General features: G+C 39.1%; 2 protein-coding genes across 2 annotated transcripts; both read left to right on the forward strand.

The window, feature by feature from the left end:
- The first annotated feature begins 8,903 nt into the window (after window positions 1-8,903).
- LOC106488438 (solute carrier organic anion transporter family member 1A2) lies at window positions 8,904-25,667 on the forward strand. The gene is made up of 14 exons (XM_013947326.2): window positions 8,904-8,999; window positions 10,187-10,328; window positions 12,193-12,325; window positions 13,203-13,309; window positions 15,670-15,816; window positions 16,136-16,234; window positions 16,707-16,940; window positions 18,980-19,144; window positions 20,482-20,677; window positions 21,910-22,075; window positions 23,131-23,315; window positions 23,887-23,951; window positions 24,509-24,626; window positions 25,499-25,667. Exons 1-14 carry the CDS (start codon window positions 8,940-8,942, stop codon window positions 25,665-25,667), a joined length of 1,986 nt encoding a protein of 661 aa, XP_013802780.1. The 5' UTR covers window positions 8,904-8,939.
- Window positions 25,668-40,933: 15,266 nt separating this feature from the next.
- On the forward strand, window positions 40,934-60,270 carry LOC106488417 (solute carrier organic anion transporter family member 1C1-like). Its single transcript, XM_013947296.2, has 14 exons — window positions 40,934-41,044; window positions 41,676-41,817; window positions 41,927-42,059; window positions 43,561-43,691; window positions 43,916-44,062; window positions 48,020-48,118; window positions 48,881-49,123; window positions 50,318-50,482; window positions 51,906-52,101; window positions 54,551-54,716; window positions 56,987-57,168; window positions 58,520-58,584; window positions 59,741-59,858; window positions 60,048-60,270. Exons 1-14 carry the CDS (start codon window positions 40,934-40,936, stop codon window positions 60,268-60,270), a joined length of 2,121 nt encoding a protein of 706 aa, XP_013802750.2.
- The last annotated feature ends 9,436 nt before the right edge of the window (window positions 60,271-69,706 follow it).

Here is a 69,706-nt window from a genome sequence, read left to right on the forward strand (position 1 = left end):
ATTTAATAATTAATTAAAAACTCACGCAAGGGCTTTTATGTCACTCACAAGGGCTTTTATTTTCCATAGATACCAAAAAAACTTGGAGGCATCTCAGAAGCTCACATAAGTACTTTTGAATAAGTATGATTGCTAAGGAGCTTTGAAAATACAGATCTCTGTAGTCAAAATCATGGCTTTTTTCAAAGAATAAAAAAGCATGAATTAAAGTATATTCTACAAATAGTTGTGAGTTGAAATATTACAAAATGGATGGGGTGAGAGAGAGAAAGAAGAAAGGAATGGTAAACCCTTGTAATAGTTAAGCACAGGGTGAAAAACAACTAGATGGAGGTCTACAGTTCCAGTTTCTAATCAATTAAGGTAAATATATTGTATTCCCTGCCTCACTCTCTTAACCCAGTCTCTTAATTAGGTGCTTACAGTCAGATTTCTGTAGTGGGCTGTTGCAATTACAATACTGACCTTAATGGGAGGGATAGGCATACTTTTAATGCAAAAGCAAAGGATAACGCTCTAAAGACACTGAGACTTCTCTCCTTCATAGATTCAGGCATAGCTACACACAGAGGGCTACTGCACCTTGTATTTGCACATGAAAGAAGTCGCTTTATTTCTGAATGAATGCTACACTGCTGTTGACATACACTACTGAGCAACTACCATTTTGGTGGGCAGCATCCTCTTCCCTCATCACCTTTAACTTTTTTTTAAGGGAAGCAGGGTTGGCTGCAAGGAGTTAAGGCAACTTTATGCTCAGCCATTTTCTACCTCTGTTGACTGTTGCTTTTTCATTGTACTGTGTTCTGTGCACCCAAAGCAAAATGTGGCAGAACTCAGGTGGACCACTGTCTTTATGTTTCCTTCTTATTTTGTCAGAAGATTTTTTAATTTTCCAAAAGCAGTAATGGGAAAGTGGGGAAAGGAGACAACCCTTCAACATACCTTAATGAGAAATAACGCTTCACCTCAGATTTTATTTCAAGGAAACCAACTGTTAATGTGGAAAAAGAATTTCTACTTCTAGTTAAACTTTATAAACAAAATCCCAGTATAGACAGTCGTTAGGTGGGATTTAGGGGCCACCATGAAAAGGGAATAGAAAGCCAGGCTATACCTCTTATGATACACACATTTTCTGAGGGAGAATGAGATTCACATATTGGAAATATGTTAATAGCTTGTACATAGGAAATTTGCTTGTAAGAACCGAGAAGATAAGTTCTCTGAAATTTACCATTGTGAAATTTCATTTTACAAAACAATAGGGAAAAATGCATCACCTCAAGTTCTGGTGCAGTGCTGAGGAGCCCAGCAGGGTCTGCAGGGACCAGAGGTCTGTAATGCACCAACAGAGGGTCTGCAAAATGATCATAAAAAATAAAGGTGCCTAAAGGCATAGTTGGGAGCAGCAGTGCAGTGAACCTAAAAGGCCAGTTATATTACTGTTATTTTAAATTAAAATCATTTCAGTGCAGCAGTAGAATCATAAATTTGTGAGACAATATTCTGTGTAGCAAAAATGCTGAGCACCTTGCTGATCTATTATTTCCCACTCCCACTTGCTTAACCACAGTGGGTCTGAGATAGTCCAGGGAGACTTTTCGGGAAGGCTAGGTGCTCCCTAGAAGAAAAGTAGAAGAAAGATAGAAATGCTGCCCCAGGAGGCTGTGCTCAGGGCCAGGAGTTCACTAATTCCAGTCCCACCGACACCACACTTTGTAGACCTACCATTTAGGCTTTTCATGTGTATTAGTAGTTATTCCTGCGAGACACGCAAACACCAATGTCATCAAAGGAATTAAGGTCACAGATGAAACCTGCTTCACTATCAGTAATTGAAGGTGTGTCTCCTGATTCCCAAATCTGATGTTGAATTGATTTGATCACAGTCATATAACCTTTTCCGGTCACAGTAGCTAGAACAATTTATACTTGGTCAAACTACTTTCCAGTTTTGTAATAGCCAAGCACAGGTGACTAACACTACCCAGTCTGTACAGCAACCACAGCCACTGTGTGACCATGGGCAGCTTTTTTATCTTTCCCTTTTGCATAGTGAACAGTTGTCACTCAGCAAAAGACCCAAAGGAAAGGGTGTACCGACCAAATGTTGCAGTAGCTCATGATTAGAATCTTTGACCCCTTCTAGAAGTAAGAGCACTCAAGTTATACAGCACGTAAAGAGAGTTAGGTGCTTAGAAATTGGATCTAGAAAGATGATTACACTGAGCAGGAACCCCGAAGGCCAGGAGTTGGAGATGCTGAGAAGAGTGATTTTATGCCACCTTGCTTAAGAGGCTGAGATCACTTTCTCTGCTTTTGATTCAGCCCCACCTCTCCTAGAGCTAAGCTCTAAGTGCTTTACGCAGAGGAGCACTACCCTTGCTTTCAAATCATTCTGCGACAGGAACAGGAGCACAATCATTGTGCCTGCGCTCCTTTCCCTCAGCTAACCCTGGCCTTAAGCATCCCCTCAAGATGGTGAGAAACAAACTCATACACTTTCCAGTCTTACTTTATATCACCCTTTGCTAGGAGATTGGCTAAACCTGTACACCAACACAGTTATGTACACTCTTAAAGTTTCTTTCTTGCTCATGAGCTCTCACTAGACGTCTTTGGTGGGCAGAAACATCAGCTCTTCGTCCTCAAGGATCCAGTGTAGCTATAGTTCTTTGGCACTCTTTTGGGTGGAGAAAGAGATAGGCATCATTTTTTTCAGATAAAGGTAGAGTTCAGCCCATATTTTTCACATCTGAGTGAGTACTCTAAAATGTATAACTGAAACCGTCTGGCAAGAACACAAGTCCAGTGGTAATTACACTTTAGTTAATTTTCAACAATTTAGAATAAAGCTCAAAGTTTAATTGCACGTTATCAGCCATTTCTTCTGATAACTTTATGAAAACTGTAAGTACCTAATTGTTTTTCTCTTAGAATCTTTTTTTTTTGTCTCAGCCTAACATTAGTTTAATTGCATTTGAGTAACAGTTTGAACTTAGTAAAACAAAATTTTAAAATGCTTTGGGTAATCAGGAAAATTAATTAATTAAAAATTCTGACTGATACTACAATTGACTTCTGGGAAGAATTAGTTGCTACATGTGGTTTTTAATCATGTTTGAAAGAAAAGATGAACTTATCAAATTATCCATATGAATAAGCTGAGCCAATCGGAAGATGCATTTTACATTGAAATTAGGACGCCCCCTTGGGACTCAGGAAAGGCAACTTGCAGAATATTGCTTCCTAGACCCTTAAATCCAGATATCTGTGTATTTTTGTCTTCCTTTTTGTTGACTGGTTAAGATGAAATGTGGTTTAAAACAATTGAATGTATTTATGGGTTTGTATAGGGGAGATATGTCCAAACTCAGACCTCACAACTTTAGCCTGTCTGCTTTCGTCAGCCACACAGGATATGTCTGCTTTAATATTTTAAGCCAACCCCATTCAGCCTAAGCCATGACAGCTGCCCTTCATGCATCTACTTTGTAACTGTAGCCTGTCCACGTTGTGCTTTTTTGTTCTTTTTGCACTGTGTAAAGTGGGTGTCTTCTAGAGATGAGTCTGATGTTTACTTGTCTATTTTTCTGGCTGTCTATGTTAAGAGAAAGGAAATTGGGTCCAGTAGTGGAGAAGGTTGGAAGAGGCAGTTGTGACCTAACAGCTAACTAATGTTTTAGCCTGCCATAAATACATTCCCAACCCAGGGCAGAGGTGGCAGGACTAATGCTGATCCTATACAGGATTTTTTTTATTGAACTCTTCTCTGAAATTGAGGCAGATGTTGCAGGCTTGTGGGTAGAAGTCAAGTGTGCTTAGACTACACCTGGTAGGTGAATCACGACCTGAGCACAAACTGGGGCAGAGACACAGCCTCACCTGGCCTGTGTGCATTCCTCAAGTGGCTTGTTGCAAAACTTAGTCGCAATGTGAATATCCTGGTAGCATAAGTTGTCTCCTCTCAGCTCACTGTTGGCTACAGAGGTACAGGCTGACATTCACCGGAGGTATTTCTCACAAGTATTTTCTGTTGTGTCAGGGTACTGCAAGGGCTGGGAGTGCCCGCAGGGCCCTGACAGGTTGTTACAAGTGCTACAAGGCTCCCAAAAGGAAAAAAAAATTGCATTGCTCATGCTTATCTGATACTTCATTTCCTTTCCTAGCACTCTGTTCAGGGTAACTGTCTTAGCGGTTTGGCAGCTAATCCTGCTGTTGGCAAATCTGGCATGTTTATCCCGTCTGCTGCTTTTGGAGATCCTCTCTGGAATTGTAAACAAGCTGGAATGAGGCTTTATTTAATGAGTTTGAATGGACGATTATCCTCTGAACAGTTCAGTCTTGGGGGGAGGTGAAATAACCCTAATGAAAATAAACTTGCTCTTTTTTATTTATCTTTTTATCACTAGCCATATCATTTTGATGCAATTAAGCAATTAACATTTTTGATGAAAGACCTTTTTTGTCACTGTTGTTGCAGATCTATTTTCCCCAGGTCTTCAATGGGCCTCTTAGTCATGGGTCTATGGGCCTTTTTTCAAAGGCTATCCTATTTCAAGCACTCCCAGTTCTTTTTCTTTCGCTTGTGGTTGCTCATTCCTATTCCTGAGCCAGCTGCTCCATCATGCCAGAGCAGCTGCCTGGCTGGACATAAGCTGAACAAGGATGAGGGGTTGATCCAACAGAAAATAACCAGTTTTCTGTGGGGTTGCAGTAGAGGAGCTGGGGACAAGCAACCTGGCCAAAGACTACTTAAGCCAGTACAGACAGCATTGTCATTTCCTCGGTGTTCCCCTTTTTCCTGTGTGCGCTGTAAATAAGCAGCAAAGAGCACAAAGCACGTTTGAAAGCAACTTTTGCATATTGGTTTTAAGCATTTTAGGCTGACAGTCAGTAGCTCATCTGTTCTTTGTATCCCCAGGTATCTCCAGGGCTGAGCTTGTGCAGCAGGAAATGTTAACAGCAGCTGAGAAAACAGGAGGAAAAATCATCTCTCATCAGTCCTTCAAATGCAAAATCAAATTTCCATAGGCTCTAAAGGGGAACTTTACACTGTGTACGGCACTGTGAAATTTATGTTCCTACTTGTAGTTAATTTTATGAGTCACATAAGGGGGTGGAGCAGGGACCACTGTGACGATCAGGCCAACCTGATGTGGTACCCCCCCCGCTACAGCTGGAGGAGGGCAGCCTTTCCTCTGCACACAGCTGGGCATTGCTGCCGCCTCCCTCATCCCCCTCTCAGTGCTCATCACCATCACCGTGTGGTTCAGTCCACTGATCCGGCTGAAAACTAACCTAGCAAAATGGAAGAGCAGCTCCATTTCATTTTGAGGGGGTTTAGGGATGGATGAGGCTATTATTACACCCAAATTTTGGCATAAATGGATCATGAAACCATTGAACTTTTAATAGTTGTCTTTGTGTCATGGAGATCACAGAGATGTCTCTGTGGTGTAGGTCCTAAATACTGTCTAGGCATCAATGAATACGTATACAATGACCTGAGTCAGAGCCTTGCCGGATCTGCTGGTGTCCTGTGCATTCAAACGCAGGCCATGTAGCAGAACACTGTGGACAGCTACAAAACACTTTACAGATACTTGGTTAGTGCTGTTAATATCCTAAGTGCTTTAGCTGTCAGAACTCAAAACATCAGTGACTATATAAACAGTGGTGAAGGAGAATGGGAAGCCAGCAAACTACACTGATGTCACCAGAGTAGGAAAGTGAGAACCTGGGGATCATTTTCTAGTACAATGTTTTTTAATTACTGTTGTCAGTGTTTTTAGCAACCAGAAGGTCTTTTGCGTCTTTATGAGCAGACTGAATTTAAACTACCTGTTCTGATTAATATGTTATGATAAATAACAAAAACCTCACCAGAGAGTTTAGTTTTCCTTCACTGTCTGAGCAATTGCTCATGAGTCTGGGAGGTGGGATCTGTTACTGGAGAAGCTGAGAAATCCTGTGGCAGCAGCAGGGAGTCAGGGGAGGTTCAAAAGCTTAGAACAACCCTTGAACGCAAACAAACCTAATAAATAAACAAACCTATTCAAATACATTTATGTTACATATAACTGCTTGCTGTGCTGATCCTAGGAGGTCAGCAGTATTCAGGGCTGGCTTGGGCAGGTTAGGCTGGGGCTTGGGAGTGTACTTGCACAGATAGTTCAGGTAACATAACGCATCACTGGTGCCCAGATGGGCAGGTTTCACTCTTTTCTTCATCCTTTCCTACTTTGCTTTCATCCCCACTTTCCCCTCTCTTCTCTTGTTCTTGGCCCTGCTGTCCTGCTCTTTCCCTTAGGTGGGTTTGACACTTGTTAAACTGTTCCGTGGGCCAACTCAGGTCACTACCTGTAAGGCAGTTTTTTTGCTGTGTTAGATTTCTGCCTGGTTAATAATTTAAAGAGGTTTGCAGAAGAGTCTAGATCATCCAAGACTGGGAGCAAGATAAGCAGCAGGAATGCACAGCAGGGAGATGGGAGAGGGAATGCTATTGGTTAATTTTGTGGCACGGAAATTGTAGTCTGAGTTCTAACCTGGATTTAAAATGCAGTGTAAATGCACCTGAACTGAGTGAGTTACATACCTACATCTCTTTGACATCTACTCTGTAAGTCTGTGTTGTCTTCAGTTCCATTCAGTCAAGCGTGACCACAACAATATTTCAAAGCTAGGGAAAGCAACCTCAGGGACATTGCTTGAAATCATCATACTGTCTGTTTTGCTATTCATTTAATAATCTTCCCAATCAAAAATGGATAGAAACATAATTTCCTACAAAAATGTATGCTTTGAGGGAAGGTAATAATAAGTAAAGGCAAACACTGCCATTTTGTCATCTGTAATTATATGAGGGGCAGTGTGGTGTTTTGATGCCCCAAGACAAGGAAGGGACTTTGGAGCACAGGTTGCTGGCTGGTTTCTTTTTGCACCAGAAAACAAAGCCTGTAATTAGCTAGATGATGTTCCCTATATGTGTTAGTGCAAGTGGTCTAGTAAGGGACAGAATCCCATTACCTACTTCTTGGAGTAGGAGAGGAAACACATAGGGGATTTCAATCTTGTTCTGCTGCTCATCTTTTGGCATTGTGGATGGGCTAAAAGCTGGATTAGGCAGGGACTATAAACTCAATAAGGCAGTATAAAGATAAGGCATAAAATATTCCCTGGGTTGCAAACTTTTATGCCAGTTTTCAGAGAAAACATAAAGCTGTATAAGCACAATTTAGTACTGATGACTTAATACAGTCTGTGTACAGATCCTTAAACAAAATAGAAAAGCAAACAATTTATTTATCATAGTAATTGCCCAAGATGCTGATCACCTACACTTAATTGTAAATTAGGTATTTCCAGGAATGTTATAATAATGCACTGTGCTTTTAGAGACTGAAAATGGGGAGGTGACAATAGAAGGAGTTAATGCCCACGAATTCACCAGGAATCAAGTTAATGAAGAAATACATTTGAGAAGATTAACATTGTTGTGGAAATTAACATTTGTAGTGATTGACTGGGGGTGTTTGTGGAAGAATGTGAAAGGGCAGTTTGATCCTGGTGAGGACTGAAGGATAGTTTGCTTCCCAGCCCTGGCACCGCGAAGTGGAATACATTGAGAAGAGCAGGTGCTGCAAGGTAGCACTTGGACACTATATCCAAGACGAAAAAGAGGAAATTAACCTATATCCATTCCAGCCATAAGGTAGGGCTCTGACTTGCCTCGTTTTCTTCAGCTTCCCCCACTATCAGGCAGTGGGGAACTGTATTGTATAACCTGATTAAATGAAGCCTTTTCAGCAGTCCTTAGAGATAAATCCCCTTTAAGCTGGTGTTCCCCCTGATTCACTCTGCCTGGCTATTCTTGTTAAACCTCAAATGTGCAGGGGCTCTTACAGGTCAGTATATTCCAGGTCTCTGGAATATATTGCCCATTGTTTGAATACATAAGATGTGTAAGAAAGCAGGTGGCTTAGCAGTACCAAAAGATCTAACCATCAAGTCAAGATGAAGATCGCTAAAAGTAGGCAGATGTTTGGTTAGAAGACAAATAAAGAGGGTTGTTTTGCAAAGCTTGGGAGGGGACCAGAACTGAGACTGATTTGTTTCTGTTTCAAACTTAAGTTGGTCTGGTGGTTTTGGTTTTATTTTTTCTCCTAATTTAATGCCAAGAAACTAGGCTCCAATCCAGTTTCTATTAAAATTAACAAAGAAACTTACATTGATTCTATTGGAAGAGGGCCAACAGGGCATGCAGAACAGAACCATATGTCCTCTTTATGGCTAACAGGGACAAACATAGTAAGTAAAGAGCATAGAGACAGGTACATCAGCCAGACCTAATAGTCTTCATAGTCCTGTCTCCCCCAATGGTTAGTATCAAATGCTAGTGAAGAAGACTGAAAAGCTGTACTACAGACAGTTACAAACTAGCTTGCCTACACAACATCTCTTTTCTTCATTCATTACTTACTGGTTGGGTTGTGACCTGAGCATGAATGTTTTTATTCCCATTTTTATCCAGGCTGATGCATCTGTCTCAGTGCTCTTTACACACTTCCCACTTCCTTCAGGTCTCACCCTGCTATAGACTGAGTTCCTCACTACTGGCAGCTGGATCCTGCCAGGGCAGTGAGTGCCTGTTGACAGCATTCAGTATCTGATGAAAAATAGCTAGCTGTTACACTGTTGACACTTGCATGTCAAATGTTCTTGATTAGAAAATATTATTTTGGCTTGTACATTTGTTGGAATTCAGTTTGCAGTTATTTGGGGAAGATGCTCAAATATCTGGTCTCAGAAGGAATCTGATTTTTTCCAAACATGGAACAAACATGTTCCTTTTTTTCTTTCATCTTTTTAAACACTGTAATGGGATCATTAGAAAGATTCAGAAACAGACATTGGAGTCACTTCAACAAAGCAACATGAAAGAAGCTGAGAAACCACGTGCAAGGGAGAAATTCTGCTGCATTTCCAAGCTTAAGGTACAGAAATGTTTTAGCAATTTTATATGAATGCACAATTATAATTGCTTGCACTGTAGTCAAAGTCTTCAACTTGTAGTCAAAGTTAAAATCTAAAGTAAGTGAATGAACAATCTCTGGGGTGTTTTTTGTATCCTTAATGCCTTAATCATTGAGGTCAAGCAGGTTTGTAAGCAAACGTGTGCTGTTTTCTCTGTCCCTGAACTTTATGCTCTGTGAGGTGTTAGTAGGTATGCTTGATTGCTCTTTTGAAACTCCATCTCCAAACTTGTGTAATCCCCCTAGTCTGATATAGTTATCATTCCTTCTTTAACTTGTGAAATGAGCCTTACCAATTCTGGCATGACACATGGCACTAAAAACTGGCTACTGACGAACCCAAACTACTCAAGTTGTCAAGAAACTGTATAAAAATTATATAATACTTTGTTTTTCATAGTAATTCAAAACCCTAATATGTTACTCATGCTTTTTAGGATTTGCAGCAGATGTGTTTAAAAATACTATTTCTTTTCTCTCGTGAATACTATTTAGTAAGTGTCCTAAAATGAAAAGAATTTGAATACAAATGCATATATTCATATTTATTTTATTAATATCAATCAAAAGTTTATTGTAAAAAGTACCTGCTATTTACTACTACTCCTGTTTGAAAGGACTCATTCTGGGCTCATGACCTCTACTGAGAAGGGAGAGCAGCTACTCAAACAAGTAATTCTATCAAAGACAACCATCTTACTCCTGCACGTAATTTATCACTCAGATGAGCAAAAGGTGCAAAGATCTGATCTTTCTTGCACTTTGTGCACTGTCTTTCTTTTTTCCTCTGCCTGCAGATGTTACGCAGTCCTGCAGATGGCAATCTTGCAGCAGGCACACGGTGGGAGAGAGTGTGCTGTGCTTGTGTCTTGGCTGGGGAACTGGGGGTTGAGGTTTCTGAAGATAGTCTTGGTGACTGGGATCGGGCGAAGAACAAAATCTCGCTTCTTTTTTTCGTTCACTGAAGCCATAGCTCCGTGGACAAGGACAGCAGATGGGATTTGAGCTTGTATTTACATGCATATCAGTATGTCAGGACTGTTCCCTTGTTTTACTTGGAAGCACATTTTTGATCAATAAAATAGCCTGGAAATATTCCTAAATATCAAATGTTGAATTTTTTATATGCTCTCCTTTTTCTTTCCCAGATATTTCTGCTGGTGCTATCATTTGCATATGTTGGTAAAACGATGTCTGGTGCTTACATGAACAGCATGTACACACAGATAGAGAAGCAGTTTAATATTCCGGCTTCTTTAGTGGGGATCATTAATGGAAGTTTTGAAATTGGTAATCACTCATTTTAATATTTTTTATTCCTTCAAAAAATAATATGTTGGTTAAGCATGTGTTAGTGACTCTCCTATCCACAGTAATCTGTCACTTGCTGTATGAGACAGAATAGTGAGCAACACTGTCCTGCCCTCTGAACTGGTACTTACGTATTTAGTGTCTTGGACAGCAATGGGAAAACTTACTCAAAAAAGGAAGTTCAGGATTAGAAGCTGGTTCAGCTAATTTAAGCACTATCTTAGGATAGCTTGTATTAAATTTAAGGTCATATTTATCATTTTTGCAGTTCTTTTCATCAGTGACCTCAAAGTTGGTTGGAGTAGATTGTCTCCTCACTCAAATCCAACAGTGTTCCAAGTTTTCATACTTGTATAGCTATAAGAAACCTTCTAGTTCCACTGAGAGTGACCCCCAGCTCTCCCATCAGTGACCTTTACTGCCAAATGACAGGCTCAGGTTTTGACATTGCCACCAAAGCCAACAAAAAGGCTTAATAGCTTCAAAAAATATCTGGGTAGAGATCATCAGAGGATGCATTTTATACCCTGAAGGCCACAGTCTGGATCCTCTGTTACCTCTGGCTCAATGGAGGAAAAGGTCTACACAGGCTTATATGTACTGGCAGGGAGAGGAGTCAAGGCTCCATTCATACCTTTTCCTGGTCTCCTCTATCTACATGAGCAAAGAGAAAAGACTGTTCACCACTCCATGCTGCTGCCTGCAAAGCGGTCTGATAAGGCCATTCAAAGTCATGAGAGAATGAATAACCAGAATATATTCATGCTTTTGAAAAGTCTGGTAATTTTAGAAAATATGAAATTGTCAAGATTTGCGAGGTGGTATGTAGAAATGTTATTATCTTAAATAAATTTTCCTTTCATATGAACTTTTTTAAAAGAGCAAGTTGCGGCATTCCTATCTCCAAGGATGTAAAATAACTGTGAACAATCACATTAAGATATAAATGATTAAGAATCAGTGTATGTGCCAGGCATAATGAATTTACTGGAATTGTACAAGTGTACATCTTTTAGTGTAATTCAAGCCACTTATTCAATGCAGTCTGTCTAGCAATTATATACAAGAAAAGATGTAAACTTCATTCAAAGCATGATGCTCACCAGTCAGAGACACAGTTTTGTTCTTTTGACAAAAATACGACAAAATTAGTAAGTGTACTAACAATTGTTATTGTTATGGGACCTGATTCATAACATGAGGTTTGATTCTTAGCTGCATCAGCAATAAATGAGGAGTATAGCAAATCAGCTGATTTTGAAGTGAAAGTAGAGGAGAACAGATTCAAGTTTTTAAGCCCATTTGTACTTTTAAATGGCACTAAGGACAAAAATCTTTTTTAAAAAATCCTCTTAAATGATTTTTGAAATTAATATTGATTTATTATTCCTCTTTTCTCTGTATGCCATCTCACTTTTATTCTTTTCAATACCGAAACACTTGGATATATACTTCTCTATTTTCCCACATGTTGCAAAATAGAGTATCCCAGGAGAATAATTTCCTAAAAGAGGTATTATTCTGTCTAGTCTGCATGTAAAGTAGTGTGAAATTTCTTCTGTATATAGGTGCAGTCAAAAATCTCCTCTTTCACCATGATATCTGTTCTATTTTAGCTTCTGTTCCTATGTTAATTCCTGACTAGTGTAACTCTTACAGAAAAACAGACAGTACAAACAGGAAAGAATCATTGCACCTTTAGCCGGTTCCCTGTATAGCTAAAGTACTCACAAGACCAGAGAAGTAACAGATGTTGAGCTAACAAGGTATACTCAAAATTGTGTTGGACCTTAAAAGATATAAGGATGCCTTAGTTTGTAAATATGAAACATTCTTTTTGCAGGCAACTTGCTGCTGATAGCATTTGTGAGTTACTTTGGAGCAAAGCTTCACAGACCAAGAATAATTGCTTTGGGCTGTACAATTCTGTCATTTGGCTGTCTTTTGATATCACTTCCACATTTCCTAATGGGACGGTGAGTGTTTTGCTTAACTCACAATAGCTTCTGTGACTCTTTACCTGCCTTAATCGAGAACTCCTGCTGAAGTCAGATTGCTTATTGAGAAAAGCATTGGGTATGGAATGATAATTTTAGAGAGGCTTCTTTCATTTTGTTTCTGAGAGGACTTCAAAAGTCAGTAAGCCCTCTCTTTCCCTGTCCTCTACCCCTTCCTCTCCATGCTACCTCTCACATGGACTCTCTGAAGAAACAGTGGCCTATATGCTACTGTTGCATTATACAGTTAGCTCTTAGCTGCTTGAATGCGCAATACAAGATGATTTTTCAGATGTCTTTGGTTTGGAGCTTGGATTAGAAATTGTATCTGATCATTGTTCTGACAATGCCTTTAGATATGATTCTTTATCCACTTTTTCATTATTTTTGCTTGGGTTAACAAAATAAGCATTTAGGCTTGTCAGCATCTTAATCAGTGAGATGCTTTTCGAGGAAAGAAGATGCTTTGGGATTTTAATCTTGTTATGCCCAATGTGGTATGTCTCTGACAGGCTTGGTGGCACCCTCTGCTCAGGGTGTAAATTGGATTAAAGTGCGTGAAAAAATAGGAGAGAAGATAATATGGGGTCTTCTTTAGGGTGTTTCATCATCTTCTCCTGAAGCATCTGTTACAAGGTTATGTTAGAGACAAGATACCAGTCTGGATAAAACACTGGCTTCATTCCTTCCTATAGTTCTTTTGGTCCTACCTCACTTTGTTACTAAGGCTCAGTTGACTTTTTGCTGTACCTACGTAATCCCCTTCTAAATAGCTTCATTACTGAAGGAGAGATTTATGAGGTGGTTCTAATATATTTCTTCTTAATTTGTAAATGCTGTATTTTGATTCAAACAGATATCATATTGAAAGCAGCATTTCACCATTTGAGAATTCTTCAGTCATGCCTCTGTGCTTTGTTAATCAAAGCTCTTTCTCTTCACCTACAGAGAAACCATTAACAGGTATGGCTATTCTGATATCTACTATTACTTTCTGCTCAATTGTTTTATAGTGTTTAAGTAAACAAGGTTTTTTTGATTAGTACTTTTTTCAGGGCTCTACTTTGGACTAGTACTTTTTCCAGGCTTGAAAACTAGAGGTCAGGCAATTTCTTAGATTTGCTTGGTTTTTTTAGTGTGTTACTCCAAAGCTGTAAGTCCTTTTCATGCAGTTTTTACAGTGTCCTAACAACTTGAGTTAACATCCCTGTCATTCCACGTTGTTTGGGAAAATCAAAAACCATGCTGTTTTCAGAAATCTTTGTCTTTTTGACTTGAAATACCATAGTACTGTGAGGAAATGGGAAACTATGATTTGGAAGATGGGTAAAGGGCATCAAGATTCCTTTTTGTTGTATCGCACATGAAAGAAAAGAATGAGAAATTGAGGCAGAGCAAAAAAGTAGCCCCTGCTTTCTTTTAGAGAAAAAACTTATCTGGCAAACTGCAATATGCATATCCATTATCAGACACATATGCATATAAAGTAACTATTTTGAAGTCAAAAGAGTGAGAGACAATGATTAAATAATAGCACATAAAGTTCTCACTCTGAGGATGGGATTAATCTCCCTGGCCTTTATCCACCTCAAAGAGAGGCATTTAGACTGAACTCTATGGGGTCCCTTGATAGATAGTGGAAGGAGACTACAGAGTACTTTCAGAGTGTGTCCCTTGCTGCAGGGATGTTCATGCTCTTTGCTGTAGGATAGGGCAGATTACCTCCTGGATGTGCCTATTGATTGTTGGAAACTTAGATGATCGGTGGATGGCATACGTTAGGTGAGATGAATCCCACAATTATTTGTTATATTCTGTGATGATGTTCCATAAATGTGTGCTAAAGCTGAATCACACTGCTTTAATATCATTGTATGTACTCTGTGACATAAAACCCAAATGTCATTATACTGTAGTTTTCTGTGTCTCCATTTAATAAAGAACATGGTTTCCAAGCTTTCCAAGACTGCATATCACTTTAGGAGTTAATTTTTCCAACTTCAGAAGGAACAGTTAGGAAGAACATAGGCTTAAGAGCACTTATTAAGCTTTCCTTTGAAGACTTCAGATATTGTTTTTCTTCACTTATCCGTAACAAAAAGTTACAGATAGGTAGAGCAAATTTCCTTAAATTAGACAGCCATTCAATGGCCATGTAGGAGATAGAACCCAGAGGTCCTCATTCCCATGCCTTTACTTGGGCAAGTTAACTGTTTCCCTGTTAGCTTACAGACAAGCAGAACTGTGACAATTTTATCACACTTATGAGCCCATCTCCTCTGTGATGTGAAAACTCCTTTAAATTTGATCACATCTGCATTTGGATTGTTTCACCTGTGTTTGCTGGCAGGGATCTGACATTGATGCAGTAGACCTGAGCTTGGTCTCTGAACAGTAATGTTTTCAATTAAAGAGTGATCATAAACTTAATAACCTGATGTCTCGAAAGTTGAAAACCTTTTCTTTGAGACATTGTAGAAAAATCTGAAATGAAATAAATTATTTCTGAAAAGCATTTTTTTCTTAAAGTAAACTTTTCCCATTAAAAATGTTCAATTCTAACAAAATTTTCTATTAAGAAAATCAAAATAAAATGTTTCATTTCAGTATCCAAAACAAGTCCCACAAAGGATCACAGCAGCTTTGCCATAACAAATTGATAAGTGCAGGGACATGTTGCCAGCTAACAGGAAAATCTTGTAAAAGGAGCTCTTTTCTAGGTGAAAACTGTAGATGATTCAACATTTCTGTTTGACTTGAAATGGAAATGCATGGCATAATATTGGTGTGAGATAAAAATGGCAGTTTTAACTAGCTCTCATTATCAGTTAGCAAATGTAAATTGTGATTATCATTCTAAGGATTTTCTTGCATCACATTAAGTGCCAGGAGACCTTCCAGGCTCTGAGGCAGGTCAGCATCAGTCTTGAAGCAGGAGGGGATGTTGGAAGGACCTTCATCTACAAGCCAAGAGGCGCACAGATGTTCAGGGAGCTGTGCTCTATATACTAACATGAAAATAACAGTTCTGCTGGTGGGAATGTGTAAAGAGAAAAGTCTAGGTTATAAAGTGAGCAGCACTGCCAGCTGTTTGGGGAAGTGTGGTGTGGGCAGAAAAGGATTTTAAACTCTGCTCCAGCAAATGCAACAGCTTTTTCCAGTTCTGGAGCCTTTCAAGCACCACAACTACTTATTTTCCTGTTTTACAGGACAGACCTACCCATCAAAGCTTATGCTGTTAGTTAATTCTTCATCTTTACCTCTGGAAAGCAATTAATAGTTAAAATTAAAACATTAATTCTGGCTTCTTATTTTCTTTATAGATTGTGAGAAAGAGCCTGGATCCTTGCTGTGGATATTTGTGATGATTGGAAACATAGTACGAGGAATGGGTGAAACTCCCATCATGCCTTTAGGCATTTCATATTTGGAGGATTTTGCCAAAGCAGAGAATTCACCTTTCTACTTGGGTAAATCTATAAGTACTCCATCTTATTGTGCTAACTCCCATCCCTAAAACAAACATACAAATAAGCAAAAGCAAAAGGGAGGTTCTTATGACTCCATTAGTCCAATAAAGGAAGATAAGATAAGAACTTTGCTGCCTTATCTAAATAATAATACTGTAGAGCTTGTAATTTAAATATTTGTTATTAATTTGTTGAAATGAGGCTGGTTTTAGGCCCAATTATCTATTTAGTAGAGTTGTTCTAAACATCTATAATACTTCCAAGAAAATAATTATGTGCAGGCTCTGATTTTGTATGTTTTCACCTTTTCATATGTCAGGATGTCTACATACAGCAACCGTGATCGGCCCGTTCCTTGGTTTCTTGTTGGGATCATTCTGTGCGGAACAGTTTGTTGATGTGGGATCAGTAAATGCAGGTAATGGATGAATATATAAAAACTTTCATATAAATCAGTAGGCATGAGTGGTGTATTTATCAGCACTAAAAGATGTTTCTGAGCTAATATGAGTTGTATTCCTTTTATCTGAGCTTGCTAGTGTTTCTTTTAGAATGGAAAATCTGTATGTAATATTCAGTTCAATAAAAGCCCTGAGTTCACACATCAGCAAATGAATCTGCATATAAATTATTTGATGAATTATTGTATCATCTGACTTAACATAGAAAAAATATTAGAATTAATTTAATACAAAGCACTAAAATTTGCCAGAAAAGTTAGCAGCATAAGAAAAGAAGACTGGAGACTATTTATTCTCTTTCATCAGCCTCATTTTAAGACCTTTATAATGTTTTTAATCTACTACATATGTTAGAGATGACTAGGAAAACAAACAATGACAGCCAAAAATGTTTCTGAATTAATACGAGATGTGTTTTTTTCTTTTTAGAGGATATAACTATAACAGTTACTGATGCCCGTTGGGTTGGAGCATGGTGGCTGGGCATTTTGATTTGTGCATCACTGAATCTTCTCGCAGGAATACCTTTTTGGTTTTTGCCCAAGTCCCTTGTGAAGGAAGGAGAAACCAATGAACCTGAGGAGTTCAGTAAAAAAAGTCTAGTACTATTGCAAGAAAATGATAAAAATGAAGCCAAGCAGACCATGTATGAAATTGCTAAAGGCAAGTTATATTGTGTCTTATTTCCATCTTAATTTTGTCCTTAAGATGTAAACCATGTCTGTGTATTTTTGTAAGTAAAGATGGGTCCAAGGTATGAAGTCCATACATCTGTTTTTCAGCTCTCTGCAGTACGAAGGATTTGTACAGGGATTTAGAATGGCCTTTACACAAGTAGAAAACTAGTTTCATACATCCAAGTCCAGAATTCACTCCTTTTCCACCCCTTCTGCATTTCAGGTATATGCCGATCTGGAGCTTTTCTTCCTTTTTTTTTCTTCCCAGAGGTTTAATGCATTGAAATCTCATTAAGAATATTACACCTCAGTGAGCTGTGAACAAATTGAAAATATTAGTTACACGTGTCCCAAATCCACTGTGCCGAAAACTAGCACAAGTCTTACGCGCTTCTGGAGTCCAGCTTAAAGACACAAAAGGGAATTGACAGGTGCTTAAGTGTCTCACAAACACTTGAAGAAGAACATTGAAGAAGGATCTGTTTGACTTACATTGGTTCATGCTTCCAACAGCAACATTCACATCTGTGTGTTTTCAGATTTATATACCTGTAGAAAGCTATTTTTTTCCTTCTAATTTTTGTACTAGTTAGAAACATAAATGAATAAAATACATCAAAGGCTATGACCTTCAGAGTGGTCTCATGATTCTGGATGCCCAGCTCCAAGTATGAGCTACCCCTCCATGGTGTTTCAGGCTGAGCCCTGCATATTCACCATACTGAGCAAACACTCAGATCTTGGCTGGTATTGTAACTTCATTTTGATAAACATAGCTTCTCTCTATGCTGTCATGTAGCCCCAAATGAGCCCATGAATAACATATTGCTTTGGTGAGGTAAGGTTCCTAGCTCAGACTGTGGCTCCCTAGCACTCCAGAGTCTACTTCAGAGCTTATTTGTATTTGTCATCATTCCCTTCCTGCACTGATGTGAATGTCCACTGTACTTGAATATCTGGAAATAAAATGTATTGTCATGTGAAGTTGAAACTTGAAGTATTTATAGTTCAAATTAACATGGTAATCTCTTCTGCAAAAAGCTCTGATTCTAAACTGTATGGCATATATAAATAAGACAGCCTATTCATCATGTTTCAGATATTTGACCCATTTTTGCAAGACTGATATACCGATCCTGTTCTACTGAGATACTTGCCTGCCTCTGAAAGATAGGTATCAGTGCTTGCTGGTGCCCACTTTCAGTGAATCATGGTCATTGTTCTACAGAAGTTTGTGTTTTTCTGCAGAGTTTCTTGACAATATCTCAGCACATTAATTGATAGAGAACATGAGACAAAGAGGAATTGTTGTGGGTTTTTTATGGTTCAGGTCCTGATTTAATAGGCATTACTCAGAGAAAAGACATGTGTAAATTAGTTTCTCAGAGGTTTACCTCGCTGAAGGCTGGAGGATCCAGACTTTGAGATGTGGTGGGAATAAGCAGAGCCACTTATCTCTTCAGGCCTCTTCTCCCCTATCTTTCCCTTTCACCCTCACTAACAGTAGCGTTATCCAAAATTAGTGATCAGGTCTCTGTGACAGGTAGTTACAGCTGTCTAGTCTGTGTGTATCCTTTCCCCTTTGTACTCCCTTTGCCTGCCACATGCTGGAAAGGGGTTCTGACAGATGCTCTGCAGGGACGGGATGAGGGGAAAAGGAGGGGGAATAGCTGGGCAGTAGCTGCTGCTGCAAATCTGCAGTTGAAAGATTCAGTCACTGCCTAACTCATAAGCTTCAGGAAAATTTTATGACGAAATTTTTACCGTGCTTTATAAGCAGCCCCATGCACTGCTCTGTGTGTGTGTGTGTGCGTGTGTGTGGTTATCTGCATGTAGAAGAGACACACTGGGGAAGGCTGGACTAAGTGAACAGTCTTTGACCTGTGGTCTCTGTCCAAGCACAAGAATTAGCCTGATCCAGTTAAGGACCATCTCTGTTCCCCTTTTTCCTCCTCAGCCATACTGAGCAATGGATGATTCATTTCATAAAGCATCACACTAATTTGTTGCATTCTTTCATTCCAGATTTCATCCCGTTCCTCAAGGCTCTGTTTCGCAACCCAGTTTATATGTTATTTATATGCATAACTGTGTTACAGTTCAGTGCATTCAATGGCATGATATCCTTCATGCCAAAATACTTGGAACAGCAGTTTGGAAAATCTGCATCAGACGCCATCTTTTTAATTGGTACATTCACATTTTGCTTTGTTCTGATCTACCACCTGGTAATGGCTATATGCAAATTCCCTCTACACATACACATATATGCATGTATACATGTATACATGTACACATATACATGCTAGGGTCAAATGCTTCTACATGGAAGCAATTCCACACTACAAAGCAGTTCTAAATAATCATTTTGTATTTTCTACTAAACACCTCCTGATTTTCTATGCAGAATTTTGTAATAGTCCATTTCCCATCTTTTAGATTGTCCCAGAAGCTTCAGTTGATGTATTATATCATCTGATATAATTTGCACCACTTGCACTACTGATGTCAAAGAGGTTATGCTAATGGCAAGTAGTTGTAGCACAAAGCAAATATCCTGAAACAGTAGGTTCAACTTTTTCATTTCTTAAATTCTCAGCGTTCTCTTACTTAAGGGTTGTGGCTTAATTATATCAGGACAAATTATTGTAGAAGAATCATCTTAATGTACATTAAGCCATACTTCTGTTCCTTAATTGAATGCTCAGCTTTCATAGTAGCTGCTGCAATTTCTTTAAACAATACCACAAAGAATGTCCCAGAACTTATGAGTACCACTAATACTCTCTGTCACCAGCGTTTTGAAGCTCTGCATACAAAGCCATGTAGTTATCATACATCTTATCTGTGTTACACTGCCATTGCACTGCAGGGTTCTTTTTTGGTCCGACTGCCTTTAGTATTCAAATACAGAGTACTTTGAGAGGAGGACAAGTCTCATTTAATGGCTTTTCCCCTTTTCTCACACTCCCCATGCTCACATGCAGTCAAGGATTGCTAGAGAACCAACATCATCTTGAGCAAAGACAACCAAGCCATACGATGTTTGTGTAAAACTATTTCCTAGATGCCTCTCAGTCAACCTTTGCTTCATTAAAATATCAAACAGTGAAAAAGAAGAGTGAAGCGTATGTTCAGTAATCCCATTCCAAAACTGCATGTCTGTTCTTTCTTCCTGTGATGCTCTGTGTATGCAAAGATGTGCTGCATTAGGTCATCCTGCTCTTGAGTTGCTCTCTCAGACAGGGGGACTGTGATGAAACCCTGTCTTTTTTGTGTTGGAACTAGACTGCTGTTGTAGCTTGCAATTTTCTAATGAATTATTTGAGTCCTAGCCACTAGTTCTCCAGGCAGTTCACAACTGCTATTGACTTTGGCTGGTTTTTGGGTGCGCAAGGGAACTTCAGTTAAATTAATCAGCCATAGGCACTATATGCGTCCTTGCTGAATTACATATACATTCTTCCTTTATGGGTAGCTTTGCCAATCTCCTTATTTATTTTAACATGTTTTACTCTTTTAAACAGGTGTTTACAACTTACCAGTTATATGCATTGGATATTTTTTTGGAGGCTTGTTCATGAAGAAGTTCAAGACAAATACCTCTCAGGCTGCAACCATGGCGTTTTGGATATCTTTATTGGAATACCTTCTCTACTTTGCTGCCTATTGGACTATCTGTGACACTTCACCAGTTGCTGGCCTAACAGTTTCATACGAAGGGTAGGTTCTTTAAGGCACAACACTGGAATGATTTTTCTTGTCAGAAATCAGCCACTGACACCACAGTTTTGCAAAACAAAACTAGGTACATTTCAGCTTGAGAATCTAACTTTTCTAGACTTTTTAATTGCGTGAGACACTAGGTCTATAGGTCTAGCTTTGGTTATTTCTGTTTTAAATGATACAGTGTATTAAAAAAGATATAAATACTTGTACAATTGCATGTCTGTATTGATCCTTTGACTAATACAGTTATACATTCAAGTCATGTAACTGCAGGTAAAAATAAAAAGTTGTTGATCAAACGTAGGCATATATGAATGCACTTTCAGAATTACAGGGGAACAAAAACTTTCTTTATCTTGCACTAGTTTACTGGAATTTGCTTGTTATCAAGATAACAGAGGAAATTTATCTGCAGTTTCTTGATTTGAAGCCTGATCAGCAGGGGGGCTGTGTGTATATGAATGCACATGTAGGTATACATATGCTTATTGACAGCTGAGCACATATATGCCTTAGATGAGAAAAATGCTGTAAGGTACGATGTTGGGGCCCTTGCGGTCCTTCAGAACAACAATCTATATGAGATATAGAGTATGGAACTACACTGTTTAGGATTAGTTGCTTAGCACAACTTGCTTAGCATAAGTAGCTAAATTTGCTGAAGCCTTAGGCCTCAGGCTGTAGCCATTGCTACGTGCTTTAAAGTAGTTTTACCAAGGACACTGGTGCAGCTGGGAATGATACATCCTGAGAAAGTACAGATAAACTAGCAGAAGCCAGTGGGAACCAAGGTTAAGAGCTAGACAGCTTTGCTAAACAAGCAGCAAGGTACAAGGCATGACTGCTGCGTGCGTGATCGGTGCCATGATTGGCTACCTGTGACATAATCTGTATGAACCACCAATCAAGGGCCAGAGCGCCGAATACCTGTACCTATAAAATAGGCAAATTGCTGAATAAAGATGGATTTGAACCTGCATTCTGTGAATGCATATGATTCTTTCCCGTCACTCCCGCAGACCGCGACAGTACGAATACCTAGTTATGAATATATACTAAAGTATAATACCCTATAGAAAGATAGACAGGCATGACTGCTGGATAGAAGCATGTATGATTATGTCCTGGATCAACGCTTGAGCTGGATTAGAACCGTAAGCATTTCAAAGGCTTACATCAGGGATTTCATTACTGAAATATTTATTCATCTTCTAAATGTATTTCAGGATAGAGCAAGTTTCATATGCAGAAAATACTCTACTTGCTGGCTGCAACAGTAATTGTAATTGCACACTGAAAGTATGGGACCCCGTCTGTGGGGACAACGGAATCGCTTATGTGTCACCTTGTCTTGCTGGGTGTAAAGCCTCAAGGGGAACTGGAAAACATGTGGTAAAGCACACTTTTTTTTGTGCTGTAGCTATGAAATATAGTACTTGAGGAACAGGGGGAGAAATATCCATACCTGTACCTTTAATTGGACTTGTAGGAGAGAATTGGACAAATTCATTGGGTGGCAACAGAAATTCCAAGCTGAATATGAAAACTAGTTTAAATTAAGTTTAATTTAAAGAATATAAAGAAGAAGCCTCCTTTAATAATTGAAGGAAGTCGAAATACTAAAAATGCTGTGAAAAGTTATTCTCAAGGTATTGTCAGTCTGTCTGAAACCTGAGCGCATGTTCAGCCAGAATGAAATTCTATAGCATGGATATAATAATCTCTTTCATCCTGTAGATTTAAATACCATAACTAAGTATTATCGAGTATTTGTTATCCTAATTAAGTATACATTTTTCATAATTAATTTATTTATAAGTTCTGATTAGATGGAAAACAATTGCAAATAATAACTTCAATAAAGTTCCAAATCATACAGATTTCAGAAATCATTTATGCTGTACAAGTATTTTAGAGAACTATTAGATTAGATTAGATTTAGCAAGGGCCAGACACTGATGCCCTTATTCACTGTGGGTGACATTTGTTAGCCCTTATTCTGTGAATAGTCTCATTGATTTAGTAGAAGCAAGCATGTGAGTGAGGATATTATAACCTGGCCTTAAATCAGATATCTCTGGTTTCTTCTCTTCTAGCATGTGAGATCCCATACGTTCAGTTATGAAAAGAAGGGTCAGGTTTAATGGCAGTGGAAGGACCACATTACTAGGCTGTGGTGGGAAATATATCTTCTGCAGAGGGCTCTTTTGATCATGGCCTGCTTGAGGTAGTGTACTCCCAGTTACATAAGAGCACGCTGGCTCCCTCCTGCTCTGACCCCACGCACCACCTACAGCTGATCCGTGGACCTATGCCTGGCAGGTGGGGAGAGAGACTGCAGTGCAGCATACAGACTCAGGAAAATGAGCAAGGCACCAATTGTGAGAGTTTCACACTCGGTGTGTGAGTTTTGTCAGGTCTGTGTGATTAAAACACTCTTTTGACAGGTATTTGAAAACTGCACCTGCGTTGCAGCCTCCGAGTTTTTATCTCAAAATGTCTCTGCAATTCTGGGCCTGTGTGACAGAGAGGAAAACTGTGACAAGATGCTTCATTATTTTTTAATATTGTCATTAGTCTGCAGCTTCATTTTTTCCTTATCAGCCATGCCTGGATACATGGTCTTAATAAGGTACAGTAAAATGTTCTTATCTTAAGAAACCTATTGGACTTTTTATTCTGAGGTAAAACACCTCCAAGAGTTAAAAGTGTGTTACTTTATGTGGAGGGAGGAAGAACTGAAGGATCTTATGTCACTTCTGTGCTGATTGTTAGGGTTTAGTGTCATGCTAAATTTTGTCAGCTTTATAAACTGATGTTGCTTCTGGCTGTCAGCTGTGTCCTGAATTAATAAAAGACCGCTGAGTCAATGCACTGAGATACTGAGAGGTGCGTAATACCCATCTGCTTATTGATAACATCAACACGATGCTGATTAAGCCACCACTATCTTCTTGCTTTGGCCTGGCCTCAGCGCAGGTGGATGATACTGGGAAAACAGCCTTTCCTTTTGTGATCTGAGAGTCATTGTTAAGGAACTTCAGTCAAAGCCGTGTAATGAGGATAATGAACTCTTTCAGCCAGTGCTCTAGTTGGAATGATTTGAGCATAATGTGATGAAGAATTTGACTGAAAAAAAACAGATAACTATTTTTTATTAATGTCACCTCTGTTTATCTGTGTACAATATAATTGTCATACAGGTCTCTAAAACCTGAAGAAAAATCATTTGGAGTGGGTATCCATGGACTAGCTTCAAGAGTATTTGGTAAGAAAAGCTCTGATGCACTTTGGAAGCATCTCTAGGGCTTATCTGGAGTTAGATATAGGTCAGGGCTGGGTTATGGGCATGGCACATGGCTCCTCTATGGAGTGCCTTTGAGCAGGGGAAATTTGTTTTTTTATAAATCTAGGCAACATGGCAGATTAGAACAGCTTTCAGTTTGTGTGTATTTATATTGGGGGATAGGCTGATTATATCTGGGGCTCATCTGAAAGCCATCTTGTATTCCTTCCCTCTTGTCAAGTGTTCACTGAACACAACACACTCTCACTGGCAAGAGAAAATGCTGAGTTTTGAGTAGGAATCACAATACATGCTTTTTATATTGTAACATATTGCAACGTGTATATTGTTAAAGATTTTTTTTGTTGAGAGTAGGCGAATAAGAAAGAAGAGGGAACATATGAAAGGTAGAAAACATGGTTCATGTTGAAAGAGAACAGGACAGATAGAGTAGGTGAGAAACTACACAAGTTCTGTAGGGTATCTGTTACTCAGAAAAAATATGCAATTCACAAAAGCATTGCTAATGTCATTTTTAGCTGGAATTCCATCTCCCATTTATTTTGGAGCTTTGATAGATACCACTTGCTTGAAGTGGGGTACTATGAGTTGTGGAGGAGAAGGAGCATGCAGGATGTATGACATTGTCACTTACAGGTATATTTTTTGTTTTATATGCATTTCTCCTCCTTACTATATTACTAAATGCATAGAGATATAGATGTATGCTCTTCATCTTTATCTAGTACAAAAACAGCTTCTGTATTAGAGATTTAACACAATCCTTTCCTTTGGTATTGGCTTTATTTGTCAAGTGCAACCTTTGCCACAGACATTGCAACATCTTTTGAACAGAAATGTCCTGTTACCATATTTACATGCAATGAACATCTTCCATGAGAACAGACCTTAACACACTACAGGTCTGATAAAAAAATTAAAAGCAGGAAGCCCTCATGGAAAAAATGTTAGATATTTAGTGGCTGACCGTATGATATCTTTGAACAGAAAATGAGCGAAGTAGTGCTTGAATTAAATTACAGAGGGTATGGTTACCCAAGCTGGAATTTGGTGCAGAATATTATGCTTCATGCCTTTTGTAGTCCTTCAAGAAGCACTATGAGAATTTTGAAGAAAAGTGTTGTTGAAATAACAGCCTCAGCCTGATTCCTGATAATACTGTGTTAAGGTTGGTTTTGGAAGAAGAATGCTAGCTCACGAGTACCTGTAAGTTTTCCTCAGGTGTTCTGAACTGCCCTTTTCACATCTCTCTCTGTTTTCCCATAGGGGACCAGGTGGCTAACTTAGCTGGCCAGATGAGTTGCCTGAAGTTGAGTGGTGTAGGCAGCCACTTTGCTGCCTTTGACATATTCTTTGTTCTCGCACTGATTCATCCTAGATGAGATCCAAGAGACTCAGGGCACAAGCTTTACAGCAGCTAGGCCATTATCACAAAAGGATGTACACTGAATAGTTTTGCCATTGTTTCATGAATGCATATATTTAATGAAGCTCATCTTTTATTCCAGATGGCTCTACCTGGGTCTGCCAGCAATATTACGTGGAGTATCCTATATCCCATGTGCATTAATTCTCCTTATTTTAAAGAAGAAACTTAAATCTTCTGAAAGCAAAGTCCTAATAAATGCACCAGTGGAAATGCAGACTAAAGAAGAAGAGAATGAGTCACTAAAATAGCACTTCAAGGCAGGACATATCATGAAAAAACCTTGCAGTGTAAATTTTGGACATATCTTTCTTTGTGAAAAATTTGTTACTTTTACTAGTGAACTCTTGGACAGACATTAATAGAATTACACCTAGTTATATCCTAATACTACTCTTAGAAAAATAACAGCTCATAAACAGAGTTTGGAGAAAAAATGTGAGTGTTTTGTGCAAAAGAACAAGGAGTAGAAGTATGAAAACTTATGATATGCCAGGGTTGAGTCATCTGAGCAAAGGGCTATGAAGCAAAAACATATGTTTTGAATCCTGGTTTCACTGAAGTTAATTAGAGTTTTGCAACAGACTCCAGTGATGCCAGATTTCATCCTGGAATTCTCCAGTGGCTTCTGCCACAGCCTCTCTCATTGACTATAGACAGGTCACACAGCTTCTCTGGGCCTCAGGATTCCATAAAATTAATTAATTATATTGCCAATCCTTTCAGGCAGGGACTGTTTGTTAGTCTGCATAGCGTAGATGCCCAGTGTTATGAACCTGGTTTATGACATGGCCTGGGTGCTTTGGTAACAACAACAACAACAACAACAACAATAAAAATTAAAAAACTGCTGTGTTATGGGGATGTTTTAAGGCTTGTATACAATGAGGACAAGGAAAAGTTCTCAGGATTTGTCACTTCAGTTGCATTCACTTTAGAAAGGAATAACTTGTACATTAAGAGTGATAGAATGGTAAGTGGGGGTATTTTTCCAGCAAATTGATGTCTGTTAAATCCTATACCTTTTCACGTTTTGTCAGATTATTCTTTGAACGATAAATAACAGTAGTCACCTATGTGCTCTTCCTGGTCTTTTTCCAACTTTTATTTCTCTCATATGTGATGCCACAATGAAGACAGTATCCATTTGGGGTTCAATGTCAATGAGCCACTGCCCTAAGATGTCTTAGATATCTCAGTAAAAGACCCATACAGACAATCTTGCTCATAGGGATATACATCATGCTAGGTGCATATTTGGTTGAGTACAGTGCATCGCTGTTTAGCCTCTGGATTGGAACTGCCTCATGTTTGACTTCAGTGCAGAGCCTAGGTCTGTTCTGGAGCTGGCCATACAAGAACTTCTCAGGCCCTTTTGGTGTAGCTGTTGGAAATCCTCCAAGCCCCTGACTGTTATTCCCTGCTGCATAAGGCATGGAGGGAGCTTCTGGAACTGTATTCTATACCATAGACCAATGCTCCAGCACTTGCAAGTGTTTCCTACCTACTTAATCTGTGTTATACAGAATCACTCTGATTTTATACATCTGGGACCTTCTGCAGTCACATAAAAACAGGAAGGATATTTCACCAACATAGTTACGTTACAGCAGTTATAAGGTTATACCAGACTCTTTAGGGTGGCTCATTAACTGCGTGTGTGTATGCTTGAAATTGCTTCAGGCGAAATCATGTCCCTCAAAGACAAAATGCCATTTCCTTCCATGGAGCAGGGAATTCAGCTCCAAAATTTAAAGTTTTCAGCTTCAAATATGGGAGGTCTTACAGTTAATTCTTTTGAAAAGATAGGTCACAGCTCCTTTCTCCCTTTGCACCAGCTGATGGAGCTGAACTGCTATAAAATGAGGAAGAGGAAGAGAAGAAAAGGAAAACGTGATGCAGGCTGTAACACAACAGAGCAAAGAGTACAGTTCTCTATTATTCCCCAGGTATTCTAGCGGCATCGTGACTATTTGAGGCACAGCTGATTTTCATTATTGTTCTTGCTACCCTAGGGCACTTACTTAAAGCCATCATTCTTCCTTGTGGTGATTATTATTCCTCCAAAGCTAGAGTTAAAAATCTCTTGCAGGCATTTAGTCACAGTTTGGTGCCAAGGTAACCTGGGAAACATGAAAAGATACAGCATACCAAAGTTTCACAGCTGTGGCAAACAAAAGGGCCTTGTTACTTAAGTAAATCTGTGCCATATAAATGGACCACTGCCAAAGAGTCAGGCCCAGTTAACTCACTGTGTTTTGAAATGGAAGGAAGCAGATAGGAAAGTCTCCAAGTTTGACGTTTAGCCTTTTGGTACTGACATACATTTTCTTTTTAATTGTTTCACTTCATCTGCTTGACAGTGTGTGGCAGAGTAACAACCCATCTTCACCAGACAGTCTGAAATCATTACCCTGCTACTCAATCTGCTCATTGACTTAGAAAGCGCTGGGTGGAGAGAATGAATGATGGCATGGTAGAGAGGTGTCTTGGCATAAGTCTAAGATGGGAACATTACTTCTCCAGAGCAAAACCAGGAAATGGAGAGTACGGGTCATTCCAAAGTAATCTTTAATAAAATCTTTATAATATGCCATGCCTGGTACAACAAATATTCCTGGGAATAGGTTAGGAGATTAAAAAAATATTCTTGGAACTATTCCTTCAAATGTAAAGCCAAACTTTAGACTTGATCCTTCCAAGTTCTGAGCATGCTGACCTCAATTCAGCAAAGCATTTAAGCATGTGTCTAACTTTAAAATGAGCGGTCACATTGATGTTTATTCTTTAAGCAGGTGAGCTGTGCTCATGAAATCAAACATCTCAAGACTGATTGCAAAAATGCCATAGCTGTGACGCTCATTTGAACAGAGGCTACTGCTGTAGGTTGCAGTAAGTACTAAAATCATAACCACTGTGCTTGAAAGTTTGGGCTGATCCTGGTCTGCTGTTTCAAGCACTGAGATATACATCAGCACAATGGGTAACACAAGCCAAAACCAGAAATAATGTCAGTAGAAGTAACAGAGTAAGTGTGAGGTTTTCTATAAAGTAGTCGCATATGAAGGCTTTAGTTGAATAAATCCCATATTGAATTGATAAAAATGTGTGGTAAGTTTATTTCCTGAGTGCTTGGGAGCTGAGCAGATGGCTTTCACAATACAGTCAATCACATTTGTTTATCGCTGGCTCAGTAAAGGATGCTTATGGGTTGAGTTTTGATTTTTAAACCTGCCGAGTGGAGGACTGGGTGCTCATGCCTGGATACAGAAGCTGACAGACGCTGAGAAACCAACACTTGATGTTGTTCTGGCAGTGTGACCAATACTATCATCTTAGAGATATTTTAAAGTCAATGGTACTCAAAACTGTGTGCATATCATGTATTCATCTAGTGTTTTGTATTCAGTGCCTTTTGTAATGTTTCCTGATTCTTGATCTATTTTTTTGACTGTGGTCCAGCACTGAGTTGACATTTTCAAAGAAATACCCACAAAGTCTTCAGTATCTCACTGAAAAAGCTAACACTTTATTTAAAGCACATCTTTATGCATGTGTAGGATATGATACTATTTTTATATTTACATTGTTTTGTATCAACTTTTAATTTCATCATCTATTTCTTTGCCAAGTCTCTCAGTATTTTACAAGTTGTTATTAACAGGTTTGGAACTACCTTAAAAAATGTTGTGTCTTACACAAATGTCATTGTCTCCCTGCTGTTTCTAACATTTAAGAATTTAAACCTATTCCAAGTGCACGGCTAAATATTGCTGATGATGCAGTTTGGTTAAGGTATGATTTTTTTTTAGAGATAAAATTCCTCATCTGGGAGTATAAAAGAGAAAAAATGTTACCTGTCAAGTCCATTTTAATTAATGGACAGGAAGGAGGTGTGGTGACCAAACCTGCACTGTTGCATAATAATTTTGCTGAGGGCAAGTCTATCTGGTTTATGATATGAATGCTGGCTTCATATTTGTGATACATACATATTAGGCTAACGTATAGCTTCTGAACAACAAGCATTACAGTTTTGGACAAGCCTCATTATCAGCTCAAGTTCACTTTCTTTCTTCAGTCATTTCACCTATAAACAGTGGACCATTTCTGTGTCCTTTCTATCTCAGGTTGAATTTTATCAGATGACTCCTCCCTACAGACTCTTCTCATCCAAACAAACTCATATAACACAGCACCCAGAGGTAATTAAGTCTGTGGATGTGGAGGAAGTAACTTCCTGAGAATGCCTGGGATGAGATTTGGCAGAGGAAGAATTTAAACAACTTTTCAGTTTATATAAGTTTGCTCATGTGATAAAAACTGGATATATTCAGCAACAAATTCCTGGCTATTGCTGCTTCTTTTAGAGATTTTTCAGTCTCTTCCTTTACTAAGAAGGCACAACGTGTTCCCAGCTATGCTGGTTGCGGTTTTGAACTTTCATTGCGATTAGGACTTCCTCTGGGAATGCGGGAAATTGCTAGGTAATTTACCTTTCCCTTGCTTTGTCCAGGGAGCCCAAGGCCCAAATTTTTTTTAAAGGCTTATAGATTGCATGAGAAAAACTTGTAGATCCCATTGGAAGGTAAAGCTTAGGCATGGCAATGCCTGATGTCCCATCAGGATGAGCCCCACTTGGAAGTTGCAGGCTGGATGTGTGATATATGCCTATTAATTTCCGAGAGAGGTGTTTTGGAAATACAAACAGCAGTTGCTTAGGACAGACATGTATGCATATGTCTGTGGGTGGGAACTTGCTGGATCCTTATAGCCTGGGCAGTGGGACAGGAAAGTCTTCACTCAGAGGGCAGAGCGCCTATTTTGGATGAGAAACGGTGGCGTGTGTGTAGGGGACAAAAAAAGAAGTTGAGCACAGAGGCTGAGTTTTTGTAAAACAAACCTGTGTTTATTTAAAGACTACCTAGCTTTATAATGTTATCATTTAAATGGTTCCAAACAGGCTTTGGAAAAAAAAAACAGACTTCTCATTTGAGATTAATGGAAAACAAAGTGGTCCAGATCATGCTGTACCTTTGCTGTTACTATTGTTTCAAGGCTGTTCTCTGGAAGGTCCCAGTGAAGGCAACTGTGTGCAGTCTGGCACTTGAAGATTTTTTTTTCCTCTGTAGGTGGCAAACCAACCTCAAGAAAACTTTCTGATATAAAGATGGAATCGTATATAAAAAAATCTGAAGTTTCTGCAGACATTTTCAGAATTGCAACGTATATTTCAAGAGGGCGTGAGCCCTGCTTCCTAACCCTACTTTCCTTCCCCACTTTCCTACCCTATTACTCAGCTTCTGCATCGTAACTCTCAAAATTCCTCCTGAAGGATTTGAGTAACACGGTAGTAGCATTTGAGATAGTGCTGTTGCTGCTTTGTGACTTCCGCTTATGACTAGGAGTTTGGAGGCATATTCTATCAAGGATATTTGCACACACTCACATACAGACACATAACCTTCATTGTTCATCCACTCATTTATTTTTCAGCTATTACAACTTAATAGACAGATACTACTAAGGGATGTTGCAGTCAGTAACAACATCCATTCAATGGAATCGGTGGCCCAACATTTCTCTCCTTTTTTTTTAAATCTTTTTATGTAGAAGTCTGGCTTCTGAAATCCTCTTCTGGGTGCTAAGGAAGTCATTTCTGAGTTCAAATATATTAAACATGAAGCTATTCAATGTTTCTAACTTTCTTTGCTAATTTATCTTGCCATGTTTTCAGATCAGACAAGGCCTGAGCAATGAAGGTTAGATAAGGTTATGAGCTTTCCTTGCAACTGGAGATCTTTAGGTCCAGTTCCTTTTTTTCTCTACTAATTAGAAATGCCAATGGTATGTAGAGAAGAGCTTAGTTTTCTCCAGATCTTTTTTTAATTTTATTTCTGCCATGAACTTTGTCCTTCTGAATTTGATACTACACTCCTCCATGGCAGCAAATAGTGGTATTATTAAAAAGGAATTATGGCTTTAATAAATGTTTGGAGAGAGGAAGAATCTGGTAGATGAGGGAGAGTTGTTTTGCTTCAGTACTGTGGGCTGATAAATCCAAAAGAAATCCATATCACACAGAAAGCCCTTCTGCCATATATTTACACGGCTTTAATACTGAGGGTCAACCACTGAAATCATTCAGTATAGCTGGTATAATTGGTACTTTTTCATGCTTTTTTGATATGTGTTTTCACAACTTAAATAATACTGAGTTAAGAGGAGTCCAAATAGGGCTGCAATTCAGTCAGTCTCCCAGGTGTGCAGATGACTAAGAATAGGGAGTACTCTGTGAAATTCAATGCCTGAGTGCCCCAAAATGGCGGCTGATCCATCAACGCTCAATTTGCATGTTTATTATCACAAATCCATTAAGCAATATCATCTTTAAATAAAGTGTTAGGAAGAGAGAGCACCAAGATTAAGGTAAGTCTACATATGTCTTTAGTTTAAAGATTGTAACAGGAAAGAGAAGAGGTGCCAAGAGGGTCCACCTAGCCTGTGTTTGCATGGAAGGAATCCAGGTGACTCCAGGATGCACAGTGATCCTTACTGAGCGTTTATGTACTGCAGGATGAGAAGTAGAAGACAGGTGGCTGGGGGTATCAGACCTTAGATGGCCAGGCAACAGCTGAGGATTAATGCCTGGACAGGACTTTTAGCAAGTGCAATGTATGCTGGAATAATCCCTTGCCCCAGACAAATGAGACAAGCTCTAGGAAAAGAAATGGCACGTCAGCCCAGACTATCACATAGGTTATAATAATGATTGGCAATCTTTCCCTTTTCACTTGTGATCTGATAATCAAATATGTACCTCTGCCCCTCACTAAAGGCTTTGCCATGTGTCAGTGTGTGTCCTGCAACGAGATGAGCTGGCCTCTGTCCCATAGGATTCGCACTGCCAGTGGGGAACTGCGTAGCTCCAGCGTGACCTGGGCTTTGCTCAAAAAAAATCCCAACTTCCCAAGGGGGCTGGGTTGGCAGGCAGCTCTCCACCATGACAGAATATTGCTTGTGGTCTCTAGAAAGAGAGGGAGGGGAAATAAGCAGGGGGTGCTGAGGCTGACACCACCAGCCTCTCCACTGTGGCAGGGGCACAACATCTGGTGCATCTGGCTTGAATATAACAATTGCACAGCAAGTTGCAACTGGCAACCCCCAGGCTGTCAAGGAGGATTTAAACTACTATCGGCTGGTAATGTGCTCATACCGGAGAAACGAGGCAGTGATAGTAATGAACAGATAGGAACAATTTAGTGACCAAGGCCTCTCATTCCAGTCCAGTTGTGTTTGTTTAGCTCTTCTGGGTCTATAAATTGCATACAGTAAGTAAATTACATTCTCTGCTGCCAATATTTCTTGGCATTTATCTACTAATGTTTGTCAAGTCTGATGATAAAATCTAAATGGCATGGAGATTCTCTGGGGATTATTTTAGACTCTGTTTTACTGTCTTGGAACTTTTCCCAATGTGTCACAGACATTCTGTTCTGTTAATTCTTTTTTTACCATGGACTTACTCATGTCATTTAATGTCTGTTTTTTTCTCTTCTGTGTTGTTACATTCTTCAGATATTTACTTCTGTCAATCTCTTTAAAGTAAGCCTGTATCATCCCTATATACTAAGAACCTTAAAATTTGTCCTGAGAATGCATGAAATATATGTGATGTTCATCTAATGAGCATCCTTATCATAGCTGCACCGAAAACCAGTTCTTGGCTGGAACACTGGAACATTTCAAGGCATTCATTGCCCTGAAAGAGGTCTTCAAGTATTGCTTTATCCAAGGTCTTCCTACATTTTGATATTATCCTCTGTCCATTTTTTTGGTGTGAGATTTTTCCAGAATTTGTACCCTTTACAAAACAAAAAGCAAAGATTGTTTTTTTAAACTGTGTTGTCATTGACCCTGGGGAGCTGAATGCCAGAAACTTATTTCAGAGACTCCTGTTTTTGCTTTTCAGAACACCCAAACCCAGCTGAAAACCAAAGAAACATGGCTCACCACGAAGAAGAAAAGAAACATGGCTACTGCCTGGAGTGGAACACCAAAATGGTGAATATACTGCCTTTTTAATGTTTACCATTACATCACTGACGCTATCTAGCAGTTGTTTTACAGACTGTAGAGGAAGATATCTTTACATTCCTTAGCACAGGACCTATGAGAAAAAAATTCCTGTTTTTTAATAATTCCATAATTCACTGAGATTATACTGCACAATAGTTTCAGTGACACTTTCCAATAAAACTTTCTTTTACATACTCCTCATGAAAAAACCGACCCCCCTCAAACCAAATTACCATAACTAATGTTTAAATACTTCATTGTTTCATTAAAAACCAAAACTCTCTATAAAATATTGCTGCAAAAAGTGGCTGTAAAAATACTGCCTTCTCAAATCTGTACTTGGAATTGCAGGTGAGAAACACTGATCTGGGAGAAATCAGGATATGTTTTCCTTGAAGCTTCTCATGTCTAGCACTCTTTAAGGGAAAGCAGAAAGTTCATAAGTTTTTTGTAATGATTGTTACAACATCATTTAGAAAAAAAGCCTAAAATGCATAAATAATTATAGTCTTGCATATAAAGTACTTTGAATTTTCTTCTCATTTAAAAAAGGTGAAGGCAAGTTTACAGCAACCTAACATACAAACAAATCAAAATAATGGCATTAATAATGATTTGCATGTTAGCAATGAGATGCATCTCCTATACTTCCCCCTGTTTTCAAGCTGCAGTAAGCATGTTCATTCACATCTATCTAATTTTTAGATATGTTTCTGTACTCAGAACTAACTATTTAGATGTGGAGCATTTGTTTACCTCCTAAACTTTGTGAAACCTCTGGCCCTCTGCTTGTGAAGGTACAAGCACCATTCCAGATGCCAGCTCCCTGGTGCGAGGAGGCTCTCCCCTCCTTGCCGTCCGTGTTGGGCACTCTTTTGCACTCCCACAGAGCAGGCGCAGTGTGGTGGGTAGATCCCCCAGAGCTGTGGCTTTCGCTGCTTGGAGAGGACAACAGAGGTCTAGACCTGATAAAAACATCAGTGCCAACATATTTGAGGATGACTTGGATCATATTCCACTATAGAGTTGCTTGTTTACATTTTTTTAATCCAAACTGTCTGCACCAAAAAAAGAGAAAAGGCTGTGATTTTTAGGAGCTAAATTCCCTCCTTGCTTTATGAGATTCCTGTTTAATATGGCCTTCAAATGAAATACATATAATAGGTGATTTGCAATGGCATAAATAGGACGTGGGCATCTACCTTCTGTAGGTTGTCAATGGTAGTTAGACTTCCACTTTGGAGCTTTGAAAGTGTCCCCAGTAGGTTTGACTGCTTCCTTGTTTGCTTCAGTGTCTAAGTGAGTCTAGGGGACAAGCTATCAGTATTCATGTTTGGCCTCCTTCCACTACTAATTACTGTCTTCTGAGGGAACCCCCAGTTTGACTTGCAGACTGAGCTCTCTGAGTCCTGGTCTTGCAGCCACATCAGCCCTGACACGGCATCACCATGTGATCTTTGGGCTGCAAGCTTGGCACTTGGGACTGGGCAGCTTAAGGCTCAAGCTCTGTTGACAGTAAAGCTTAATCAGTGCAACCAAGCATGACTAAAATAGTGACAAGTACCTTCCCCTTGCACAATGCTTCCACTGCTGATGAATGAGATGCAGCGCTCAATGGGCAGCCTCTTGAGCAGGAGCTGCCATCTGGCTTACCTCTGCATGGCAGGTGGCCAAACCTTAAACCTCTGCAAATTCTTAATCGACTACCAAAGTTAAAACACAAAATGACCTCTGGGGCAAACAAGCCAGCTGAACACGGGGAACATGTGCCCACTTGCTCTGAATGTCCTTACTTGTCCTCAGCTGCAGAATATCTTGCACCTGTTTGATGCGGTTCATAACACACAAAGGGCGTCGATGGGCAGCTCCGTTCAGCCAGGCGCATCATATCAGGAACGCTGTGTCCTGCTTTGGGAACATGGCTGGCAGTGTTAAACAGCGTAGTGCCCATCTGGAGCCAGGCAGCAGCTCCAATCCTGAAAGCCGTTCTCAGTGCCATCCCAGGGGGGCTTTGATGCCCACCTCCTGAGCACTTGTCACGGAGATGGCCACTGCTGCTCAGCCTGCCGCAGAGAGACAGCACTGAGTCATACTGGGAGGAGGAACAATCTACATCAGTGACAATAAACAATTGCTTGCTGTTGATCTGCTCTTCTGGTTTTGATTTTCTGTGCTATCACAGGCCTTGCAGAACAGGTTCCCTGTGGGGCAAGGCCAACCTGCAGCCAGTTGTCAGGCTGGTGGCTGACACAACAACCCACACTGTGGCTCTCAGAGAGGCACTGATGTGTGCTGCTGATGGTGCTCTCTGCCAACACGTGCTGGTGGGTTGGCAGGGATTTGGTGGCCGTGGCTTGCCTCACCAAGACCGCCCTTCCAGAACAAGGGCCCTTTTTTTCCTCTAATGTCTATTAGCAGCTGCCTCAACACAACTGAGTCACTCTGAGAGGTACTATGGCAAACACTGTCACAGGTACAGGAGCCCAGTTTGCAGAAGCTACGGAAAACTATTTTTATGGGAGCGCCAAAGTCTGTTATGGTGGGATTCGTCTCTACTGACTTTCCTTTGTCAAAAGCTGATCTTGTTGTCTAGCCTTCTTTCACGGCTGTATCAAGAGTTATTTCATATCATTCTGAAGTAAGTAACTAAAATAGACCAGACAACTCACACCCTTGGAAAAGCTTCTTTTTTCTCCTCTGACTATAAAGAGAAACCGACTGACTGCTTCATCTGGAGGTGTCTGCACTGGATCCAGGCAGTGCTGCCACGTAAATGGATCCTATTGATCTGTGTGAGACAATCACAAAGAGGTCATGCCCTCTAAAATTAAACCCCTTGGAATTTAACTTTAAAATACTTTTATGGAAGTGCTGATGGGATTTTCCTGCCTATCTCACTTTGAGAACTTTGCTCTGCCGTTTCACCTCCTAGACGATGGGCTTGCAATTACGTTTCCAACAGACTTCTGTTGTTCTATGTGACTGCAAGTGGGGGGCAATAACAAATAGAGAGCCCATTGCTAATGTTCATATACATTTTTCCTCAAACTTTTTAATAACCTCATAGTTAAAAACAGTCCAAATGTAGGTTGCAATATGTGTAACTTCAAAATTATCAGATGAAGCCAGTTCTGGTTTATTTTGGTGATATTCTGGGGAATGAACCTAAGCATTTTAAACAAAGTTGTTTTTTTTTTTTATAATTAAGACATTAAGAACTAGGGAAAGATAGGTTTTCTTCACTTAAATAAATATATGAGCAGATGAGACAGTGGATCAGTTTATCTGAAGTCTAGGTTTGATTGTGTTTCCTGTAATCTGAGTTGTTTTAAGAGAAAGAAAGTTTCATACGTACATTCTTTCCTCAGGTTAAAACTAGGTTAGTTAAACTAGAAAATAAGTATTTAAAGACTAATACTGGAACATCATAATTAGAACCATTATAAATAAAATGTATCTGTGTTGCATGTATTCTTACCCAATGGTAGAAATGAACTGTGTTTTGCTCTGTTCACTGAGTATCTGATGACATACCACAGGGTAAATAAAGTCACGGAGGCAAAGTGGAAAATTTGAAACTTTAAGTGAGAAAAGCAAATAAAGACCCCTAATTAAAAAAAATTAACGTATAATCATCATAGTAAAATAAGCAAAAGTGTATCAAGCAAAATCCAATAGCAAGTGTGAATGTGGCAGATGAAATGATTGTCTGCAGTTAACTACTAAGCTTCAGGGAGAAGTGAGAATTTGAAAATTTCTGGACTTCTCAAATTTACAATTTATTTTAGCTTCAGGAGTAAATAATAAATTGCCATGCATTTCATTGAATCAATTTAATCTTTGGCAAACCTCTTAACTTATGGTGTCAATCTTTTATACGGAAAAGGCTAATGAAGGCTCATCATCCAAACTTTGTCAAACTCTTATGGATTTCAGAAATTTACCTTTCACTGTAAAGAAAAGTGATGGTAGCACAATGCTTTTTTTCTAGGGTTTGTGAAGTTATTGCAGTCAAAAGACTGTTTTCGTTATATTTAGATATATATTTAGATTTAAATCACTTGAGAAGAATGGCCCTTTAATTAGACATGAATCCGGTTTTGCAATTTTGTCATTGTAAAAGTGAGCACCATGCTGTTAATGGCAACAAGCCAACCAACCCCCCCCTTTTCTTGAGAATCTTTTTATAATACCTGGAAGGACCTTTAAGTCAGATTTTTTTTTCCCCCCCACTGGACAATTCCGCTCTAAAGAAGACAATGACTAGCTGCTTTTGCACTCTCTATGTGCCTGGTTAGATTTAAGAGCTAGAAAATATTTGTGGATGGTCAGCATGTGAGAGTCAGGCTAGTTATACATAATAGGCTCATTCCTCATGTGTGGCCAGCCTGCAGCCAGCATGCTGCTCTGAGGGGCGGCTGTATCATCCTACGTCTCCTATTGGCACCTGTGGGAATGGCATGCAGTTGTGTTAAATTACCCTGAGTTCTAAGGCACAGAAGGTCTATGACAGGAGGCAGTGATTGCCTGAGGGCATCCACTTTTCTTTAGGTCTCTGTGAGGGTAACTCTCTTTGCCTCTATATCAGGGTTGTGGCACAGAGGGCCCATACTCAAACTGGCAGATATGAAGGTACAGTCCACATCCTCCTGAGGAGCTAGGTCATCCCTTAGCACCTCTGCCAAGACCCTCAGCAAAGGCATCAATAAGTGCAAGTTATGGTGTTTGCAAGTAACACACTTGGGATAACTCTCGGAGCACTTGCATGTGAGCTGAGCCACTCTGTAGCTGGGGTGGCTGGTGGGTGGCACAAAGTCCCCTCTGTAGAGGTGCTTAAAGCAGCTTTAGCATTTAGACTTTAAAAAAAAAAGAAAAAAAAAAAGAAGAAAACAAGTTGTTCCTCCTGGGAGAGGCTGGCACCACTAGCAGGCTGGCAGATAGACTGCCAAAGTAATGACAGCACAAGAAACCTGCCTTCTTTTGCGAAGCTTTTGTATCACTGACTGTGGGAAAGTTTTGCAATCAACGTAAGAAGGAAATCCAGGGTTTAAAAAAATGTGGTGGAGAGCTCTGCTTCTGCGAGTAGGCAGCACTTCTGCAGTGACGTTGCTCTGGCTCCAAGCCTGAAAGCCCTTGGGCACAGGAAAGCAACAGCCTGACACAGAAGTGACACAAAGTAAGTTGTCTCTCTCTCTGAATCTCTCTGTCTCTCCCCACCTCTCTTGCCCTCTCTCTTCTGCTGTTTCTTTCCATCTGTTTGTTTGTTTAATGGCTGCATGCTAGTGCAGGACAGAATAGGGTCCGCGTACGTCTCAGTGTCACTAAACTTGGAAGAGATTATCTCAAGTTCAAAAATACAAGTCCGCAATTAGATTTTTTTTAAAGGATAAGCACTGTGGACAGCTGTGGGATGTTTTATCCCTCTGTACTGAAGTTATTCATTCCCATTAGTTCATTTTAAAAAATTGCCGTTAATTAAATCTTGTGGTGTTTTTTCTCATTAATTTTATTTTAAATACTGCTGGTATCAATGATTAACTGGTTTGCCAAAGTCCAGATTTTTATAGAGTTGTCACTGAAAATACTATTATTTCATTAGGCAGAGGAAAAGGTGAGTTCATACAGTTCAGCATTTTCTATATGTTTAAGGTATACTACTAGGCTGGCAGCATAACATTAAATATTGTGAAAAGAAAACCAGGTCAGTGATTTAAATACTGTTTATTTAACAGAGTCAGGTATTTCCCAAAGTTAATCATCATCAAAATACAAATCAATAGAGAATGTATCTGCTTTAGAGAACTCTGTCTTTCAGCTAACATCCTGTAAAGACTGGGGTAAGTTTGAATTCATCATACATTAATTATCTAAAACTGCTGTTTTCAATTTTTTTTGATTTGCAAGCTGCTAAAAATGGTCTAAGGAAGGTTGGATCCTTTTAGTAACTTCATATTATGTGGAGTACTGAGTAATATACATGTGCTTGCTTTTCATAGTTACTTTTGGTGGGTCCTCCTGGAGTAAGATTTGGAATAAAAAATGACAAAATTGAAGTGAGTGGTTATGAGGCTTTATAACTCTTTATTAGACATTAGCACCTATTCACAGTCTTTAAGAGTAATTCAATTTGGGTTTTGGGGGGATAAGAGAGCTTTGACCTTTCTGAGTGTGGGTGGACCAAATTACTTCTAAGTGCCTCGCCTGGGAGAACAGAGCAATCCAGGGGAACAGAGAGATCCTTACAGGTTAGCTAGTGACATTGCAGTAGCCCTGCAACTCCAGTGTCTAAAAGCCCTCATGACACCTCATGACAGGGCTGAAACTCAGAGCTCAGCTGGCCTCCGAGGCCTGCAGGAGGAGGACTTTGATAAGTTCTCGGAGGAATTCAGCACTTCTACAAACTGGAATATCTGAGATATCAATGGGCAGAAAATGTCGCAAGCCAATATTTATACCAATGCATATTAGAGCTAACTCACTGATTTCAATACTTTTGCACCAGTTTTCTGACACAGGAACTTGGCAATAGGCCTTTTTCACTTGTTTTCACTTCAGATCCTCCCCATGAGCAGATCTTCCCTAATCAGCTTAACCTACATCAACTCATGTAGCTAAGACAACTCCTTGTATCAGAGTTAAATTTTAATGAGAAAATTTGGCAGTCTCATTAAAATAGCTACATTTAACTTCTTTTTTGCAGAAACTTGTGGCCCATATGCCTTGAAGATAACCGTTGTTTCTTTTAGTCTTTGTCCTCTTTTTTTCTAATACATCTTTTTCTTTACCATATTCCTTGCTTTATTTACTCCTCTGTCATCATTTAGGGTCTGATTCTACAAACGTTTATCCAATAAATAATTTTATTCATAGGAGTACTGCCAGAAATGTACAGAGGAGTGTTCAGTATTTCTGCAAATTCATAGATTATGAAGTCAGTGGAAATCTTTGTGAATAGTACGTAATATCAGTAGCCATGCTGGATCAGACCAAAGTTTCATTTATCCTGGGACAGTGACCAAAAGCAGATGCCTAAGGAAAAATATAAGAATTAGTTCAAGCACAATGGAGATGTTTCTCTGACATACTCTCCTAGCCTCCAGCTGCTCAGGGACTTTCCTTCTCTGTACAGATTTCTAAAAACTGTGAGAAAGTTATCTCTAAATTCCCATTAATTCAGTCAAGGTACTGAAATCTCCTAAAAAGCAGATTTTCCAAAGCAGGTGCAGCAACCCTTAAATCATTATAATGACACTTTGAACGCTGCTCAAGATCCCCTCTGAGAAAAAACTTTACTGTGTAAGTGCTTCAAGTAGTGTCTCACTGTCTAGCATGCCTGAAAAACATTGGAGAAGCTTTTATTGCTATGTAAATAATAGTGACTCACGGTCATATCTTCCAAACAGGAAAACCTACATATCAAATTTAGAGGAGGAAAATCATGGATGGGAGAATCACTACTGACCAACTTAAAGACAAGCCACCATTGCAGGACAACAATGGCAGAGCAGTTCTTGCCAAGCGCATGTGCCATAATTGTTCAAAGTTAAAGGTATGGAGAGTAGCCCTCAGCATATATTTTCTTTAGAATACTGAAAAACATAATTTCAAGTTCTATCAAAATGTAGTTAATTCTGTAAGATAGTATTTTACACTACATGTTTTGGAAACAGTGTTTTAGGTTGTGATTCCAAGCACCTCAAATTCAATAGATGTATTCAACAGTTAAGAGATGGTGCCATATTTTGCTAATGAATGCCTTACAGATGTGGTATAATCATAGTAGTAATTGCTAAAGCAGCTACATCTTTTTATCTGTATTTTTAGAAGAGAAAAAGTAAGAGTAATAAGAACATGGCATAGTAATAATACCAATAAGAAACAGCTTTATGCTGCAAGTTTTCTCCAAAAAAGGAAACAGCTAAAACAATATGTGGTAGAAAGGTAGAAAGTGCACAGAGTCAACGCCTCTCAACTTTCTTCTTCATTGTAAAAGAGGCTGTGCAGGCCACCAAAGGTAAAGTACGTAACATCTGTTTAAATGAAAACAGTGGAAAGAACCTCTTCATGCAGAATTAGTAAACAAAGTATCCGATTCTTGTGTTCCTTGAGTAGATTGCTGAGCCATCCAGCTGTGAAGAAAAATTTGTTTCTTTGCAAACCCCATTATTTTCTCTCTTCAGATATTTCTTGGAGCTCTAGCTTTTTCCTTTTTTGCCAAAGGATTTTCTGGAAGCTACATGAAGAGCATGACCAGCCAAATTGAAAGGAGATTTGAAATTTCATCATCAGTTGTTGGCATCATTGATGGCAGCTTTGAGATAGGTATGTGTACTTTCTGGGAGAGTGGAAAAATACTCCTTCTTAACACATTTTTTCCCCCCAAACACCTTTTCTTTTGTAATCTTACTGATACCTTTTTCTGATGGTGCAGGTAACCTAATGGTAATGGTATTGGTGAGTTATCTTGGACCAAAAGTTCATCGACCAAAAGTAATTGCTGTTGGATGTCTCATCATGTCACTTGGAGCATTTTTATCAGTGATGCCTCAGTTCCTAATGGGACGGTAAATATGGACAGTTTTCACAGTGTGTAGTAATTGAACTTGATCATATGATTTTTTTTTTATCAAATATCTCAGTTAAAACCTTGACAATAGTAGATTCCTCCAGATAGGTAGAAGGTTTTAGTAGGTGGATTTTTTTAATTTTGACTTTTTGATTTCCTTTCTGAAAGCACAGCTCTTTCTACTAGGTAGGTAAGAGAGAAACCTGAAGTTCAAGGTTTTTGTATGGCTACAGAATTATGTATAAACTGAGTTGAATTTTTCACATGAAACAGGTAAATAGACACAGATTTTTTTTTTAGATGTGCTCCTTTTTAAATACTTAAACTCTTAATGAGATCTTGTTGGAAGGGGTCTCTTTCTCCATGATGGCTATTTATGCTGAGCTCTTTAAAATTATGAAGGTGTGTACCTACTCTGCACTGATCTCAGGGAGAGTTAAGTATCTAAAGGCCCTTAGGATCTAAGCTGTAGTGCCTACATAGCTGTCAGAAGCAGTTCTTCCCTCTTCAGTTCTTCAGCAGCCTTACTGAACAGTAGTTGAAAATAAAGCCCCTCTGTCTCTCAAAAATTAAAATTATTTATCTGTATATTTTCCTTAGCTCCAAGACTTACACCTATGATAAAGAGAGCGTAGAAGGAGGACTGTGGGGACCGTGGTGCAGAAAGTGGCCACAGTCACTGCCCTGCCTGTGAAATAGCAGGGTACAGCACAGGATGGAAGCAGAGCTAGGGAAATTTCTGACTTATTCCAAACTCACAGATGAGTCCTGAAGATTACCTGTTCTCCACAACCCTGTGCAAAACCCAGTGGCCATGGGGGCCTCACTGTTGTCCACCATAATATTAAATGCCACCAGCTGATAGCATTGTCAGAAGGAATATCTGAAGGAATACCAGAAGGAATATCTGCTCTCCTTTCACCCCAGTGTAGTGAATTCTACTCAAGCCAGCTGCAGGTTACTCAGCAGACTTGCGGTAGTAGCTGACTGTCTAAATACAGCCTACCTGGGACATGGATTTTGCAGCCTGTGTTAATCTCTTTATAGACACAGACAGATTATTATTAGATCCTGAGACAGCTAATTTTAAGTTAATAGAGTTATTTCTATATTACATGTCTGTCACATAGGTAAGAAAAGGGGCGCCAGTAGGGAAAAATATCAGCACTATTGTATGTAGGCAGATGTGGGTGGATCTCTGTTATTGTGTCTAAAGAATGATCCCTTATCTTAGAGCAACTTTTTGGCTCTTTAACTGAAGAAAATATTGGTGTCAGAGTGGTCACAGCATCTTGAAAAATACTAACTTGCAGTTAGCCTAGCAACTAGGTAACCATTAGAAGACATTGTGCAGTCCCCACATGAAGATGCTTTTTTTTTTCTGCCTTTTTTTTTTAAAAAAAAGCTCTGGAGGTGGGTTGCCCCCCAAGGCTCATACTCATTTCTTGCAAAACAGAGATTTTCATATGTCAGTTGTATTTTACGCAGTTGTTTTCCAGTTATAATTATGAAAGGATAACTGTTACTGTGGACAACTCTTCTACAAGTTTATCAGCTTGCTCTGCATCATTGCCTGTGGACCATCCAGTTTTAGATGCTACAGAAACACCAAGAGAAGCGAAAAATTCTGGTAAGCAAAAAATCTGACACTGGAATCCTGTCTTTCGCTTATCCTCATTTTATATACCCTCTTTTTTTTGGAAAGCATAATAGTGAAACCCCTATTAGAAACCCTGATATGTACAAACCCATACTATGGTTGTACAAAAATATTTTATGTTATGTTATTTTTCTGTTGCAAAAAAGTATTCTCAAAATTATGTTCACAAAAGTGTAAATGTTTATGGCCTGCAGGATGTGAGAAAACATCAAGTTCCTATCTGTGGCTCTTTGTGTTGATGGGAAACCTTTTACGTGGAATTGGAGAAGCACCAGTTATGCCATTGGGGGTTTCATATATTGACGATTTTTCTAAAGAAGAAAACTCAGCATTTTACATAGGTAATATCCAAATGGGTGATGTTATTTTCGACATTCTTTTCTCTAAGATTTCTGTAGCAAAGCCAAAAAATCTGTCTACTCTATTTTGGTTATTTTTTTGTTGTGCAGAGACAAATAAGGAGTGCTAAAGAAATCTCATCTTTGTCTTGGAGGGATATTTCCCAGAGGCTCCTCTTGCTTTCTCCAGTTGGCTTCTGCTACATGTGCCAGTTTTCTCTCTGATGAAAAGAAACAGGGTTAGATACTTATTTCTCTGCAAGTATTTATTACTCATATTTGGCATTAGCATATCACCTTCAGTACCACAGCTTCAGAGAATAAATTCTTCCTAATCACCTATCCACAAATACCAGAGTTATGCTTAATCACAGTAATGTAAACATGTGTTTCAGAGCCTTTAGGTCACATTTTGAATTTTACATGCAGCATACTTACTGATGAAAGCTTTTTAATGCCAATAGTTACCTAAGGAGAAACCAAACCCTTGCTAGGATGTTGTAACAAATCACTTCTAATTGGGATTTTGTTGTTGTTGTTTTGAGGAAAGATACCCTATTGCCCAAGACAGAAAGCCTTACACCCAAGCAAATTGATTTATTGCCAATTTGATTTTATACCTTGGAGTCTTTGTGTGACTGAAGGTTCTTGAAACTGCTGCCCAGAACAAACTTGGTGAAGCTGAACTGGTCACAGAGATAGTCAGACACCATACTAATTTCAAGAAAAACTCAATGGGTGAGGCTGCAAGGTAAGGCCATTGAAAATGTCTTCATTTGGTGATGAGGAAATCTGTAGCTTAAAGAAAATGGAAATATTGTGAATGGAGATGACAAAAATACAAGTTCCACTCCCCGCTCATCAGAAATATTTCTAATCACCTCTGAGCTTATAATTAAAGGTAGTTTAAAAAGTACAGCTGAATTTTTTTCTTGTCAAAGTCTGATCTAGGAGAGATTGTGATGTGTTGGGAGCTACTGGTGAAATGAGACCGAAAATATAAAGCAGAAGGAGACGCAGAGAATAGTATAGATTCAACCAAATGAAAACTTGTTTGGGTCATGCAACTGAAACAAAATATTTTTTTTTATGGAGTATCCAAATGTTTCATTTTAACATTCTGAACAGATTTTTTCAGAGCCTTATTCAATTAAAAGATTTCAATATTTTAATGGACTAACCAAAGTGCAAAAAAGAAAACACTGAAATATCGTAGGCTTGTAATTCCACTTTTTGACCCATTCTGACTCCTTTTATATCTCATTTTTATCAGTTGTCTGAGTCAATCTATGACAGCATTTTTCTCAAATATTTAATAGGTATTGTCCTATAATGAAAAAAAATCAAGTCAAGCCTTGCTGTTGAATTTTGAACACTGATCTCGTTATTTGACCCTGAGGCAGAAGCATCAGCTTCATGTGTATCCATTTCTTCTCCTACTCTTTGATGTTTTGCTGAGCAAGAGTGTAGATTACTACCACTATTGTGCCACTATTTATGCCACTTTGTGGCAGAGACAGCTTTTCACTAAATGTCAGTAGAATGCAGCATTACGATTTTTTTGGTAGAGCTGTAGTGCAGATGACAGCTGAGAGTAATAAAACCCTGAGCTGCCATAGAATGGAACAGAAAGGGAAAAACGACGCTTTTTTTTGTGTTTTAACTACCTTACAGAACTTAATAGAGGATGATAACTTTACTATAGAATTATATAAGACAGAAAATTGATCTTTTTACACAAGCCCTTTAATTTATGTAGTTCTACCAGGCCATCAACGTGGTCCTGAGTTAATGCCCTTGCTGGTATGATGCACCGTACACGGCATACAGTCCTAAAAAGTGCTTCCCCGTCAGGTCGCTGCTCAGTATGACTATGAGGTATAACAACCTGACCCACTGTCTGCAAGCAACTGGTATTCATTAGGAGGTAGGACTGTAAGGCTCTGACCAGTTTGCTTTGCTCTGAGAATGCACTTTGTTGGAGTAAAACTTTGAAAGGCTGAGACTGATTGACTGCTTATTTTTATAAATATTCTCCCATACTAATCACCTAACTTAGGTATTTCATGGTATTCAGATATCTAACTCCTGCTTAGGTGCCTCTAGAAGAGCTGCCACTATGTCTCTGAGGATCTGGCCCATGCTATAAGCTTTTGGTGGCCAATTTTTTTTAAAATCAGTTTCTGCGTGTAATTGAAACTGAATGTTGACATGGTTAATTAACATCAGTAGCTATCAGATTTAGCATTCTCTAAGAGGAATAATAGGCAATTAAAATTATTTAATGAGGTGTACTCCACTTCCATGGGTTTCTCACTGAAAGAGAGACTGTGAATGAATGAAATTACATCACAGAGTTGAACACTAACATATAATCCTGTATCTATTGAACTCAATGGCTTCAATAAAAACATGTCTGAGGCCAATGTATGTTGTAAAATTTAAAACCAGTTGTATGTCATAGTTACTCGTCAATACAAAGGCTAGGTTGAGGTATGTTTATTTGCAGCAGCTGATTAATTGATACGTTGAGTGATTTACTGTTTACAGTTCAGTCTGTTTATTAATTACAAAGGATAAATACAAAAATATAGTAGGAAAATATCACAGTGAACTTATTTGATTTTATCTTATCAAATGTAGGTGTAAGCTTATTAGATTAATGAAGTTGTTCTTTAATTTAAAAGCTATGCAAATGTGAAAGTTAAGAACTTATTTACGCATATGCAAAATTATTGCACCTGTTCTTCTTAGTTTACCTGATAACTTATAGTATCTTAAAGACATATGCTGTAAAATACCAGGCTGCTGATACTGGCGTGCTGGGTTTTTTACCTGTTTAGTTTAGAAATTTGTCACTGAGTATCTGAACTTTGGAGATGAGCTTTCATAGTGCGGAGCAGTAAGATGTGCTCTAGACTGATAAATGTAAAGAGCTATTTCCTGACTTCCAGTGTCAAAATCCTGACTCTACACAAGTCAAATGCTTTAGCATCAGAATTTAATCTAAAAGGCCAGATTTTCCAAAGAATTAGAATGAGAGCTCTGAATGAAAGCAATATGCAACTGAAGTAATGAAGCAAAGAAGAAAACTCATATGGTTAAATTACATTGTAAGAATTCATTACAGAAGTCTCTGATCATTAGCTGAGCAATCACTGTATTCAGCAGTGAGTTTGCAAAACTAATGAGTGAAATATCTCCGCAGTAAACCAACACAGTGTGTACATAAGTACGTATTAATTCATCCGTTAACTAGTTTGCTTATTCTACTGCTCAATGAATCAACAAAAGTTCTGTCTAAGGTACTTTATTCAAATACAGCCGGATTTATATTTCCTTGCTGCCCAATGAAAATATTCTCAGGGTTCACTTTTATTGCCTCTATCATTTAAATGTGCTTCAAAAACATGTTTTCTTGCATGCACATTGTCAATAGAACTGCTGTTACTTAAACAATGACCTGAAAATACAGTAAGGGGAAAAGTTCTGAATTCTAAAATCACAAAACATCATGCGAGTTATAAACATAATTATGATACCTTCAATGGACCTAGAGTTGTATGTTCTTTAACTGCCATAAACTGAGCAACAGAAATACAAAAATCTGAGGAGAGAACTTGAGGAAGAGGTGGGTAAAAATCACTGCAGTAGATTCTTTTTCCTCATATTTGTTCTGCGACCCAGACCTTGCCAATTAAAATGCATGTGGGAGTCCATGTGAGAGCCCACTGCCTTCAGCAAAGCCCTCTGTGGGTGAAGGAGCCCACTTCATGTTGCAACTAGCGGTCTGGGGGCTTACAGTTTATTTTCTTGCCTCTAAAAGACTTACCCTTAGACATTCTCAAACAGTCTGTGCCCATTTGTTTTAGTCTCCTCCATACCTCTCCTCAGAGGAGCAGGATGCTTGTTCACATAGTGTCTTCCTCACTTGCTTGTTGTGCCTCCTTCCTGTTACAGGCGTTGTGAGATCTGCGGGGATGTTTGGGCCAACCCTGGGCTTCCTGCTTGGATCTTTCTGCGCCAATCTGTGGGTTGATATTGGCATTGTGGATATTGGTAAGAGACAGTGAGGGGATGCTCTAGTAGCTGAGAGGGCTGCAGTATAGGAACCTGCATACTAACAGTGCATTCCCAGGTTACTACTCCAAAAAGGGGGACTCTCTAAAGGTTTTTCCTACTCAGAAGCTGATGTTATTGCTGTTTGATTTACATCTCCAGCACTGTATTGTGACTGGGACAGCCCTTATTACACCTTTGTTGAGTAGCTGAGAATGAATGAACAAATGAAAGGCCATCCCCATTTTAAGAGAATGGTGAAGGCCTTTTGTTCATGGACTTTTGGCAAAAATTAGGTTCTCTGAATACAAGTGGAACAAAGATCCATATGAAATCCCATTTCATTGTCCAATTCACTTTTTTATGTCTCTTTATATGTCTCCTGTCCCAGGAAAATTTGAGGAACTTCAAGGATAAACCTGTTGGGTTTGAGGCTGGAAGAAGGAGGGGACAGTGGGAAATTGAGAAAGGGACGTTCTTTTTTGGTGGTAAAAGGCTCTCTTGCTGTCACCCATCCCCACAGAAGGTATTAAAAGGCTAGTCTGCAGCAGGAAAGGTCACCATGGGTCCAGATGGAGACACTGGCACTTCTTACTTTTGACTGCATGGGACTGATTTAATACAAGCTGCCTTTTAAGTCATCACATGAAATATAAATCTGCTTTTTCCTGCTGTTTAAATCTTATAAATGAAAGTTTAAATTAAAGTTTAATTGCTTTCTTTTGTATTTAATCTCTTTTCCTGTCTTTCTGTATTTTACAGATGCCATCAGTATAAATCCTAAGGACACCCGCTGGGTTGGTGCCTGGTGGCTTGGATTACTGATCTGTGGAGCAGTCAGCTTCATAGCTTCGTTGCCTTTCTGGTTCCTGCCATACTCCTTACCAAAAGAAGGAGAGGATGAAAATCAGAAGATTAGTCATTTCCCTGTGTCTGTTCAGGGAGATCATTGTAAAATAGAGCCCTCAGTTCAGCCACAGTTAAAGTTCTCTGAGGCAGTAAAAGGTGAAAGATTACGGCCAAGTGTTTGCACATGAATTCTCTCCCATGGGTTCATTCTGAGCTGAGCATGGGTTTGCACAACATGCAGTGAAATGCATGTTACTGCAGTGCAAATGATGGACAAAAGTGCTCTCTCTAAATTGTAATATTATACTTGAGTGCCAAGGGTGTGCTTCAGTCCTCCTGCTATGTCAGACAGTTGGAAAAAGCTCATGCTGTTGCTTTGAGCACTTCCCAGTTCAACACAGTAGTTGTCATACAACGTGTTACAGCTATAACCATAAGAAGGGGGAGGGCATGAAACATCCCAGCCCTTCATCAATGAGCAATTCGCTATTGGCAGGTTTCTCTTTAACTGAGGCCAACATATGGGAGGGAAACATGGGGCTAAGTACCTCATTGGCAGTTGGTGGGGTTTCACTGAATTCATGGTTCCTGTATATGAGCTCAGTTATGCTGACTTTGATAAATTAACCTACTACAGTCAAGATCAGTGCCAAGTACCCAGTGCTGGACTCAGTCCCACGAGAGTTTTATTCATATGTATGCACGTGTACCCATTAGTGTATAGGATGCTTCCCTGAGAAGTGTTTTGAAGTCTGATCTTTTAGGCAAGTGTACCAACAGCTAGACTACAGGCTAATCACAAGCTTTTCTTCTTCACTGCTTAATTTTATGGACTTAAGTACTGTAATCAAGGATCCCAGCAAAGGTTCCTGCCTTTGGCTGAGCCAGGCGCTCCGAATCCCTTTCTCCTAATGCCACCCCTGGTACCACGTGTGGTGCTCTCACGTGGTTTGTGAAGGCTTCTACTTTAGGCAACAAAATTTTTGCTTAGTACATAATAGAGAATTTTAATGTTGGGGCATTCTCCTGTCTGGGCATTGATGATTGGTGTTGCAAGCTGTGTTGCCTTTGATGAATAGTCCTGTGTTACAGACAAGATAATTTGGGATTTCTGATTCCCAGTCCAGCATCCACCATACCATTCATCATTGCTGCTTCATGCAGCAGTAACTCTGTAAATCATGTGTTGGCAACTGGGAAAATTCTCACTTTGACAAGCATATATTTTGATAGGCAAAAAATTATGTCCTGCTATTAATTAAATCAAGGTTAGGTTTATTAGCTAACAGATGCCAAAACAACTCTTCTCTGTGTTTAGCAGGGTGTACAGCATATACCTCTCCATTGCAGATTTCCTACCAACTTTGAAGAAGCTGTTTGGAAACCCAGTTTTCCTGGTGTACGTGCTCCTCACTATTTTGCAGTACAATTCTCTTGTTGGACTGATAACCTATGAGACAAAGTTTATGGAGCAGCAATTCAATGTATCTGTGGCAAGAGCCATCTTTCTAATTGGTAGGTACCTGTCTTCTTTTTATTCTAAAATCAAAAAGGAAGATTTTCTTTGTTGTTTTGTCCTCTGTTTTAAGAAGAGCTCCTGTGAACTTTTCGGGGTTAAAAAAACCTGTGTGGACGTTTATTAGTTTCCTGCTGTATTTTGAAAGTGGATGTTAATTTTGGTGTAAATTTTCCTGGTGTTCCTAATATAGTGGGCTAGTACATTATTAGAACTGGGTGAATTTTTTAGTTGAAGCTTTTTTCAAAGAATGAGATTGGGATTGTGAATTTGTGTCAATCTTCATGAAAACAAACCCCACATAAACTGCAACTAATAGCAACTAAAAGATCCAAGATTGTTTACTTTCAAAAATGTCCAAAGAAATGTCTGATTTTCCTTTCCAGAATAACAGTTTGGTTCATATGTTCTTCAGTTTTGATTACAAATACAAATTTTATAAAACAATCAAAACCATATAAACAATCAAAAAACAAAGTGTAAAATTTCAAGTCATTTCATTCATCTCAAAATTCTTTTATTTGCCAGTTTCCTCAAAAATAATTTCATTTTAGTTTTCTACAAAAAAAAAAAAAGCTGAATAATATTAATATTTTGCAGCGCTGGATGAACATGGTCTCATAAACTGGCAAGAAAACCCAGGGTATTTGAGGACATTGCAGAACCTGTATTCCATTACTTTAATCTGAAGCAGGTCTGCTTTTGCTGTGAGTCAGGTACAAAAGTGGAAAGAACTTTTTTTTTCCTCTTTCTCTTTTTTGGATACAGGTAAAATTTTACAAAAACAGCATGACAAAAAAAAAAAACATGCAGAGAATTACAAACCCCTCAGAATAGAAAAGTAAGAGCTCTCTATTTGGCACGTAAATATTAGGGCTGGAGTTTATGAGATGTTGAACAGATATTAAATCTAAGTGAAAATCTTTCCATGATTCAGTCTCAGAGCAAAATGGAATCTCGTACAAAACCAGACATTCCTTCCTTTCACATTCTGTTTTTGGGACTTTTCGTAATCTTCAGGAAGTGTAATGGTTTACATTAGATGAAAAAGTTCCCATGAGCTATGACATTTATCTTATATACTCCATTTTCTAATAGACACCTGTATAAGTTCTGTTACATCAGTATACATACTAACAACAGTACAATAAAAAAGGTAGGGAATATTGAGGAATTAAGCTTTTTAAAACCATAACGGGAGTAGGAAGAAAATGAAGAAATAATAAAAATTAGTTAAAGGTAAGAAAAATTCATAGAATGTCAAAGGACCAGTCTGAAAAAAGGTCAGTATCTGTTTTTTGTTTTTTGGGGGGTTTGGGTTTTTTGGGGGGGGTGGAGGGGGAACTATTAGTATCAGATATTTACTCTAAAAAGGGTCTAAGTGGCAGCAATTAACATCTTTCTGTTGCCTTTTATTTGCAGGTGTGATACTTTTACCCATCACGATCCTGGGGATGTTTCTAGGAGGCTTTCTGATTAAGAAATTCAAACTGCATGTAACTGGAATGGCAAAGTTTGCAGGCATCACCTTTATAATAGCATATCTCTTAAATCTCTTGTACTTTACGTGCAGTTGTGAGGTGCTCCAAGTGGCTGGTTTGACAGTGCCCTACTCTGGGTATGTATTCCCTTGGGTTTGTGCTGGTTTTGCCTCTTGCCATAATTGTTTCCTCTCTTGTTCAGAATATTTTGCATGCACTTGAATTCTTTTACTCTCATAATCTCATCTGGGCTCATAATCTCATCTGCACTAAGAACCTTCTAATTTAGAAAACATTTTAAACTGAATTTGGATGAGTTCTGAAATATAGCCTCTCTGTTGATTTACTGTAGCATATTGCTATAGCCTTCTGTGTCAAAGATATATTTATATTTGTATGTTTAAAAGCTGATTAATTTGTCTTTGAAACCTTAGTGTACCAAGTTACCTGTTAGTGTCAATCAGTGCCATTTCAGCTCAGAGAGTGAAGCTACTGTGGTTATGTCACTTCATCGCTCCCTTACTAGTAACACACACAAGAGGATCCTAGGAGTTAAAACAGACTTGACAGGCTGAAATGATACCTAGTGTTGGGGATGTGCAGAATACTATGACTTTGGTTTTCAAGTTTCAGTTAAGTTGGACTTTTTTGGGGGGGGGGGAAATTGTTTCTTGATGAATATTGGCAAGGTAACTTTGTACGCTGGCAAATCACTGAGATGAAATTGATCTCAAGTAATTGAAATGTTTATATTTTATTTCAAAGGTTTAATTTAAAGCTGGCCTCCTAGGCCAAATAGGCCCCATAGGGAGTGAGAGGTATAAAAAGTGTTGAAGGTGGCTTCCTTGTAGCACCCCAATGGCTTTACGTTTAGAAGGCACCGTTCTCTAGCTCAGTAGTTATCAGCCTGCACTGCTAGATACCAGCCTCCCTTAGTATCTGGAGCTACCTACCTACCTGAGTCTATTTTTTTCCACTGAAAGATAGAGATTGGTTACCTGAGGAGCGTGTGCTGCCCAAACAGAAGTTCCCCCTCCCTTACCAGGGCCAGGGTCATGCCTTCTTGAGAACATTTTGCCTACTGTGTAAATTTAGCTCAGGCTGGTCTGACAAATTTAAAGGGGTTTTAAAGGATTAAACTAAATCCGGCAGGTCTTGCTAGATTTTCAGTTCAAACAGAAACTCAGGCCTGTGTTTCTTGAAACTGAGCATATGCTCAGGGAAATACCTAGGTATCTTGGCAAACCTGAAACCTAGTTCAGCTTCGAGGTTAGTTATGCAAAAGATGTCAGTTTTGGTCAGTGGTGATTACTGTGGCAGAGTGCAACATCAGATGCTGTAGACAGAACTAAAGAATAAGCCAGAAATACCAAGATAGCAAATACTGAAAGAGCAATTACAGTTTTTCTAGTCCCTGACAGTTGGGAGTGACTGGAGAATTTATCATGTGATCAGACTTCTCTGGTCAAGTGAGACACATACTATTTCACCAGTTTAATAATTTATGGTTTGAAGACCAGCCGTATCACAGCAAAGGCTAAAAGGAAACCAGTTATTTTCCATCCTAAAAAACTTTAGGAGAAGTGTAGCTCCCATGAGGTTTGTTTTGGATTAGGGGTAGGGATGAAGAAAAGGAAAATTTTTAACGCTTTTTCTTTAATTTGTGAATTCAGGTCATGTTTTTTAAATCTGTGGATGTAAGCCACCTTAAAGCTTGGGTGATTTGTGGATTGTGGGCTCTTCACACTTTCTGAAAATAGAGCCCTGCTACCGTGCCTGCAGAGCCATTGGCCACTTCTTTAGTTCTCAGCTCTTGTTGCCATCCTCTTAGCTTAGCACCTTGGGCGTCAGTTTAGATGTTTCTTACAGAAATTCTAATAAAAATGAAAGCTATAAAAGTCCATGATAATGTACCATAAGAGATGAGATCTGGTAAGAAACAACTCAAGCCTGGCCCAGGGGCAGAGCTGCTGCTGCATGTGGTCAGAGCTGAGGTGGAAGCAACACTTCGCCCTCAGACATCCTTGACTTTCATTGCCGCTAACCTGCTCTGATCCAGTGAACAAATGTCAGGGACACCTTGCTGCTGTAGTTTTATGGAAAGTATTATATCACCGCTTCCAACACGCAGATGTGGCAAACTCTCCACCACTAGGGAAGAGCATGGCTAGTCTAAAGGTGATAGAGATTTGGGGTATGATTTTCTTTCTCTTGGACTGAATTTTCAAATGAAAAAGTAATATCAAATATTCCCTGCAAGTTTGTGTTTATTCATGTTCTCCTACCCTTTAATAAAGCCAAGGATACCTACTTTGCGAGTTACATGCCTTTTCAGCAATAGTGGATAAAACTGTTAATACATGATGAGATGAGATGAGCTCTTAAGAGAACATTGGTTTAGCTGACAATTGCTTAGTCTCCATACAACAGCTTCACAGTCTATTGGATGCTGTTGGATGCTAGCAGATATCTGTCCACGAGCGTTGCTTCACTTTCTCATTTTTTCCTACCTACTCTCACATATTTTGTCTGAAGTTATAATTCAACTACATAATTCCTTTGTTTCTTCCTGATCTTTTCCTGCAGATTAAAACAACTCTCGTCCCTCCAAAACAGCTTCATAGCCAGTTGCAATGCTGACTGCAGCTGCAAGATGAACCAGTGGGACCCTGTATGTGGGGACAATGGGATCACTTACATGACAGCCTGCTTTGCTGGGTGTAAATCATCAACAGGAACTGGAAAGGATATGGTAAATGTGTAGCTGGACAGATGATTATTCATATAACTGGATTTCTCTATCTGTTCTTTTTTGGGGGGCTTTTTGATTAAGAAATCCCATGGAGACAGATGTCCAGTCCGTACTGTTAAACCATGAAGTAGTAACTGAGTGAATGCAAGGTTCCAGGTAGGATTTCAGAAAGAGTTGGGAAGAGGTAAGCAAGCCACTCAGGAGAGATGTAAAACTCCCAGACTCTTGACTAAAATTTCTTGAATGCTTTTATTTTAAATTTTGAAATTTAGCTTAAATTATTTTCTTCTCAGCAAGATGACTATAAATTTCATTTTAAGTTTCTCAGTAGATCTCTTATTGCATAGGTCCAACACAGCTAAGAGTGGTCTGCTTTAGAAGACCTTTACCTTTGTCATTGTATCAGCAAATCCTGTGCAGATCTGTATAAAACTGTGAGTGCTGTTTTCATGAACCAGTATGAATGGTACTGGAATTGCCTGCTTTCCCAAGCTGCCATAGCAGTGGAGCAGCAGCTGCACAGGGGATTCAGTCAGCCCAGCTGTGTTGACTTAAATAGCTTCTACCTCTAAACTGTACAGCTGGAAGACCTGTAAATGTAGGCCTTTGTGCTCACCTCTGCTTAAACTGCCTGCAAAGTTTTAAGCAGGGCTCCGTCACTTTAATTTAAGTCAGCTAGGTCATGGGCAGAGGAGCATCCTCAAGACCCCAACATTTTTTGTGAACGATCTTTAGTTCACATTGGGCCAGATTGCCTGGTTTGGCTTGGATCAGCAACATAAAACAGTTAATTGTGCCTGATGTGAAGTAAACAGCACTCATTGGCACTGCTTGCTGGAGATATTAACAGCATCAGGGACAGGATTGCTATTACTGCCACAGCTGGATTTAGAAAAGGTAGGTCCAGAGCCCTAGGAAATGTTTCGCTCTTTGCAAATTACACTGGAAAGAGCTAGCAAGGTCTATCTTCATGTAAGTGCAGTTAAGATGACACTGCATGACCAGATTATCTGCTTCATTTAGTCTGTTGCTGCTCTTGTAACTGCTACTACTTTTCTGCTGCAGTTTATGACCCTCAAAGTTGAGCATCATCATCAGATCATGTGAAAGGTCCTGGCCTGCTTCAGTGAGCAGTTGACTGGGTTATCCTTAGTCCTTGCTGAAGATAAGTGCTTATGAAGACTAGGTGGCTGAACTAAGCTTTCCTTATGTCACAACATCAATCTGAAAAGGCTTTGCATTACAGGGAAAATACATAGAGCTCAACCCCAGGTTTTACGTTATCATGTTTATAGCCAGAAACAATATCTAAACAAATATTTAAGTTATGCAAATATTTAAATATATAAAATTAAAAAATATATTTACAAATACAAAAAATACAAATACATTTACAAATACAAAAAGTTTACAAATACAAATATTTAAATATATGAATATTTACAATGGAACCCTAGTCTGAGCCTATACATACCCATCATAAGAACTTCCAAATGCTGTAAATTAAGGATGTTATGGCACATGCTGAATGTTTAGACCATTAGCTTTCATTTTCAAAGTTTTAGTCATACCTCTCCATTCAAATAACCATTACTATACAGCTTTGAAAATTCCCTTAAGTTGTTTTGCAAAGCAATGAAAAATAAGAAAATTGTCATATTAATTGTGTGAATGGCCATGTCTTCTGGCAGAAGCACGAATGACTTCTCATACCAATACTGAAAAAGACAGGCGATGTATTCTGCCTTGGTGATATGCATAGCCATATACTCATGCTTCACATCAGTAGGACTGGCATTCGAACCCACATTGCCTGCTGGCTTCAATGGCTATGACACAGCCCACTTTCAATCCAAGGCCAAATGCTGATTTAGATACATAATAATAGATACACATGTTCGCATTCAGGCCCATATCTATACCTTTATTGTTATTTTATGTACTTCATAGCATCCCTGGTCAGAATGGCTTCAGACTTCATGTCTGAATTTTATAGCTTTGGCCCATCTTCAGCACACACAGAGCACTTTCTGTCCTAGCAGCAGCACGGCTGAAACCAGAATCATGGTTGCTTTGTGTGTCTGGAGCAGCTTAGAGCGGCTGGAGCATACCAATGTACTTGGCCATCAGTCTGCAAAGACGATTAGGGAGGCTCTCTCAGCATAAACAACAGCCTGCCTGTTACACGGAGTGAAAAATCTACCTCCTAATAGGTAGTACACAGAATACACTGAATTCTGATTAAATAAATTTTTCTTCTCATCTTTCAGGTGTTTCACAATTGCAGCTGTGTGGAAGGACAAGGACATGGACTTGGCAATTCCTCTGCAGTTTTGGGACAATGCCAAAGAGAAAGCTGTACCAAAACATTTCCCTATTTTTTAGCATTACAGGCCGCATGTGCATTTATTTTATGCTTAGGAGGCACTCCTACATATATGATAATGTTTAGGTGAAATATTTTGCCTTACCTTGACCCTAAAGCTTGGGGAAAAGAGAACCAAAGTACGATATCTACCATTTCATTCCTGTTCTGAGGAATGGCATTCTGATCAAACTGGGGTTGTGTGTCTTTCCCTGTTCTCTAAAATCCGCCTCTGTTTGGAGGGATAACGGAATGTCTATCCACCACTTAATTCCACTTTAAGACCTAATATATACTTTGATAATGGGTAGGCCTTATGCTGATTCTGTACATTACATTTTACTTCCAACAAGAGGGATGTGTTTAACAGAGCAATGAACTTGAAATAAGATATGGTGCTACCCCATTTCCAAAGTGGCTGTACTTTTCACCTTACTCAAGAAAGAAACATTCACCTTTGTTAAGAGGTTTACCAAAAAGCTTTGTTGTCTCAGAATGCTGTCTGTGTTGTGGAAATATGTGAAAATTTGAATAGTCTATTTTATCTAGAGCTGGTATAAACAGAATTATGTTATCAGCAGTAATTTTTTATTTTTGTTCCCTTGATTGTCAAGCAACACTGCTATGTTATACTTAGAAGAAAAGACAATATTTTGTGCCTTTCACATGGAAGTTTCTTTCCACTTGTGCTTACAAGTGAATTACAATCTTCAGCAAGCAGGGCACTTCACTAGCTAACTTTCTTCCCTAAATTGCTGATTCTTCTGCAGTGTTTCTTAGTCCAGCTGTTCTTACTTCTTGCCTGGATTGCAGACAAGGTTAACTTTACTGGGGAAAGCTGTCAGACAGCTAGTGCATATAATCAACAGTTATTAATAATAGTGCTGGAAAGAAGATATGATATACTGGCCTAGCAAAAACTCCAGTTTGGGAAACAGACAGGTCAGAGCAAATGTCCTGTCTGCCCCAGTGCCAGCTCAGTGCTCCCTTCTGCTCTTTTTGTGAATTCTTCTAATCTGCCTGATGGACGCAGGCCTTATCTCCACTGGTAGGAATGAGGTGCTTTTATAACCAGGTAACTCATGGTCACTGTCTCTCCGTAAAATGCTAGAGGCCCAGGTGGGTTTTATCTGCATGTATGCTTTCCAAAAAGTCTTTAAAACCTGCTCTCCTTGGATTCAAGAGTAGTTCCTGAAGGTTCTCCCATTTAGCCCAATGAGAGTTCATCCACTGAAATCAATGGAAGGAGGCTCAACATCTGAACTTTAACTTTGGTGAATGTTTTCAATTAGAGCCCCGGTGAAATGTGCTAGGTAAGCCACAATACTCTTGGGATGGGGCAGGTGCAGATGTTCACAGCACAGCCATCAGTGTAGCTACTTTAGTCTACTGTTCCCCAAAACATCAAAACAATGTATTATTTTTGTTTCCTTTTCAGATCTGTTTCCCCAGACTTGAAATCCTTCGCTGTGGGGATTGAAACTTTAGGTGGTAGAGTACTAGGTAAAGCTTTGTTTCATTTTCTTTTGGAATTCAAATAGGCAATGGAGGAGAAAACCCAAAGTTAGCTGGTGGGATGTCCTTGTTCTAGGCCAGAACAAAAGAAATTCTCCAAAACTTACTGTATGACACTTTTCTTTACAAGCAGAAAACAAATTTCAAAATATTTGAAGGAGTTTGGTACCTATTTCCTGGTATATAGTTACATATTATAATTATCTCTTCAGAATGTTTTCTGTGCAGCAGAGAAATCAGGTGAAGGAAGGAAACTGCATTGTAGCTTTGGGTGTTTTTTGATTAACAGGCACAGCTACCTGAGCAGGATTAGTCTGGATGCCCTTAACACCCATGCTCCCTGTTGCTGACCACTTTTCTTACAGTCAGCATGTAGTCTACCTATTCCTTTCCTTCTTGTGTTGGCCTACAAGAAGTAACTATTCCATTCCTCAGACATGTAACATGTCCTACCTTTTGAAACTTTCCCCATGCAGATAAGCCCTTCTGGTCATTTGATTCTCTCCCTTAATCTCCGTATTTTAGCTGAGTGCTGCAGAGAATCAATCTCATGCTTTTAGGAAATAGCTTTCTTCACAAAACCACACATTACCCCTGAAATAGCTAGTTCATTATATTAAAGCATTATGACTGTCTTTAAGTTCTAGTCCAGCAACACACTCATTTTATATTTGATTTTGACCAAATGCTTAGATTGAGCCCTTTGCACTGAATTAACCGTTTTAATGGGAAACAGTTGTATAATACCCAAATAGGTATATTTATACATATATATATTAATATATCATGGCACATAATTCCACACCAGGGACTGACAAAGAAGTTTTGGTTATATTATTTCTTTAAACAACAGAAGTTAAAATTCTGGTAAAAATAATATTAAAGTGGAATTACTAACTTTTTTTCCCCTGAACTGGAACTGAAAAATTACAATGCTGTAATTGTCCATCCACTCCATTCCCTTTCAGTATTTGGTTAAAAAAAAATTCACAAGTCTTGTTATCTCAAAGCTGGACTGGGCTGTTTTGTTCCTTTTTGTTGCAGCAGAAACCTACACTGAGATTCATTTTGCCATTTCTTCACTATGACTTTAAATTCTGACTTCTCTATTTCTGAGATCATGTAATAAGACTTTTCTTTGCAGGAGGACTCCCAGCTCCTATTTATTTTGGTGCCTTAATAGATGAGACCTGCTTGAAATGGGGAACAAAAAGCTGCGGGGGATCTGGGTCTTGCCGAGTCTACGACACAAAAGCGTTCAGGTGAGCTGAAATCTTCAGCAAGGAGTTGGGAACTTGGCTTTGTTTTCTGTCTGTTATTTCTCAAAACATGGATCAATGCCTGGCTAAGAATAAATGCCTATGCCTAATTGTATTTGATATCTTTCATGATTTCACTCGGAAGTGGCAAGCATTGCTAGCAGCAACATGTTTTGTTGCTTTTTTTTCCAGAAACATCTATCTTGGACTCATCGCAGGACTACGGGCAGGATGCTGTTTCTTATACATAGTGCTCTATGTTTTAATAATGAAACGGTTCAAACCAGACAGCAAAGAGATGACAGATATTAAAAATATAGAAAATCCAACCAGTAAAGAACCAGTTAATAGCAACAAAAAAGAAACTCTGCCTGGTGCAAGAATTTCAGAGGACGGTGAAGAAACTTGTATGTGAAAAAGAAACAAGTCCTTTTCTAACTCTGCGTATGTGCCAGTTTTTCTAAGCACAACAGAGGTTTTATTACTGACTTTAACAGCTAGTTTACATTTTGGGGATTCAAAGAAAAAATGTTTTTGAACTGTTGAATTTTAATTTACTTTATCATATCCTCTTCCCCTGCCCATCCCAAACAATAGAGAAAAAAGGGTTTTAAGATTTAAGGAAACTCGCAAACTTCCTTACCCCCAGTTCTCTTTCTAGACCAACTATAGGACTGGCCAAAATTTTTTAAGTATCATAATTTTGAATACAATTGAGAAATTAAAAAGAAGAAATCTACAATAATAAGCTTTTTTCCTGTTTTTAACCAACTTTATTTCAAGTCCTCTTGCCTTGTATCTAGTCCCACTCTTCTAAATGGCTAATCAAGTTATACTTGCCCATTTGCTGTGATGGACTTCGTTGCTTGGTTGATGATCCTTGTTACCGACCTGGTCCCACAGCCCATGCTCAGATGAGAGCCCCCATGGACATCAGTGAGCACTTTCTGAACAAGAAAGTGACATCAGGATTTGGCTCAAAACCAGTAAGCAATCAAAGTGGATTGAAAACAAAAGAAAATAGTGTATTAATTTTGCAACACATCTCAGTATTGGGTTTGAGTAAAATTACTCTGAACTGATGCAATAAATTGATAGATGTTGAAGTTAAGTTGTTTTGTTTTGTTTTGTTTTTTTGGTGTGGGCAGATTTATCCTAATGACTGCAGTATATAGATATGTGTCCTAATGGCCACATATATAGAGATTTCTCTCATTTTTTGAGGAACCACCAGTAAGCATTGAAATACAGTGCTGAAAGTTTCAAAATTCAGGTCTTTCCATGGACAGACTACTTTAGAGAAAATCTTTAATAAAGAATGCTTTCTGTAGTTATTACTGGGAAAAAGCAGTTTCTGAAAGATACTTGGTGTGATATTTCTCTGACAGATCTCATTCTGTGGCTGTGCAAGGGGAGCAAATATGCCTAGCAAGATCACCATAGGTTTTATCTCCACCACCACAGATATTTTGCTTTCCTTCCTGAAGTGTATTCTGTACTCCCTGAAGTCCCATGCAAAAGCCTAAAAGTAGGAAACAAGCTTCCTTCCTAGTCTTAAAGTTCTCTGGGACATGGAAGGGAGCACTGTATTAATACAAAAGAAACTGTACTACCATCTATAGGAGAAAGCAACAGAGCAGAGGGCAGACGAGAGAGATTCTCCATATCAAATGATCTTCTGATCTTTCTTCTACCACCTGTCCCATGTAGGTGCCAACACAGGAATTGAAGCCCCTGGAAAAAGGGTCTAGGTAGTACTTACTGAAAGCCAGGTTTTCAGATCCTGGCCTTGGGGATACCATTGGTTGAATTTTATTGCTTAAAGACAATGACCAGCACATTCAGACATTGTGTCTTTTGCAATCACAACTTTGATTATAAACTGTAAATAGATGTGGGAAAGCAATGTGTGTTAAAATGGAACAGGAATGAAAGCTACTCTAGAACAGATGGTACCAATACTGCAGCTAGGTCTGGGAATAATTAAAGAAAAATTCAAGGTCCAGAAATCCCAGGAATTTTACTCTAGGAAAGTTATGGTGTGTCTTTCTCCCTCTTCTGATAATGTTATAACATTGAGCAAACATATTGGTAGTTCTAGAAATATTCCTGATCTGCACTAGGTATATAGGAAGAGATCTAGGCAGGTGACTCATATTAACATCATCTCCCTTTTACTTCTCTTGTTTAGATATTTACTTCTATACATAGATTTTTATATAATAGGCTTTCTGATGAGAGTATCTTTTGCACCTAATTGTTTGATTTTCCCAATAGGTAATGTTTTATCATGGGTATCTCGATAATTGATGTAAGACTAGAGCTGAGGTTCTGGTCAGATCTGATAATTGATGTCCAGATATTTACTCCACTTGCAACATGATGTAGCAAACTTTTTCAAATAAATAGGACAACATAATTCTTCATAACAATCCCAAAATCAATAATAGCATAAACACTACCGTGGGTAGTATTAGAAAGAAAGAAAATAGTTTTGAAGCTGGTAAGAAGGATGTGCATTTGATAGTTGCCATCCAAATGTAGTAACTTTTACCAGTACCTCTTCAGATGTATGTAGCAGAGAAAAGTCTTGAAGCAGGAATGTGCCAGTTAAGAAATGCAACAGAAACATTAACCAAAGGGCCTTACAAAGGAAAGAAAGGAATTTAGTTCCCCACAGCATCATGTGGTATCTCTGTGCCAGACTGCAATACTCAAGGGAGGAAAACCTCAAAGGAGGCAAATGGGTAAAACTAGGAAACTAAGCATGAGACAGTTTTGAAAAATGGTCTGGAACAGGGATGAAGAAACAGAAAAAGCAGCAGCAGCAGCAACCAACAGAAGCAAAAGAAACTCCAGCTTAAACTAATTGGCAGAGGTTTCAACTTCACTGGAGAGCTGGAAGGCAGCAGAGATACCGAGCAACAAAAATATCTTTATTGCTATGTAGAAACTTCATTATGGATGAAAAAAAAAAAAAAATCCTAAATCCCATTATTGCAGATTCATGTTTTTAAGTAAGCATTATTTTCTCCCTTAATCTCATCTAGAGCTTTAACTTGCTACATAATAATTTAAGGTTGCAGAAACCCTTAGAATTGGTGTACTGGAATGCTAACAAGTGTTTTGATTTCCAGTGCATTGCTCCAGGGCATTTAAAAGGTAACCTACTGGTTTCTGTAGTTACTTGCCCCATCCTCAGATTTGTATCATCATTGAATAAGACTGCCTGGCCCAAACCTTGACTGAGTGGGCATCCCCTTCACAGAAGTTTCTGTTGATTAATTCCTCCTTTCAGAGTCTACAAAAATGTCTCAAAGTTGCACTTTCTAGTGTAAAAGAACTTTCTGTTTTTTATTATCTCTTAGATTTGTTTCCATTTTTGGCTTATGCCAGCTGTCACTGCCTGAAATGGTACCAGTTTCAGACTGATTTGCTCAACTGCACAAGGGTAGTGTTTACACAGTGGTTACAAAGATTGCACCTTCTGGAGATGATCCAATAAAAACACTTACCACTAAGTATATGAATAGACCCCTTCAATTCATCAGGAAATACTCCAGTCCATCCAATGGGGCCATAGCAACAAAAGTCAGTTACTCTCCTGTTTTAACACTTCTTGTCACTTGCTGTAAGCCCCAGCCTTGAATGGAACATTTCACGGCAAACATAAGAATTAAACACCTTAAATGGTGTTATGGAAAATTCAGCACACAAAGCAAGGAACTTCTTCAACTACTCAGTAGGAAATGCCAAGGAAATAGGCAGGACTGAAGTTTGTTTTTTGAAGTTGATCCTTTAGAGCATCACCTCCTTTGAACATATCCAAGATGTTTGAAGGAAGTGTTGCATGCATGGCCATTAGCTGCTGAAGGTCTCTGAGCTGGGTGGATGTGCCATTGAACGGCTATGGCCTGGCTCCTCTCCTTGTGGCAGGGTGCCCTTTGGCATTTCACACGACGAAGCTGCACATCGTCAGACACAGCTGGTGGCTGTACAAGTTAACCTCTTTGCTGATATAGTCTTCTTGCTGTCTCCAAGAGGAAGAGGAACCGGCTATATTTTGAAGTTTAAGTAGAGGACTTCTTAAACAGGAAAGCTATGTAGGACATTTTTTATTTTCAATTACACTAAGACAAACTTATTTGAGAGTAAAGATCACAAACCAGGCAGTTTAGGGACCATTGCTGCTTTGGTGGGCCAAAGATGCAGATAATTTAAAACATAATAGTTCCACTGAAATCAATGAGGAAATAGCTGAATTGCTGAATTTTTTTTCAGACTGTAGAAAGTTTAAGGGCATGACTCTTGTGTTTACCAGCTGTGAGTCTACCATATAGGCCCTTTACTGGTATTATCAAAATCTTTCTGTGAGAATAACTGTATAAGACAGAACTTCGTTTGGCAGTCGTTATTTGGCATTTCCTGACTTTTAGGTATATAATCAAGCAGACATAATGACCTATGACTATCTGTTTTTATGATATTTTCTAGTTGTTTATCACAGAGAAAAAAACCCAGCAGCCCTAAACCCCCAGTTTTCTGTATGCATTAAGATCATGTATCCTGCAAAGACGTAGCCTTCCTACAGTTTTCATGTCCCCATTTTCAGCAAGTCCAGTCTATCCTGGCACAAAAATATATTGGGACTAGAGTACTAGTTGTCATTGAACAAACAGAAAATACTTCAGGCTCTCAAACTAAATAAAAAAAAAAGCATTTCATACATTTTATTAAAAATAGTAGAAAGGTAACATTAGACTAGATTTAGTCCACCAGTTTTTCACTGTGGAATATATTGTCATTTTGCCTACTTCTGTTCTGGAATATGGCTGTAGTTCTTTCTAAATGAAACTGTTACTAGAAGGTCTGACTCATGCAGATCTGCACTGCAGACTGGATGGGCCCTTCAGCCTGAGCTCCTGCCTAATTCACCAGCAGTGTACCGCAGGGTGCAGAGGCTCTCAGCTGAGGTCTGAAAACCCTCTGACGGTGTCTGGTTAAGAGATCCAGGATGCGGTTCCTCCGTTGTGCGGGCAGGACTGTTTTACGGGTCAAGCAAAACCTGGGCTTGCAGTCATGGCATGAAACGGTCATGCACCCCGGGAGGCTGGTCTGGGCAAAGCCCTGGCTCAGGCTCATGCCAAAAATGCTTTTTAGGTGTCTCTGGCAAATAGCCTAGTGGTTGTGGTGCAGAACTGGAAGCAGAAAGCCTGCAGTTTGTTTCCTACAGGACTGAAGTGCTGTTTTTCACTTAGCTCTTCTACTGATGCTGCAATGTGATTACTATATTTAGTGAAAAACTAAGTAATAATCACTCAAGACTGTCAGGGAAGCAACAGGTCAGTAGATTTAGGTAAATCAGTGGAATAAACTGAGAGAGAGAATGTATAGAAAATTATTATAAGAGAAATGCAGCTGGAGACAGACTATTCTAATGGAATCCTAAAGGTTTGTTCAGAATAAAACTTACGTCATGCCAGAAATCTGACTCTGAAAAGTGTTTCTAAAACTATTGTTACAGATTTGCTTCTTAAACCAGAGATATTCTGAGTCAGTGACTGTCATACCTACGTAATTTATCTCCTCAGCTGTGTTATGCTTTAAGATTATTTATATAAAAAGGAATCGTTTTCTTCTCCACTAAAATCATCAGGTAAGAAATCATCAGAAGAGCTTTATGTTTCTCAGTAGGACATACTGCTGCATAGGTGAACAAGTGCTCTTCCTATTACGTGCAAAATAATAACTGACTTCATCTCATTTGAACGTATGTTTATTTTATTATCATCTCATCAATGGAACACTGATGCCACTATTAGCTCATTTACATACCACATATTTTTCATATTTCTTTAAAATCAGCATTATGGTAGCTCCCAGCTTGGACTTCTTATACATCTATTGAGTTTTGCCACTCCCACAGCTCAGACTTTTTTGCTCTTTTTTTTTGGTTTTTATGGAGTTGTCTCTAGCTTTGTTGTTTTAGATAATATTTCTTTAGCAAATGTATATGGGTCTCTATCATTCCAGTGGTAGCAACTGCATGTTTTGGCTGTTGCAGACATGGTGAGATGGATGAACCCAGTGAGATGCTGAGAGAAACACAACTGTGTGTGTATGATCAACATATTTTGTTTTAGCTCTGGTTGGTTGCTGTGACCAGATGGGATTTCCACAGTAGCGGGATTAATGAAGCCTCAGTCAAGGCCAGAATGTGTCCTCCAAGGATGACCCGCTTTTAGGTGGCTCGAGACACCACCTGGCGTGCAGTATGGAGGGCTCGTATGCGCCATGTGGGAGAGTCCCCACTGCTTGTCCTCTGAGACCCCTGGTCACCTGACTCCTTGCGTCCCTCAGGATGCTTCCCTGATAACAAAAAGCCCTGGTGTTATTTTTGCTTGCTGAAGTGAGGACTTTGCTGCCTGATGTCATGCTGTGAGGTGACATGACATGGCCTGCAGTTATTTCATCTACTGAAGTTTTGGAAGATAAGGGACATTCCTTCTCATGTCAGGCCATTCCAATGCTTATCTGTAATATAACAATTATTTTCAGCTCAGTTTTTCTCCATTCCATTTTGACTATACCACATTAAAGGAGATAGATTGATTTAAGAGCTGCAGAGGTTAATGGAAACTGTAGTGGAAATACAGGGAAATCCTTTGGTTTCTGCTGAGAGCTGAGAAGTCACCATCTAAGAGAAAATTTGAAGAGTGGAGAGGAGCAAAATTAGCTAATGCTGGTCATTGATCTCTCAATGTAAAAGATATTTTACAGCCACTTGGTAAGAAAGGTAATTGCAAATGAGAAAGCAACTCCTTTAACACATGATTTTCTCTCTCTTGTTCAACTATAAATTGCACAACTCAGTAATTCACTCCTGCTCCAACACAAATGATCACTGCCCTACATGCCTACTCAGAGCTTGCCTTTTTGGATCAACTGCCCTGGATTGTTTGCAGATTTTCTTTGACATTGTCAGAAGTTGGCCCAGATAATGTAGTCTGGCTACTGTGATAGATCCTTTTCCTTGTATTCCCATCTATTTTCTCTTTTCCTCCTTAATTCAGCTTAAAAAAGAACAGTTTACAGCTGCTGTCTTGCAAAGACTTCTCAGCTCTACTCTCTGCACTGTAGAATGGTAATTGTTTGCACCAAATGCAGCTGTTTTAGCATATAATATAGTTTAGGTAGTACACTGATTTGTTAAATTCACATTCTGGCATTGAATGTTTGCCCATCCACCCATCTATAATTAATGTCTGTGTAGTACCTGCTGCTAAGGAAATTTTGTGTTTTTAATCTTACTTTGATAAAACCTTCAGTCAGAGTGAAGCTTTTTAGGAATGGCAGGAATCTACTTGTTCTATGTGTTCACTGCTGTTCTTTCCAATGAAATGTATGTTGTCCTTTATATAACCATTTCTGGCATTTTGTTACAAGTCCAAATTGACTGCAAGCTAGCAAAGTGCATCCCTCACTGAGCAGTGCTATTAACATAAAGATATAATGACATCTCACCCAATGCCAGGTCTTTTAGACCTCTAAATGCCTGGAGAATATTAAGAACATGATGAAATGTGATGGTGCCATCATCAAGTCATCTATATTGTGGGCCAGATGCTGAATTTCTTACAGCAGTGGGGGAATTGTCACACAGGGCCGGAAAAATGGCAGTTGTGAGACCTGGACTGCAAAAGCATTTCTTACATTCCACACCATTTCTGTCTAAACCAACTCAATGCCTTCATAAAGTCAATGAAAACAACAAACAGCTTTAAATCCCATGCATTAAAATGAGGATTAAAATACAACTAGTGGGCTGAAATTAATTATGATTCAGAAATGAGTCAGCTGTTGAACTCTCTTTCAAAATCTGTTTTGAAGAAGAAAAAAAGAGAAAAAATAGGATGAATAGTTGGAAACTAAGGAGCTTTTGCAAGCAAATACTTGCAAATACTTAGTGTATGGAAGTAAAGAATTCCGGAAAGCAAGAAAAGGAAGGTACACTAAGAAAACAACTAGTGCTACTACTGACCACTAGCAAGTATCTTTGAAAAATAGTGGATAACTACTAAGATACCAGCTGAATGTAGCAAACTGAACCGAAAATTCACTTTGGAAAGGCTCGAGAGAGAGAGAGCCTGCTAAATTTGAGACATTTGCCCTTGAAGTGGGTAGAGTACATCACAAGTACATCCTTTGTCAGGACGATGACCCTAACCCAACAGGGCGCTCACTGTAGTCATGACTATTTCCATAGCCTGTCTCTGGGCTTTTCACATTTAGCCAGAATACTTCACACTGGCACGTACAATTAATGGATTTACTAAAAGTCCAAGAATTTTATTAGAGAGGAAAATTCATATGTTTCAAACTAAAGTCACCTTCTGACAATATGCTGCTATGGATAAAATGCATGACAGATGGTCACTTTGCCAAGAAACATGTTTTATGAATTCTTAAAAAAAAAAGGAAAAGGGCTAATCTTTAACACTGTTTCAATTGAGCACTAACACTGTTTCAGCTGAGCACTAATGAGCCCATTTGTCAGCTTGGACAGATCAGCAAAGTCATTTACAATGCACTGATTTGCACCAGTTGATAATCTGTCGCCAGATAAAATTGACAGATTAAGTCATCGTCTTTGTGTTGTGCCATGTGTCTCTGCAGCGCATCTTGTTGCTTGTGGATCCTTATTCCAGGCAAGACTAGGATAACCTTCATGAGGTAGTATACACCCCACAAAAGCTGAGTGTGCCTTTCTCGTGTTTTGCATTAATTCAGGCATTAAGCTCATATCACCTCAGACAGCTTTGGACAAATCACTTGTTGTGTGGGTTTCAGCTGTGGCTTGAAATGTAGATACACACCTGAAAGCACCTTAAACAAAGCATGAGCAACTCTAGAAGTATTTCTATATTGTTTTTGGACACTAGGCATTTTTTATCAAGTGGGAGAGATACAATCTAGCTTCTTTCTGTGAAGTAATAGAAAAGAGAAACTTTTTTCCCCACACTGTTTTCAAAGAAAAACCAACCCAACCCAGAACAACAACAAGCCCCCCAAACAAACAAACGAAACAATCAATCAAACAATTACTGCAACAACTTCCAGCTTTGTTAATTGTAAACTGCCTCTCTGGATTTAGAGGCATTGCTGCTAACTTCAAAACTTCAGTGCCTACAGGAAGGCACCTGAATAAAACTGATCTGCCCCTCCAAAGGGATAAGCAAAGGGAGCTATGGATACATTTACAGTGATGAATAAAAGAGTAGATGTGGGTACTTCATTTTACATACTCAATGTGTCAAAGTGGTGACTGCAGTGATAGACTGCTACTGAAACACATTCATGCACATCTTCTCTCAGGGCAATTGTTCTCCCCTCAAAAACAACAGTGAGAAAAGCTTCCAGGCTTTCCTCACAGAACTGTAAAGATGCTCAGAAATTATCTCTATCCTGCAAAACCCTCCTGAACATACTGAGCAGCAGGCAGTATTATTTCTTGCAGGGTTCCTGCTTCGCCATATCTGTCTTGCCCTAGACCACAGCTACAAGCTCCTCAGAGCAGAGGTTGTTTTGTGTGCGCATACATATGTGCGCGCAGTGCTCCTCAGCCACCAAGTGCTCTCAGGGCACAACAGCAGCACAAAAATTAATTACAGAGTTGTAGTGTGAGACAAAATGCAACCAGAGTGTCCTGGTTGCTCTGCCTCCACCACAGATTTGTGTCCTACAAGCTGCTACAGCAACCAAAGGCAGCTGGGCTTCGCACACTGACTCTGGCTGGAACAATTTTTTCCACAAGAAAGGGGAAAAAGCCCTTGATAAGCAGATTACGACCT

The sequence above is a fragment of the Apteryx mantelli genome, chromosome 1 (assembly GCF_036417845.1).
Source record: "Apteryx mantelli isolate bAptMan1 chromosome 1, bAptMan1.hap1, whole genome shotgun sequence".
In the NCBI taxonomy this organism is placed as follows: domain Eukaryota; kingdom Metazoa; phylum Chordata; class Aves; order Apterygiformes; family Apterygidae; genus Apteryx; species Apteryx mantelli.

Bases quoted from the DNA above. Each gene is read 5' to 3' on its own strand.
- LOC106488438 (XM_013947326.2), top strand. From the start codon at position 8,940: ATGAAAGAAGCTGAGAAACCACGTGCAAGGGAGAAATTCTGCTGCATT. The intron at 15,817-16,135 runs GTAAATCTATAA...TTCATATGTCAG, and splicing joins GAATTCACCTTTCTACTTGG to GATGTCTACATACAGCAACC. The intron at 23,952-24,508 runs GTAAGAAAAGCT...TGTCATTTTTAG, and splicing joins ACTAGCTTCAAGAGTATTTG to CTGGAATTCCATCTCCCATT.
- LOC106488417 (XM_013947296.2), top strand. From the start codon at position 40,934: ATGGATGGGAGAATCACTACTGACCAACTTAAAGACAAGCCACCATTG. The intron at 44,063-48,019 runs GTAATATCCAAA...TTCCTGTTACAG, and splicing joins AAACTCAGCATTTTACATAG to GCGTTGTGAGATCTGCGGGG. The intron at 58,585-59,740 runs GTAAAGCTTTGT...TTTTCTTTGCAG, and splicing joins TTTAGGTGGTAGAGTACTAG to GAGGACTCCCAGCTCCTATT.